Below are 51,948 nucleotides of genomic sequence, written 5' to 3' on the forward strand. Positions count from 1 at the left end.
ACATAAGCTCATATTTTCTACACATTGAGCTTTAAAAGAATTTTTTTGAATTTGTGAATTAAAGTTTAAAAATAATAATTTCAATTTAAACCTACTCTTTAAGCAGTTTGAATTCTTGTTGGTTTTATCTTGAAATTATTATGTATTATTATTATCAAATAATGCCAAAAGGGGGGTTGACAATTTTTTAATTTATTTTTGTCGATAAATTTTTTTTTTATAATCTGTTCTGACAGATTTTTATGAATTATGCAAGGAACATCTACTGAAAGTTAGAGGCAGTTAGCTCAAAAAACATAGGAGGAAATATATTTTTAGTGATTTCTATTTATTTGCTGTTTAGTTTCTCCTCCTATAAAGAACCTATTGTACTCTTTGGCTATACCTAAACTTTTTTTATAAAATAAAGTCAAGTTGTGAAAAAAGTGATTAAGGGCATGGGGGGTTAAACATTAAAAAAAAATTAAATTTTGTCTTTTTTTTTTAGATAATTAAGTAATTACTTGTTACTTATTACAGCTTGTTAAAATTCAAAGTAATTTTTGAGATATAAGCGATCAAAGTTAGAGCGTTCAACAGGTTCTTTATGGGAGGCACAAACTAAAAGGGCAAACATAGACTATTATACTAAAGATCTACTTCCTCTTTCAGTTTTTGAGCAATTGTTTTGAACCATTCTCAGATTAATGTTGAATATTTTTTTATGAAAAAGATTTTTAAATTTTGGTCTAAAATTTTTTTTCATAAAGTTGCTTTGTACAAGTTGTTTGCAATATTGAAAAATTAACTTCTTGAAAATTGCTTTAATAATGAAGGAGAAGATATATTATATTTTATTGAATTTTTTGAAATTCTGAGAAAATCAGCTTTGAAAGTTTTTGTTTCCATACAGTTTTATCAGATTTTTTACTAAACTGGTTATATAACAAAAATTAGTTGAACTTTTTGTTATATAAAAGTACTATAAACTCCAAGCTTTAAAATAAGAGCCAGTGTTAATTTTTTGTAAAAAACAACACAAATTTGAACTCTCGTATGCCCTTGATTGCTGAAATCTAGTACTTAATTGTCCAGTAAGTTACATTCCTAAACAATAAGTTTAAATATTATTTTAAGAATAATGTCAAAATAATGAGTTTAATAAAAGTATTTATACAAAAATAAAACAGTTTTATTTTCTTTCTAGGAAATAGCAGATTATGAGTTAGAGCTTATATGGAAGAATTTGAAGGAACAAACTCATGAAGCTATAAAACAATTTATAGATTTGCAAAAAAATCATGATAGTGTAATTTTTAGTTTATTTATTAATGAAGCATAAATATTTTAAATTATTACTTAAGCTGTTATTGCTTACTTTTATTTTGATTAATGTTAAGGTAGTTTTTCTAATTTAATTGTTCTATTTAAACTACTTATTTAATAATAAGTTTTATATGTGTTTAACAGAATCAAAGTTAAAATAAACCCAAACTTTTCGTATTATAAGGTTTTGTTTTTAATCACTTCTTTTGATTTTTACCAGTTTTTTGTTTCAACTTAGTATAGATATTTGTTTTACTACAGTATCTAAAATGTTTATGCATTAAAAGTTGATTATACTTATTACCCTCTTAGAAGTTACCGCTTTTAGTTAATGCTCAAGTATAATTACTATTCTTAGTTTTTACAAAAAGTCTTTCATTTCTTTTTAAACTCCCGATAGTTTTAATATTTGTTTATAGTATCTAGTTATATACAATGAATTATTTTAAAAATTCAAACTGTAAAGTTTAAACTGTTTTATAAATTTCTTATTAAGTTTAAATTTTGTAGATACTTGCACATTGGAATTCACTTTTTGTTTGTGTTAAGACCTAAGGATGCAGTAAAATAATTTGTTTTACAATTTGTTCTTGTTTTTTAGATTTTCAAAACTTTAGGAGTTGCTTTCTATTATTTTGAAAAAATCAAAGTAATTTTGAGATATAGATAGCAGGTCAAAAATATAAATCTCACCCTTTTTTGCGAAAAGCTAAAACTAAAACGGAAATAAAAGATTAATTTATTGAAAAACTTTCCTCTTATACAGTTCTTAAGCATTTTATAAAACTTTCTCAGTTTTTTATTCTAAAAAATAAATCTTATTTACATTTAATTATTTAAAATAAAAATTTTATGTTTACAAATAAAAATAGAAACTTTAAGTATTTTTTCATATACTTTTTTTCTTTTTTTTACAATTTCCTTTAAAAATTAATACACATCATACAAGAAACTTAAAAAAAAAATTTTTAGGTCCCTAGCTTAAAAAACCTTGTAAGAGATTATATTTATATGGAATACTTTATTTTTACATTTCTTTTTGCGCAAGAACCTGCTGAACTCTCCAACTTTATCCATTATATCTCCAAAGTTGCTTTTAATTAAAAGAATTGAAAGCAATTTCTAAAAAAATTTAATGTTGCACGCTACAGCCTTATTATTTAGTTAACTAAATATTCCATATAAAACTAAATTATTATTTAGTTTTATATGTATATTTAAAATTAGTTTTATTTCAAGGTTTAGTTTTAATGACAAAATTTTAGAAAGCATGTTACTTACGTACTATTTAAATTATAATAATTAAATTTAATTCAATAACATTCAAATATTTTTACATAAATGTGTTTTATCCTATTGAAAATAATATACTTAATGTTTAGGTTGAAGCCATCTCAAAATTGTTAGACTTTTTTGATTTGATGTGTATTTTTACTTTTGCCTGCATTGAACTTGAAAATATCCCTGAAGAGTTTGTGATGGTTGTTATTTTCCTACATGGTATGTAGTTTTATTTAATTTTTCATGACTTTTAAAAGCTAGCCGTTAAAAAATATTTTAGCTCAAGCTTTGTTACCAAATACTGTTATTTTTAGTAGTTTATTACGATTTTAAATGCTAGTTTTTATTTTTATAATTAAGAAAAGACTCTTTTCTTTTACACGTTATTTAACATTTTTGTTTTATAATTCAATTAATTTAAATATAAGGTGTGTTTTTTGAAATTCCTTCTAATTAATTTTTCTTGATTTAACACTTTGGTCTAGTTTTTTAAGCGAATATACTTTCAGGTTGCCTGCTAGATTTTGAGAATTACTCATTTTGTTTAGCAAGTAACGTGTGTGTTGTTTGCTTTGAGTTTTATACAAGACAGATAAATTCTAATGTGGATGTTTGTTCTCACGTACTTATATTTTTCCTTAGTCTGCTCTTACAAAAAAACTTTGCTACTAAACAAGTGAGCTTTTGTAAAATAAATTTATCTTTTAAGTTTCTTCATATATATTATATTATTACATTTAGTGTTGATTTTTGTGTTTTTACTCCTCATGTGTCATCTGTTTAAGCGGCTCAGGTTTTGATGCATGAGTTCAACGTTGCACAATATAAAAAAAATAAAAAAATAATTTAATCACCTGAGGCTAAAGAGCAGGGTCAATTTTGCAAAAATTAGCATTAGTTCTTGCTTGAATGTATAATGTATAACGTGTTTATTTTTTGATAATTTCTATAAAATAGTAGTTTTAAGGGCATTGGGGGGAGGGGGTTAAAATTTTTTTTTACAAATTTAGTCTTATTAAAAAAAAATTAGATAAGTTGATTGTTACTTTCTACCGCTTGTTAAACCTCAAAGTAACTTCAAGATATAACCGATCAAAATTTGAGCTTTCAATAGGAAACAGATTTTTTTGTAATTCTTTTAAGTTTGAAAATAAGATTATATTAGAAAAAATGTCTAGTGTATACCTAGTGTAATAAAAATTTTGTATGGTCTTAAAGTTTAGTTAAAATAGAAAAATGCAAAAATTCTATAATATTATCACACATTAAAAAAAGTATTGCACTAGTTAGTAGTTATAAATAAAAAAAAATCAATTTTTCAAATATAGCAGCCATTTTCGTTGGTAGTTATAAGCAAGTACATAGTTTCAATGAAAGATGTGCTGCCTGTCTTACTCAAAGAAAAGCAAAGTTTAAATTCGAATGAATTCGATGATCCAGCTACCGTACAACAGCTTCATAGTAGTTCAGATTCTATTTCCAATAGTTTAGGCCATGAAACTAAGCAGGTTTTTTTTTATATATTTAGTCTTTTATATATACTTTTATTGATGATTTACGAAATTCCAAGGAATTTCGTAAGTTGCTTCTTTTAAAACTGAAATTTAATAAATTTGAAATTTAGTCAATAAACTTTCTATTAAAAGTTTAAAATTTTTTAGGAACTACATGAAATTATAACAGCACTTTTTACTCAAACTTCGGTTGTATCGAATATAAATTGTAGAAAGTTTCTAGCTGCCGCCTTCACCACTACCAGTATAGTAAGATAATTATGAATAGTATTATTTAAAAAGTATTTATTGATTATAAATGAAATTAATACTTCTTAGGTTTAAATGCTAATGAAATTACCAGTATTTTTATATTATCCGTAGATTTTTTGTGCATTAAAGTGTTTTTCCTACAAGTTATTTTTCAATACACTATGCAACTTGACATATGAAAAAAATAAAGGATATTTTTTTTGAAAGTTTGCAGCCAGAAAGCCTCAGAAGGTTCTAGCGCATTTAGAGCTTTAAACCAACATTAAAAATTCTGTTTTTAATAGAAGCTATGTAAGTTGGCGCGATGGTTGCAAGGGTTTTTGCATTGATATAATTTTTATGTCTATATAAACTGAAAATCAACCTCCCGAAAAACCATTAAAAAACTACTTATACTTTTAAATACTTTGTTTAATTTTTCATAGTTTAAAATAGTAATACAAAGTTTTATTAAATAAATTAAATTGTTAGTTTTATTAAATATTTATGTGTTTTTTCCGCAAAAAAAGAAACACTTTTTTGTCCTAAATTAAGTAAACCTTGATAGATTAAGGTACTTTTTGTGCAATCTGAGCATATATCCGTATACATTACAAAAAACTGTTAATTTATTTAATTTCAATTAAGTTATATGTTTTTAGTTTTTTAGACATTCTTAGCAGACGTATTCTTTATAAAAACTATATAGTTAATAACCAAATGTACTTGTTTAATAAAGTTTAATTGATTAATTTCAGTAGATAAAGTTCTTTTTAATTATTAACATTTTAAATTTGATATTTACATAGAATTTAAAAGCTGCTGTTACAAAACAAAAAAATATTAAAGTATAAGTTCAACTTGCCTCATTTAAAATTTTAAAGACAAGATTTATGTAAAGTTCTCAAATCAGTCAGGACACAGTCAATTTTTTACTTAAGAACTGTATTCTGCATCAGTAGTTATAAAAAATCATACGATGGTTAGAAAAATCTACAAGTTTATTGCATACTAGTTTAGTTCAAAACGCTTTCAGACAAAATTCCGTCTTCAGTTAACTTTTTTATTTTATCAGAGTTCTATTAGTTTATCATAAGTTCACTGGAGACAGATTTTTGTCTGAAAGCGTTTTGAGATAAACTAGTATGCAATAAACTTGTAGATTTTTCTCACTATCGTATGACTTATTATAATTAAAAATTTAAAACATCCCTTTTTTAATACAAAAAAGAATTGATTTTTTTTGGGAGACTTCTACGTTAAGCCTGATAACTCTTACACACTTTAAAAATGTTATTGATATAGTATTGGATTACATAAAAAATAATTTTGAAAAAAATTACTGTTGTTGATGTTATACAAAAAATAGTTCGTTTGTCAAGTTCAGCGTGATTCTTGCCCACTGTTTTACGTTAATAAGTATAAATTAGGTTGTTAATATTATTAAGCACTGAATATTCTGTTCGAAAAATAAGCATAGTGTAATTATAAGCTTAGTATCTGTACAATCAACAAAAACATCGGCGAAAGTCAGCAGGGTCTAATGATTGAATTGGTATGATCAACCCTTTTTCTTAGTATCTGTATTTATGTTTTGTTTAGTTTATAAGAAACTGGCTCTAATGGCAGCATCATGAATTTGTCTTACTTAGTTTTAAATTTTTAGGATAGCGTCCTGTTTATAAATGCAACATTAGTTTTATTAAATTTAGATTATTTTTTTTTATTTTAAAGAGTTCAGGGTGGCCACAATATCCTAAATTTTTCTATGTTCACGAATTACAGTATTTTAAAGAAAAAAGAAAACAATTCTATTAAATTTAATATTTACTTGAGAAAATATTTTTTGCTTATGAGTTTTGGAAAACAACATTTATGTTTCCTCTAAAAATTTATTATAATTTATCGTTAACTCAAGTTAATTAGCTAAAAAATTTTTCACAACAAGTTATAAATATAAAATACATTTTTAAGTCAAAATTTACAAAATATAAGAGTTACTATATCAGTTTAGTGTGTAATATGTATAACTAGTTTTAATTTTGTATTATGTCAGGTTTAACTAATTACTAACAAAATATAAAGCCTTAATTTAGCTAGATTTATGCTGCATAACTTTTCAAAAAGTTTTTTGAAAGTTTTTGATGTGGTACCGTTTAAATATTAGGATTTAAAAATGACATAAGTTTTATAATTTTTTTATCATGTAACACATTTTATACTAGTGTTTTACCGAATTCGACCGAATCTTCATTTAAAAAAGTTATCCGGATCTTAACAATAGTTATTTATTTTATTTTTTAATAATATTATTTTTAAAATCTCCTGTTGAGTTTATTAATTTAGAACAGTTAATATTTTGAATTTCCAAAAGCTTTATTTTTGTAGATAAGGGCATAACTTCTAAATATATTTATAAAAATGTGAACAAATTCTTAAAACACTTGTTTCACCCTGGTAATTGTATTTATTATTTATAGAGTCAATAAATTGTGATAAATGAGTGCTTTGAATTCGTTATTGTAAGCAGTAGAATAAGTTATTTTACTTAGCCTTATTTTTTAAACAACTAATAACCTTTTATTTAAATATTGTCCATGATAATTATTAAAAAAAATCAAGAGAGCGTAGAAAGGAAATTTATTAAAAAAACTGTATTGATTTGATTTAGAGTACAAACAAATCCATCAACTTCTTGTTTGACCTATATTCTTTTTTCACTACTAAATTGATTACGTAAAATATTTAGAATGTATTTACTTAATATAGAGTAAACTAGATTACTAAATAATGTCTTAAAATTCTACTGATTGGACAGACACTAATGGAAAAAATTCATTTAAACGTCGCTCATCATTTGACAATGCATAATCCTCCTTTAAACTTTGAAACTGTTGGTTTGTTATATCAACAAGCTTGGTTTGCATGTACAGATGAAAATATGAAAAAACACTTTGAAGATTTTGCAGTCCAGGACCTTATGTACAAGTAGTGTTATCTGTTTTTCTTGAATATGAATTTTACCTAACAAATATTTTATATTCTTTATCTGTTTTAATAGTTAAATAACTTAAATTATAAAACATAAATCAAAAAGTATTAACATTTTACAAATGAAGTTTAGTTTTTAACCAGCAATTTTTTATTTTAATATTTGTTTCTAATAGTTTTCAGCCAACAAAAGACTTCAATTACTAAACTAGACTGAGAAAATACTTTATAGTTTTAATTTTCTACTAAAAATCTTGTTTGCTGTTTAGAGTTTTCTTTTGTATATGATATCTGGCTTAATTATTATGTCCATGAAAAATAAGTCTAACTGCTACCTAATTAATTCAGTATTGATGAGTAAATCGTTATTTTTTGTTTTTATATATTGGTATTTTTACAAACTTTTTTAGTTATTTGTGATCGTAAAGCTAATGTAATAAATATAGTATAAAAGGAATTAAATGATAAACGTTACAATGCTCGTAGTTTAAGGCCATGAAGCTTGTGTTTTGTAAATTGATCTAATTTTTAAGCGTTTTACTGTATGTATGATATTATTTTATAGCTTAAAATTTTCAATTAGTTTTCAAGATTGAGAGACTAAAACATAAGGGTAAAATGTTTTTTATGTAAGGTATAAATTACAAAGAAACAATTAAACTTACATCTATCTGTTACAGTTTTCAAGCCTTTAATATTTAATTTTAAACTAAATATAAAATTAGTTTAGAGAAATAAAATTCCATTTTAAGGTAAAGCTCTCTATATATTTGTTATAATAATTTATATGTTTTTCTAAAATAGCGTAAACTTAAAAACAATTTGTAATATTTCTAAAATAATTTAGATTGCTCTCTTTAATAAACCAGGAAAAAGATTTCTTAAGGTTATTTTTAAACCTCGAAAAATTCATGTTAACGATTCAAAAAGGTTTGACTAGCTGTTATCAACCCAGATTATTGTAAGGTTTATTAAAGTAGTTATGATTCACTTAAAAGAGAAATATACTGCGGCTTCTTCTGCGCACGCCTATTTTAGTTAGTTGTCTTACTGTTAGTGAAATCTACTTGATACCTTTTTTGTCTTTTGAAATTTGCTATTTAATTACTACGACGTAAATTAAGTTTAAAATAAATAAAATTGTAAGTGAAACTACACAAAAAATAAAAGCTAATAATGTCTAAACGCATAAAAAAGTACACTCAAAAAAAAAAAAAACGATAAGATAACAAGAACAGTAGTTATACCTAAGTTTTCTAGATACTTCAAATTTTTACAATAAAAAAAACAATTCTAATTTAAAGTCTGAGCAGTGAGCAGTTACATAACTGTGATGAATACAGATGAGTAGATACTTCTTCCTTCCAAACGTCGTTCTCTAAATGATGTTGTCTAAATATTTTTTCATTCTTTATTTTATTATATTGTAAATAAAACACACGATTTTACTACATAACTATTTTTAAAAATGATATTAACATAATTTTTTTTTGGTTGGACCCTTAATTGCTTTATTGTAGTTTTACTACTTTTTTTTGTTTTTTATCCTTCTTGTAAAGATTATGTAGATGCTACATAGATTAGTTGAAATATTGAGTTGATTAAATATCAACAGAGCAGTACGCACACCCCGGGGAAAAAGTTACAGCTGCAAGTCTCCATTTCAAGAAGCCAGAACTTTATTACAAAGTTTGTTTAGACACAAAACATCGATGCAATTAAAGTATATGGGTGCACGTTTATACGAGCCGTTTATTTGGAGGGCTATGCAGGTATTTTTTACATGTATTTTTCTTTATGAATTTTAACTGCTTTAATATTGGGAGGTAAACGTACTGCTTACGAAATAATGCTTGCAACCAGGTAGCTTGAACGATTGTGTAACGCTACATTTTCCTCAATAGTATATTTTATTTGTATTTTTAGTTCATAACGATCTTGCGTTTATCCTCTGATAACCTTTGTTAGTTTAGTCATAGATGAATCAGAAGCATTATTTGAGGAAAATTTAAGCGTTACGAATTCGTTCACGCTAAGTCCCTGCTGACCAATGAAAAATTATCCATATAATTTATATAGCAAAACTATAATCCAGCATTTTAAATTCGATTAGTTAATATTTATTTTGTAAATAACAGAAAACCAAATTTTATTTTTATTTTACCTTATTTACTGTATACATTATTATATTATTTGATTTTATGTTTTATTTTGCTCATTTTTTTAAAGAACTAGGATTCAGTCACGATTAAATATTTTGCGTTTTGGTTAAAAGTTGTTTATGTGGTTAAGGTATTGATAATACATATATAAATTTTCAATAACTAATTTTTCAAATACAGTAATTTCTCACAATTTTAAAGAGTATCAGGCATGAGTTTTATAGTTTTTTTCATGAGTTTGAACTATAGTTTTTTTTTAATTATCAACAACGGTGACATATTTATAAATTTTTATCAAATTGATCAGTTTTTTGTTGTTAATTTACAAAAAGTAACAACCAAAACAGTGATTAAGGTTTTAAATTTAAATTTTGTTTTCGTTTTAGGCCGCAAATCCAATAGTACGTGCAAACGCTATTACGCTATTGGTAGACAAATTTCCGCTGAGGTTAGACTCGAACACCCATGTTCAACAGGAAAATTATATTGTGAAGCAAGTAAAGCAAATAGGTGATGCTCTTGAAGATCCCTGTCCACAAGTCAGAATTGTAGGTAGGTAATATTTTTTAAAACAAATTTTAACAAGGTCTTGAGCAAAAAGACATTTTTTTTCTGTTATCTTTAATTTTAACTTTGAGTTCTGAAGTTTCGAAACAAGTTAAATAGACTTGTTAAATATTTTTATAATCTAGTATCTGAAGTATAAACAAATCTAAGTATTTTACGTTATTTGTTTTTTAAGCACGAAAAAGGTCATACCATGTTATATATATTGAAATATTGTAAAGCCTATATACTTTGCCAAAAAAGCAGTATATTCTAAAAACGTAGTTTTAATCATAGATTGTATTTAATATTTTTTATAAAAAATATAATTAAATTATTAAATTGAAAGTATTGTTTTTACAGTAAGAATATTTTTAAAGGTTTTAATTCTGTAACAATTTTTGTTAATAAAATGAAAATGTTTTTTTTTTGTATACAAGTTAGTTACATCAATAATAACTTTTATTTGTTAAGACATAATCAAAGTGTTTTTTGGTTTTTAAATTGTCATCAAATAAATAAACAACCAAAGGATTCTTTTTTTAATCTACAAATCTACAAGAATTAGAGTTTTCAAAATTTATTTTATTTTTACTCCCAAGTTTATTGAAGATCATCGTAACACTTTCAAAAGTACTATAAATTTTAATGTGCAAAACAAACTTGTAAGATTAAAAACAAAAAGTCTTTAATTATTAACTAAAAATAAATACTTAAACACAAAAACCTGCGAAAAAAGTTTATTTTTAATCTATTCTAAAATATTTTTAGCATTGTATGGAATTTTTGAAATTTTCAATTTATATTGGAATATTCTTGAAAGTTGTAACATAACTAAGATATTCCAAAACATATATGGAAAACTCTCTTTTGATGTAGCTTCAGAAGAAATAAGAGAAGCTGTTCTCATTGTTAGTTGTTCTGTGATCTTGTTGTTAATTCATAGTTTAGTTGTATTTTTCTTATGATAAGTTCTATGCAATTTTGGTAGTGCATCATCACTTGATGAATAATTTGTTATAATATAATAATTATAACATTATTCTTCTTTTAAAGAAATTATAGACTTACCAGTACAAGTGATAATAAAAGTATTTTTTTAAAGTCGGTGATTCTAAAAGCAAATAAACAACTAATGCGAATTTAAACTTTTTATTTTAAAATACAGAATATATTATAAAAATTTATTAAATAACTAAATTAGATATTGTTAAGTATTTAAATAAGCTTTTTACTCTGGAATTTAAGTAATTTTTAATAACCAATACAAACAATTATATAAAATACAAAATACAAACTAATCAACTTCAAGAATCATAAAACTATAAAAATAGTAATACCTAAAAGTTTTAGGTCTTTATCCCAAAAACTTATAAATTTTTATAAAGTTATAATTTTTCTTAAATATTTTATACAACTCAGAGAAATTTGACAGTAAAATGATTGCTGTCCATACATTTGCATCAAAAACTTTTTGAAAAATGGATATATCTCAAAAATTAATTTTAATATTCTTAATATATAAAATCTGACTTGTAAATTATACTTCAAACTTTTATAAAACATTTAATGTTAATTTTTAAACAAACAACTTTATCCCCATTTGCCCTTAATGATATAACAATGCTCACAAAGTTTAAAATATATACATTGTGATTTATTTATTTTTTGTTAACAAAATTAATATTGAACTAGTTTAATTTTATAAATTACCGTCATAAAAAGCATTGTGTTTTGTTTGAAAAACATTAAGATTTTACACAAGTTACACTAACTAAAATTGTATTTTATATTAAACACTGCTGAGTTTTTTTAATACATAAGTAATTAAAATTGTTTTCAATTTTTTTGTCTTTCAAATCGAGTTTCATATTTTAAAAAACGTATATATATTTAACAAATCTTTATCATAAAAGTTTATTAAATGAATTTATTCTTTCAAAAATTTATTTTACAAACTAAGTTTCGGTCAAAGACCTCGTCAGTGCTTAAATAAGTCTAAAAAAGATATGTGACAGTCATGGAAAATAGCATTTAAACAATTAAATTAAAATAAAACCAAACTTTTTCTCCAAATTTTGACTTAAGAAATTTTATAAGTAAAAATTTGGAGTAAAAATTTGGAGTAAAAATTATTTAATTGTTTAAATGCTATTTTCCATGACTGTCACATATCTTTTTTAGATTTATTTAAGCCCTGACGAGGTCTTTGACCAAAACTTAGTTTGTAAAATAAATTCTTGAAAGAATAAATTCATTATTTCTCCTCCAGTAGTTGAGATCTCTCTATTTGTTTTTTTTAAAACCAAAACATATAATCAAATTTTATTATTTATTTAGGGAACAAAATTTCTGCTCACCAACGGAAGTTCCCATACGATATTAAGCAAGTTATTACCTAACTTAAAAGCTATGATAAATGATTCAAGTGAAAAGGTCAGAACAGCTTACGCTGACATGTTACTTGCAGTTCAGAAAACTGATACTATTATGGTAAAAATTTTATTATTATTGTAGGAATATTCCTAAAAAAAAAATTCTAGTTGAAATTTGTGTTATAATCAATTTAGTTAAAAAAAGTATTGTTGTAATATCTTACTTACTAACTTACACACATTTAAGTTATCATGCTTTATTTTTAATTACTACAATAAGAAACTGTGTAGTCTAGCAGGTAACTAGAAATATAAATAACTTGTACAATTATTAAATTTGCTTGATATAAAATATATTTTATGAAAGTGTACTACATAATGTGTTTATAAAACAGATTGATTTGTTTTCATCTTTAAGTTCTTTGCAACGTTTTCGTTTTAAGACAAACATTTTTTATTAGTACTTTTCAAAATTTGATTTCAGTTTGCTTAAACTAAGAAAAAGTTGAAGTAGCAAAACATATATCTTGTTATAAACTAAACTAGAAGTATTTACAATGATTGAAAATTAAGTTTTCAATATTTTCTGAGTTAATTAATCGTTTTCTTAAACTTAAAGCTCTACTTGACACTGTTTTTAGTTTGTATTTTTCAAAACAAATTTACTCCAATCAAAAAATAAAACAAATACTTTTCAAACGAATTAACAATTAAAACAGTTTTATGATGTGTGTGCAATTGACATAATATTCAAGCAAATAGAGAAGGACAAACCAACAGTTTGTAGGAGATTAAATCAGTTACTAATTCCCAGCTATTTTCCTCAAGATCAACCTTCACATGTTTGTTAAATTTATATAATGATAAATAAAATTTATTTGTACAGCTTTTAGATAAAGTTGACTAGTAAAAGATTATCTGTTAAGTAAATTTTTGTTGATTCTATTAACTTAAAAAAAAGTTTAGTTTTTTTGTTAACATGGTTTAATTATTAATGAGTATTTTTATTTCGTTATATATTTTTTTTACTTTAAAATACATTAAATGAAAAATGGTAGTAACTAACACTTTTTGTGCCAATACTTTCTAATATTGAAGATAATTTATTTACATAATGATAACATACATTAATTGTTTTACTTATATTCATGTATCGTCAATCTTAAAATAATAATTGCTCAAAAAAAAAAAACTAACCATATCTAATATTTTCTAAAATCAATATGTATTTAGATAATTTTTTTGTCATAAATTGGTTTTATTTACCAACATAAGTTTAATAAGTTTGTTATTTTTAAAATGTTAGTTTTTTTTAGTTTAAATATTAATTTAAAATAATAAAAACTAACATTTAAAAATTTAATTTGGATAAAAGTAATCATTGTCAGCTAGGTATTATTGATTCAATAGCGACCAAAAAACCAGTCTAATTTTAAAAAATATATTAAGTTTAAAAATTGTTGAAGATTTTTTTAACAAAAAGTACTCTATATGCTCTTACTAATTAGTTGTTAGTTATAATGATTAATATTTTGTTTACTAAGTTAAGTTTAAACTTTAGATTTTTTGTAAAACTAAATTTTCGTTCATGATTACGATTTTAATTTAAGTAACTGATCATGTTTATAACTAAGTGTAAATCTTAAATTTAATAAAAAAAAGTAGCTAGTAGATGTTTTTAAGTGTTAGTGTTTTATACATATTCTGAAATATCTATTATATCACTTTTACTCATGTTTTATTACCGTTTTATTTTAAAAGCATAAAATCTAAATACTAAAAAATGTAAAACTTTTTATTAAAATCTTGATTAAAAATTTAGCTACTAGAAATAAAAGCACCAAAGAGCGTAAAATATTTATATGAAGTTATAAAGTTCCTTCTGAAATGTTATAAACACAAATGTATTCAATAATAATACTGATTATGTTTACGGATTTAAATAGTACTGAGCTCTTAAATATGTGGTCTCTAAGTACATAAGCTAAACTGACTCCTTACTTACGAGTAGCTTTACAGTACTAAACTAAAGTCTTACTAAAACTTAATTAAAGTAACTTATGTTCCTAAGTTATAAATTTTGATACATTCAGAATCAATTTTAAGTACTTTATTAACAAAATAATAGTTAAAGTTAGTCTGTTAGAAACGTTTATAAATCACTACACAAGTAAAATCCATAAAAAGTATAACAACAGTAAAGACTAAGAATCTTGGCGAAATAATTGTTACGCGAAGGAACTCACGGCGTCTTGTTCTTAAATCGATATTCTTATCGATTTAACTTATCCAAACGTTAAATTTAAGTTGATGATGCGTTGATCATGCGAACTTCATTTGATGATTGTAACTTGGCGGCATACTGCAAAGCAGAATGTAAAACTAACGCGTAATTGAACGACAAACGCCGATATATGCGCATTCAACGATTTATAACTCCTTCAAATAACAATAAAGTTTGATTTTATTTGCCAAAACTTCTGAAAACCTATGACTAATGTTTAATTATATGTCTGTTTTTAGTTCTAAAATATACTTCGTATAAAAAACTATAAAATGATGCCTGCCTTCGGCACATTTAAATTTTTTAAATAAAAAATAAACTAAGAAAGTTTAAAATATTTCTAAAAATTTGAGCAGATAAATTTTTAAAGAATATCTTTTTGAGCCTTCTATTAGGAACTTATGGAACACTTGAACTTCGGTGGCTTATGTTTCAAAAAGTACAAAAAAACTTCTAGTTTAGTAATAAAAATAAGAATAAAAAATATACTGTAAGTTTTACCTCTCAAAATTATTAATATGGCAAATCAACGGCTTGTAAGAAGTTTTTTTAAATTAAGTGTTTACAGGTTTGGGTAAAAAGATGTATTCACTTTCTTTCTAAGACTCCAACAGGAGCAAGAAAATTTTACTTTGATTCTGCCAAAGTTCATGATTTAAACGATATTGGTTAGTTTTTATTTGATGCTAATATTTTTTTTTTAGTTTTAGAATTATAACATTTAAGTAAAGTATTAATTTCAAAAGTTTTATAAGTGCTGTTCTATTTAGTTTTAACATTACTGTATCAACCTTTGTTGTCGTTTAGTTTTGCTTAAGTAAGTATACCCTGTTATTTTTACTTTTTTGGATCAAAAGTGCTTGACAATCAATACCATACAGGAAAGATAATACAAAATATAGTCAGATTCGTTTTTCACAATGTAAGAAAATTAGTTGACTCTGACAAGCAAGATAGCGATTCTATTGAAAACGATGATAGCACAAGTAGTAAGATGATGCGGATGACTTTTAATGAATCAGACAGTAGTAATACATCAATAAAAGAAATTAATAAGAAAAGCTCAAACAATAAAGTAACCATTAAATAAAAAATTTAAACATTATATTATTATTTACTAAAATACTTTATTTAAACGATTATTCGATAATATAAAAGTTAAAGTTTATTTTATTTTAGTTTAAATATTTACTTTTTATCTTAAATCTGATTTAACATTTTTAAGCATTTAACATTAAAATTATTATTTTAATTAAAAATAGGACTTTGTGACGGATCCTGACATTATTGCGGATCTACTTGAAATAGTAGCAATTTTATGGTCACCATGGTTTAACAGGCTGAAAGTAGAGACTTATGGTGAGTTGCTTTAAGTATTTATCTTTGTAGCACAAAAAGTAAAGTTTGACATTTTTAGTAAAAAATTGAAAACTTTTTTTACTTCAAAAGTTTGTTACTTAACCTAGTACAAATAAATTTGTATTAAAATGTAAAGAGTACAAAATAGATTTTAAAATTAATTTTTATAGAAAACGAGGAAACCGTAGAAAATAGTCAGAATCGTAACAAGGAGATTTTAAAATTAATGAAAGAGGAGCTTTCAAAAACGATAAGAGTTTGCTTTCGGGAACTGCTCACGGACAGAACCCATGATGTTTTAATCGAACTTGCTTCAGTCCTTGATCCTTCTATTATAAAAAGTTTTAGGCAAGTTTTTAACTTTGATTTCAATAAATAAGTATAATTTATTTTTTAAAAGTAATTTTTTTTTATTAAACATATGATAGAAATGTTAAAAGTTTTATTTTTGATTGTTTAATGTATAAAGCTGCTAAAACTAATAATAAAAAAATTATTGAAATATATGTTAAACAGTCGTACCCTAATACCAAAACTTCGCTCACTGCCTACCTCAGCATCTAAATGCAAATACTCAATGTTAATTCGATGTGCTTGTCGTTGGAAATGGACCAATCAAGTTCTTGAGTTGGCACTCGATTGGATGGAACACTCTTACCAAGAAAAACAAGTCGATGATGGAAATGTTAATAATTATATGACTTTTATACTATTATTTAGTTTGAAACTTAGCTATTCAAAATTTTTATATAGCTATAATTTAAATTATTGGCTAAAACATAATAAAGTAGTTTTGTTTAGTTTTCTTGCTAAATAAAAGTAAAAATTCTTTTATCAAAAACAAGTTAGATTCAGCGATTACAAATCTGATTTGTTTTAAAAACACAACATTTTAAGTGGTACCATAGACTGTTACAAGTATTAATCTGTATTTGTAAAACAAGTTTTACTTAAAATACTCCAAATAATTACATGTTTTAGTTTTTTAAGCTTGAAAAATTTACCATTGAATTATTTTTTACACACAGTCATCAAAAAAAGGAAAGAAAAAAAAAGTCGCATTCAAGTCAATACCAAATGAGTCTAGGCCTGACCAGGCTTTAAAGTATTTAAACACGTTTTTAAATGAAATGGATACTACAAGTATTAAAGTAAAGGCCTCTTTTGAAAACCTAATGAAACTGTCTAAAACTTTAAATCATGCGCTAGTAAGTTTTTTTTTAAATTTTTAATCCTTTTTGTTACAATATAAGTTAGTTGCTTGATATTTATATTTTTTTATTTGTAGTAAATGTAGCTAATTATTCGTTATCTTGTATAGACTCAAAGCGATTTGAAACAAAATTTTCGAAATGAGTTTTTGTAACATTATTTTAGTGAGTTTAGTTTTATTAAGTAAATCTTATTGCAATGCTTTAAGAATAGTATTGAGTAATTTGAATTTTGGTTTTAGAATATAAATATTTTAATTGCTAAATATATAAAATTTGTTAGCTTTTAAATGTATTTAAAAGAAACGTTTTATATTAAACCTCTAAAATATAATAACTTTAGAGAACTTTAAAAACTGAGTTAGTTCTTTTGAAATTTTTAGTTTATTTCTTTAAAAGAATACATTTAAATTTTAGAGTTTTAGCAGCAAGTAATTTTATTAAACTTTAATAATAGCTATTTTAAAAATCTATATAATCAATCAACTTTATTATTGCCACGTTAGATCGTAATATGAAAAAAAAATCTCATATTACCAGTCGAAGTGAGATAGATAATCATTTGATTTAAGTGAGAACTGGTAAGAAAAGCACGGCGTCACTTTAGCACAGTATGACACTTTAGCACGGACTGACTTTTGAGCACTAATTTATTTTGCAATATTTTTTTGTATGCTTAACTAAAATTTGTACTATTATTTTAAAAAATCTAAATACGAACTATGCAAGATGTAAACTAAAAGTTAACAAGCTTTATATGTGTTACAAGTTTAAGCCTTACAAAAACTAAAATAAAAATAAACTTACAAACTTTATTAATTTATATTACTATAAAGTTTTTAACAAAATATTTTGATACATATCCTTATATATTTTCGACATAAATTTATTTTTATATACATAGCAATAAATACAAGCTCTAGGTTTTTCATAACTTATTTAAAAAAGCTTAAATTAACTTTAATAGGTTTGAAATGTTAAATAAAAGGTGAGATGTATAACGGTTAATAAATATTAATAAACAATTTCCTTTGTTTTTAATAAACTCTGATAACTTTAAAGTTTATTGAAAATTTACTTATTTAATTTTTAGAATACTTATAGCTTTAAATATTATAATACAATAAAATTTTATGTTTCTTTTATTTCTACATGCACGCGTCTCGTAACTTTTTTGACATATCTATGTGTTATAAAAATTATATTAATACTACTACAAGGGTAATAAACTTAACTAAAAAGCTTTCTACCCGTTAAGCTTTTTATTGTTTTTATTATTTTAAAACTTTGAGAAACAGCTTAATTTAAAGTGCTACTAGTAAAAACTTTGTTTATAACTTTTTTAAGACGATACTCTAAAAGTTTTAGAACAAATTTTTGCATTTACTTGCTTGTTAACTTAAAATTTGTTAAGTAGTTGAAAATCATTTAAGTGAACATTTTCAAAGTCTTTAATAGTTTCGTACTAAAATCTCACTCCGTGCTAAAGTGACGCTGTTCTTTTTTGACACCTACCCAGATTACATATGAGTGCAGTAACTGATGATTTGAGTACTGAAACTTATCTTGGTTCTCTAATATACAAAACTGTATTTCTGTTCTAACTTCTATACTTGTAAGTGTTATATACTTTAAAAAATTTATAATTTCATGCTGTAAAACCATTGCGTATATTAAAACACAAATAATACAATTATATTGAGTAAAATAGTAAAAGTATTTAAATCATACGCAGAACTCAGACTAACTAGAATTTCTCTTTTAAAAAATAGCAATAGTATACCATTTTGCAACTTTTATGTTGTATCAGTGTAAAGTTCTAAAAGAAAGTACATCAATTTAAATTGAAAAATATTTTTAACAAAAACATTTTTTTAGAAAAAAAAAAGTTTATATATTATTCAAAAGACAGAATGTGTCAGTATTGTATGCGGAAATTTGAAAAATCGTCACCTGCCGTCATGGACTGAAGATATGCTTCTTGATGGAATTAATCTTCAATTAAAGTTGTTATCAGATTGCTATTTCCATTCTGTTAAAAGTAAAAAAAGAAGTTGGTTTACTTTTATAGTTTACTACATGGTTTCCCAATAATTTTTTTAAAGGACCCCTTTAAAGAAATTGAAAAACTATGCCCCCTCCCAACAAGATTACTTAAAAAAATACTATTACAAACACCCAAGGTCTTTTTTTTGCTCTTCATCACAGGGTTGCCACACGGTCAGGAAAAGTCAGGAAATCAGGAAAAGTCAGGAAAAACTAAAAAAGATGACAAAAGTCAGTAAAAGTCAAGAAAAAATAAGGGTTTTTGAAAAAAAGTCAGGAATAGTCAGGAAATTTGACAAAGTAAAAAAAAAGTCAGGTTTTGTCGGATTAATTTACAAAATTCATTATTTCCCAAAACTTTCAAATAGTAAAAAATTAATTAAAAATCCTTTAAAGTCAGACTAAAATTGCAAAATTTCCTAGAAATTTGCAAAATTATTTAGTTTCCAATGCCTTCATCTGGTATAAATTAATAAAATATTCTTTTGTAAAACTGCAAAATATTTCTATTAACATATTGAACAACTACCCTACTTGAACAAGCAGTTTTTTTATGCTTCTTAGTATGATGATCTGTGACTAGAACACTTCCATAGTGAAACTGTGATATATACACAAACATTTTCTTGCATTTCTTTATTTATGTGATATCTTTTATGTAGCCTTTTTTGACATCGTAAAAGAGTAACCAGCCTGTTGTTGCCTTTATGCATGAGAACATTTCGTGCTTGGTTATTAAATTTCTGTGCATCATTATGAAGGACAAGATAGTTACGAACCTCAGCTTAACCAGTTATTCAAGGTTGAATTAAATGATCAAGCTTCCCTAACACCTGTCCTTGATTTTGTTTTTGCTGTAACCAATTTGCTTACAAATTTAAGGAAAAAAGACCTAGTTGAGGGACAAAAAGGTCTTAAATTCAACAAAAAATATAGATTGTTTGTTATAAAAGCGGTTGAAAATCTCCGGAGCACAATGGCTATTGGAAGTACATTTGTAAAAAATATGTCATGCCTAAATCCGCATAGCATTGAAAAAATTAGAAGTCACAACTATTATTTAGCGTTTTGCCAACGTTGTGCACTCCTTAACATAGTAAAAAATGTGCTCAAACTCTGATGGTGATACTAGCATTGAACAATTTAGAACTTCGTTAAATTGTCCAATGAATGCATTAAAGTTCAAGAGCTTCAAGCAAAGGGAAGATTGTTTCGACCAGTTCTATTTTGAAAAAGCAAAATTTCCTGCCAAATCTTATCTCAGAAAGTTGTTGCAACCATTATTTGTTTGCACAATGACCAGGCTTAGGTCCAACTAGATTAAATAGTAACAAAGCTCTGCTTGAAACAGTATGAAATGAGAAACTATTACATCTAGAAGAAGAGTTAAAGATTGTATGTATGCATACAAACTAGAACTGTATCAAGTATGAAAATAAAAGTATTTTGCTGATAGAGCTGTTTATTGCAAATACATCAAATGCACAGATGGTTCAAGTGATGTAATGGAAGTTTGATAATTTAATTCATCAAAAAAACTGATGTTTTAACTTGTATAAAAATAAGATTTAAAGATTTATATAGTTTCAAGCGTTTGATTATATATTTTAGAATAAGTTGAACTTAAGAGTTTAGATTTAGAAAAGTCAGGAAAATTTTACCTAAAAGTCAGGAATAAGTCAGGAAATTTTTCTCAGCTTGATCTGTGGCAACCATGTCATCATCAACTCCAGTATATCTAGTGTAAGTTTTAAATTATGACCTCATGGCTCCCCTAGGGCCACTTTGCCAAACCCTGGTTTACACTGTGTAATACTTATTTTTAGTTTTTTGAGCAGTTTAGGTACAAAAGAAGTTTTTTTTTACGTTGTAAGTATTGATCTACCGGATACACTAATTAGGATCCTAAAAATTTTAAGTTTTACCAGTGTCTATAAAGAACAAACTTTTAAAAGTTTATAATTTTCATATCAACAGTTTTTAAAAAAATGTTTAAAACATATATGTTGTTAAAGATTAGTTATTTTTTTTATAACATTATATAAAATAAATATTAATTAATGTTACAGTTTTTTATTTTAAACACTAAGAAAATAAAAACGTCGTAAAAAAAGACAAAAAAAAACTATCTATACGCAATCTCAGTTTAGATTTTGAGATATGATTTCAAGCTACTTATACTTTTTGAACTTGAATTTTATTTTATATCTTCTATGATGTAAACGAAAAAATACAGTTTGTTTATCACTTACTACAATAATTTTAAAATATCTGTGGTCCGCGGGAGACGTTATTCTATTGAGTCCGGCCGCGATAGAAAAAAATTACTGAACATATGATATTATAATTATTAACTTTTATAAGTTTGTTCTCTACAGAAACTACATAACATTTTAAATTTATATGATCCTAATTAGTTGATCTGGTAGATCACTACTTACAACGTAAAAATAACTATTTTTATTACAGAATATTTTTTTATATAAATTATAACCCTGTAAGTTTTACTTACCGGATGGATGCAAACTATAAAATAAAAATAAAGTTTTGATTTTTTTGGATTGTATAAACAAATTTTATTAAGTTTGAGCATAAAATCAGTACTTAAAATAATAATAATACTTAAAATTCCAATCAAATTTAGTTTTTTTTTATAAATTTTACAATTTCTCAGAAAAACTCCCTTATAAAATATGATAGTTTAATTTTGTTTGCCTAGTTTGAGAAAGTTTATTAAAAATAGTTTTTATTTGATTTGATATTAATAGTTAAATTTCAAATTAGTTCAATTTAACTGTCAAATAATGATTTCAAACTTAAAACATATACATACTTGAATTGTAATACTTATTATTCTTAAATTTTTAAGATTTAATTAGAGTTTAAAAAACATTTCTTCAAGCCATATTAGCAATTGTATGACAAGTGTAACTTTTTTTGTATGTTATTTTATAGTGAATAATAGGTTTATACTAGAGAATTATGAAGTTATTGGTATACAAGTTTAAAGTAGAACAATTTTTTATTATTAATTGTATTGTATTGTTTAACTTATTGATCAAGTTAATATTTGATTACAGGGTTGCCAAAAAACCTGGAGTTTGAGAAATTTTGAACAAAAGCCACTAAAAAACCTGGAATTTTAAACAATTTTTACATGTTAAGTAGTAAAGTTTCGATTTGACTCAAAAAATATATCATAAAGATTAAAAAATTTTGTCATCGTAAAAATTTTATTTTTTTTAAGACACATTTAAAGTAGCTTAACAGTATCTATTCAATGTTTTCATAATGTTTAACACAGTTTCTTAATTTAAACTAAAATCTACCCAAAGATTTGTACTTTTAAAAACCTGGGGGAAATTTTCAAAATCTTGGAAAAATTTGCCGTTCACATTTGTCAACCCTATAATTAATATACTAATAGATACCCAAATTCGAACCTAATCGTTTGTTAACAAAAATCCTAGGGAAGCAAGTTTGCTGGGATGTATAATAAAAGCTATTTGCGCAGTATTTTTCTGTATTGAACTGACATATGTTGATGTGTGTTAATTTAACTTAACACAAAGAAACATATGTTAGTTCAATAAAGAAAATTACTGCGCAATTATTATATTATTATTTAATAATAATAAAATTTTCCATAGCTTCTATGAGTTCTGGCGACGCTTATAACATGACTAAATGTGAGGCAGTTATGGAAAGTTTAAGCAATATAGTAGAAGTTATTTCAAACGACATTATTACGACCAAGAACCATTTCAACATGACTATGGTAAATGTATTGAATTTTGTTGTCTACAAAAGTATTTTTGATTGATAAAAAATAGCTTCATTTATTAATAAGTTTTAATTTAAATTTATTTTTATATGTTCATTTATGTACGATTATTATTTAAAAAGGTTAACTTTTAAAAAAGTTATATTTTAAAGAATATGTCAGTGTTGGACTCAAACCAGAATTCAGGCAGTAATTATCTGCAACGAACGACAATTTCTAATAAATGTACTGAAATCTTACTCAAAAATTTGATCTGCATGCTAAGAGCAAGAGTTCCTGTTGTTGAAATAACACTTAGATTCTTAAAAAAAGTTATTAGTTCAAGTAAGTTTTAGTTTTGAGTTTATGGCCATAAGGAGGGGTTTCCAACATTTTTTACAAAAATTATTATTGGCGTATATGAAAGCTTTTAATAAAAATTACAAGCCAGTTTTTACATATTAAAATATTTATTTAATTTTTAACACCTAATTTTTGTAAAAAGTTTCCAATACGAACGTACAGGCTGCAAATTTTTTATTGTCAATTTTATCGTAAATTTAAAAAATCACAAAAAATCTGTCCTTTAATTTTTGAGCTAGAGACTTCAAATTTCCAGGAAACATTCCGTATACAGTTTAAATGACTCTAAGTGTTAGAATTTTCTTATATTACAAAAAAAATATATAAAAAAAACAAGTGTTTTTAATTGATTTTTTTTTTCAAAGTTAAAAAAGTCCCTACGTTAAAAAGATTAAGAGATTAAGATAGTAGTAATGAACTTACAATATTCCAATTTTAGTAAATTAAACAATAGAAAGTTCTCAACTTATGTAGCTATAATGAGAACAATTAGACTTTGTTTTTGCAGACTATTAAAAACAAAACTGAACTTTTATGAACTATTTGCAACTAAGTATGTAGAGGTTACTCATTGTATATTATATTTTGTTTCACAAATGTTTTCAAAATTACACTGATTTTTTTTTCAAGTGATAAATGTTAATTGAATTTAAAAGTGTATGACTAGTAAACAGTTTAAAGAATAAGTTTAAACTATGACGTATTATTAAATACAAATATATACAAGTTTTAAAGTTTAGCAAGTAAAACTTAAGTAAAGATATGTCAATTATTAAATTGTTATCAGTTTTGTTTTTCCATTTAATGCTATTTACGTGTTTAACTTAGGCCGGCCGTAATCAATCTTGATTACAGACTGTAGAGTTCGCTTTATTTACATCGTTTCAAGACTTTAAAGTTATGTACTATGCCAAAGTTTTGACAGCGTGTGCAACAAAAAGGTAGTCAGTCAAGTATTGCGCTGATTTTATCTGTTTAACAGTGATCTGCAGTTAGTCGGAAGACTTATCGTGATGTCGCTCCAATATAGGAGATGCTCTGATCTGCAGAGCAGGTGCATCTATAAGTGACATTCGCGTCAAATATTTCCGAGAATTTAATTTTGTTGCTGAAGTAGTAAAACACTTTTTTGCTGGTGTAGGCCGGTTAAATAACAATATCTTTGAAATATAGATGCTATTCGTTTTTTGAATCATTATGAACAATTACCAACGTAAACTGTTGTGAAATGAAATACATTTTTGATGTCTGTCTTCTTTTCGTTTTTCGTCTTAATCTTTTGGTTTTGGTTGAATATTGAGTTGTAAATTTTATGAATTTTAAGAACTTTGTTGATTTTGGACTCTAAGATCTTTTGGATACTTATTATTAAGTAATAAGTTTTTAATTTTTGTAAGTTCTTATTTGAAAACCATAAAATTTGAACATATATTTACCGTTCTGTTTACATAATGGTTTATCAAACAACATCTCCAAGGTTTTGGACTAATACTAGTGTATTTAAAAAATTATTTATAAGTCTTTAAATTTAATATAGTAATAATTTAATGCTTATATATTTATATACCTAATGTAATAGTATTATTAAATTTTGTAACTACTATACAAAAAAAAATTGTTAACATATTTTTACTAAAGTTTTACTTGCTAAACTTTAAAATTTTAGTTTACTAAAATATACTTCATAATTTAAACTTATTTTTAAAACTTTTTTAATAACCAAATATTTTTCAAATCAATTAAGATCATAGGGGGTCCACCTCGATTTTTACAAGTTGATCTTGTTTTATAGAGTTTTATCTGAGCTATCAGACATTTTTAACTGCTTAAAAATATTCAAAGTAATTTTTTAGATATAAGAGATCAAAGTCGGTGACTTCAATAGGTTCCCAATGGAAGGTGAAAACCGAAAACGCGAAAAAAACTATTTTGTTAAAAATATATTTTCTCCTTCATTTTTTAACCAATCTTCTTCAAGTTTTTACAGAAAGTCGATTATTAAATTTTAAAGAGATTGAATGCAGGAATTTTTTTAATTTTGAAAAATAAAATTTTTATTGAAAAAATAGCCACCTTTTTTTTTGTTTTTTTTTTCTAAAATTTTTATTTTTAATATTTTGAAATCACAGCATTCAAAGTCTTTTAAGCTATAAAAGGAGCATTTCTTGAAAGTTTGAGGTCTCTAGCTCAAAAAATGAAGGAGAAGATAGATTTTTAAAGATTTTTTAAAATTCCGAGAAAATTGACCCCAAAAAATTCCCCGTCCATACGTTTGTATCGGAAACATTTTACAAAAATAACAATATCTCAAAAATTAATAATTTTTTTAAATTTTATAAAAACTAGCTGGTAGTTTGTACTTAAAGCTTTCATAAAATAACCGGTGTTATTTTTAGTAAAAAAATGTTGGACTTCTCTATGCCCTTAACAATTTTTACTTAAAAAGGAAACTCAGTGTAGTTCTGAAACCGTTAGTGTAATAAAAATTAAAACTTAAATGAGTAACCTCTACATTTTTAGGTGCAAATGGTACATAAATACGCTTAAAAACCTTACTATAATAAAACTGAAGATATCTTATAGCTTACTATGAAAATGAAACATTGTTTTGATTTTATTAATCTGCAAAAAATGAACTTACTGTAAAAATTTTAACTTGATTAGTTAAAAAGAGAAGGAAAATATAGTTTTTCATGAATTAGCTTTTTTTTTGCGTTTTTGGTTTGTGCCCTACATTAGGAGCCTATTGATCTCACCGACTTTGCTCGCTTATATCTCATAAGTTACGACGAACTTTGTTAAACAGTTAAAACATCTGATAGCTAAGATAAAACTCTACAAAGTAAGATCAACTTGTAAAAATGAAGGTGCCTCCCTGTGGTTTTAAATGATGTTTCATATTTATTTATATTCAAGATTATTATTCTTTTGAAATCAAAATTTGGATTTTATGTTTTGAGTTTGGCCATATAATTATGCTCTATGTATCAATTGAATTTACTTATCATTAGTTCAGTTTAGATTTCTAAGTTTAAAAAAATGCGCATGCAAAGATGCCATTTATCAATATTTGTGTAGACAAAATTAATTTGTTTTCAAATCAGAAACTTCTTAAAAAGTGGCAAATCTAAAACATATGCTTTTTGCACTTATTTTGTCAGTACTAGACTTTTCAGGGTTGCCACGGGTCAGTCCAAGTCAGATTTTTTTCGAAAAATTGGAAAAAGACTGGCAAAGTCATTTTTTTTTGGGGTCAAAATGACCAAAAGTTAGTTTTTTAGTTTTAAATGGCAAAGAGTCAGTTTTTTTAGATCAAAATGGCAAAATGTCAGAATTTTCAAGTTGTAATTTACAAAATTCCTTAATTTTTAAAGCCTTAAAATGGTAAAAAAATTAACAAAAAATCCTTTTAAGTCAGATTAAAATTGTAAAACTTTCCTAGAAATTTACTTCCAAAATAATTAAATTTCCAAGTCTTCAAATGGTAAAATTAAATAGAAAAATCCTTTATAAAGTCAGTCTAAAATTGCAAAATTTTCCTAACATGTTGAACTATTAACATATTTGAACAAGTAGATGTTGTGTGTAATATTTTTAGTATTGATGATCTGTGGCAAGGACACTGCCATATTGAAACTTTGATATATACAAAAAAATTATTTTACAAAATTTAAGAATCGGACTGCCTTTTATTTAAGTAACTAAATAAACTCTTTATAGTTAAGCACTTAATTAAGTATTTTATGTAACAAGTTTATGTGTATTATTTACCTTGTTATGTAATTTTTCAGAGTTATTTAAATTTTAGTAATAAGTAAAAGCAGGTATTTTAACGATTTTATAACAAATAACAGGAGGTAGTGTTTTATAAAACATGTGTATGGTTTACTTCATTGATATTAATAAGTTTGTAAAGTAAGTAATAATAGTAAAGTTATTATTTATATTTTAATTTAAAGCTTCTATTTTAAATGATACGAGATAGTATTTAATTTATATAACATAACATAGTTAAGTTTTCTTATTTGTAATATGTTTTAGAATTACTTAAGTTTTCAAAATAAATAAGAGTAAATTTCTTTGTTAAAAATTTTCAAAATCAAAGGTTTTATCATTCCAATAACTTATTATCACAGTTATCTTTAGCTAAAGTACACACTCTGAACACAGCAGCTACTCAATAGAAAGTTTGTAGCTAAGAGTTACTAGTCTAAATAAAAAAGAAACCTGAACAAAAGTTTTTATTTTGGGTCAAAAATGTTACCAAATAAGAAGTGTGTACTAAAATGCGTACTTGTCAAAATATGTGTACTTAAAATACGTACTTATCAAAATATACTTACTCAGAATGCATATTTAACTGGAAGTGTGTACGTACTTAAAACGCGTACCTAAGAGGAAGGTAAAAGTCAGGCTAAATTGGTCGAAATCTTGAAAAGTCTAGCTTAATTTACAAAATTTTGCGTGAAACCCTGCTTTTGAAGTTGCTTCGCGCTAACTGACAAATCTTCAGTTGTAAAAAAAAAATATTTTCAAGCTCTTAATGCTTGATTATAGACAAAAAATAGAACACTAACTTACAAGAATCATTCTAACTGAACAACGTTTCTACACGTTTGAAATAGATAGTTTAATCGAAAAATGAAAAAGCGTTGATTTAAAGAGACAGTTAGCACTATATAAAATAAATCTTATTATCTATTTTTAGATATTTCTATTACGGTATTACGTATCTGCTAAAATGTAAATTTTCTCTACTAATTATTTTAGCTTATCTAAAATATATATATCAGCTTAAAACATTAATCTTAAATACACACTTTAAGTTTAACTATAAAAAATGTTAAATCAGAATATTTAAAACAACTGCTTTTAATAAAACGAATGCAATTTTAGTCTTCTAAAATATGCTAAGAAGATCTAACTGATGATTTACTATGAGTGTAGTTTAAAGTTTTTATTGTAAATTTGTAAAATTTATTAATGGCAATCATCATATTTTTATAATAGAAAAATTTAATTAGGATAAAAATATTATCAAAAGATTTTGTTAAATATTTTTTCATTGAAAATATTAACATTAAGAATATAACGATTTTGATTTATTTGTTTGTACATTTCATTTAGTGTTTTGTTTTTGTTGATTTAATGCTCCGCGTACCAATTAAAAACGATGTCATTTCCGAAACATAATGTATAAAGTTGGATAAAACGTTTTTCAATGCTATTATAGCTTTTTATTTATTCTCAATCGTAGTATATTCAGTTTGTGTAGTGTAGATAATGTAAAAAGTGTTTAAAATCATTAAATTTTATGTGAACTTAATTTAGAGATTAAATCAAAATGTGTTATAAAAAAATATGCAGAGAGTCAAACAGACAAACACATGAGATTGCTCGTTTGTATATTTAATGAGTTAGTGAAGCATCATGTTTTGTATGAATGGACAATGACCGTACAAAACGTATTAGAAACTACACCTATAAACATAAGTAATCTTGATTCAACTCCTCTTGAAAATCAAAACGTCAGTGTTCTTAATGTTTGTTTAATTTTTAAATATTTTTATAAATACTGTTTTTAAGTATTCTACTAATATATTGGTGAACATTTATAATTTACAAATATTTTTATACTTAATAACTCAAAACATTGAAGTTTAAAATTATGCACTAGATTCTGATTTTCACAATTTATTATCTTAAACAACACAACTTGAATATAACTTAGTATATCTAATTATATACTAATGATAACTATATGACTGCTCAGAAATTTTATCTTATATAATTTTTTCAAAATGTAAAGAACTCATTTAAATGTAACTCAATTAGTAGAAAAAAAAGTCAAAAAACAAAGTATTTGCGTACAGAAACACAGTTTTTTATAGAAATTAATCTAAATTTTTCTTAAAAAGTTTATTTGACTCCTATGGTCTTAACCTGTATAGTTAAAAGAGTAGTAAATAGTAAAATGAATGAAAAAGCTTTGTTTTATTATATACTATTGAATAAATAATTAGATTTGTTTATAAACACTTTCATTATTTATTTTTAAACTTTAAATAGTTAGTAAATTTTATTACAAACTAATTGTATAATCTAGTCTAATATTACACAGAACAGTGACGTTATAATGCAAATATATGAGCAAATAGTTGTTGGTTTGATGGCGAGTGCTAGAACTTCACCAGACTCATTTATATCAGTTAGTTTTTGATGGAAACTGGGTATTTTGGTACAACAAGTATTAGACTAATTTCAATAAACTGTTTAAAGTGTTATAACTATAACTAATATTTATTCTGCTAAGTGTAGTATATTTTTTTAAAATAAATTTGAAGTACTTTTCACGTTTTAGAACTCTTTTTACAGTTAATGAAAATTGATGTCAAAAAAAAACTAAAGTCAACTATGAAGCTTTTGTATGATTTGGAGTCCCACCACAAATTAGTAGAACGTTTCTTTAGCAAAATTTGTAATTTTTCTGTGAAAATGTTGATTCAAAATCTCGAGAACCACTCTAAAGACAAGTAGGAATATTTTTAAAAGTCTTGTTTAAAGCTGATTAAATTTTTACTCACCTAGATATACAAAAATATTTAAGTTATGTTGATTTTGTAGATATATAAATAAGAACTGAGATATTTTATTTCAAAACCTAAATCAAACAAGCATCTATAGCATTTCTTAACATTTGAAAAGCTGTGCACAGCTTAAACTAAAATAGTCTATGCACTATACATTATTCAATCAGTAATTTTTATGAAAACTACTATTGTTAGTTTATAAAATAAAATGCCGATAAATTTCGTACTTGAAATATATTGGATAAAACATTTGAAGCTTAAGTTTTAACTCATCACATTTTTTTGCGCATGTTGTATATCTTCACATCTTTGACCCAGGGTTCAATATGCAAAGTTACGCGGCAGGTTACTTCATTACTTTCTACAAACAAATTAAAACTTGTGAAAAAAAATTATGAATATATAACTTTATTTTAAGGGCATAGGGGGGATCAGACATTTTTTTTTATTAAAAATAACATTGTATCTTAAATGAAAGCTTATAGTACAAACTACAAGCCAGTTTTTATAGAATTGAAAAATCTTATTTAACTTTTGAGATATTGTAATTTTTATAAAAAGTTTCCGATACAAACGTATGGATTGCAAATTTTTCGGGGTCAATTTTCTCGGAAATTTAAAAAATCACTAAAAACCTATCTTTATCTTCATTTTTTGAGCTAGAGACCTCAAACTTTCAGGAAACGTTCCTTTTGTAATTTAGAAGACTTTGAATGTTGGAATTTTGAAAATATTAAAAATAAAAATTTTAGATAAAAAAAAAAACAAAAAAAATAGGTAGCTTTTTTTCGATAAAAGTTTTATTTTTCAAAATTAAAAAAATTCTGCATTCAATCTCTTTAAAATTTAAAAGTACACTTTCTGTGAAAATTTGAAGAAGATTGCTTAAAAAAAGAAGGAGGAGATAGATTTTTAGTAAAATGGTCTTTTTTCGCATTTTTAGTTTGCGCCTTCCGTTAGAAACCTAATGAGGTCACCGACTTTGATCGCTCATATCTTAAAAAATACTTTGAATTTTTTTAAACGGTTAAAAGTGTCTGATAGCTCAGATAAATCTCTATAAAATAAGATCTACTTGTAAAATTTAAGGTGGACCCCCCTATGCCCTTAAATACTTTCACTGCTCAAAAAATGTGCGTAATTTAGGTAACACTGGTGTAAGATAAACTAAGGAAATAATTAATTAGAGTCAGTTACTTACTTAGCTTAAGTACTAGTATAAGTCATGTAGTGTTTTTCAGTACTTAATACTATACTAACAACTAGGATAAAAGTATTAGTAACATAATATTTAAAATAAGTATACATATTTTTTATAAACTTTAAAGATTTAATTAAATCTACCTTTAATTTATTAATTATATATAATGTAAAAAGTTTATCCCCTAACAAAGACTACAGCGGAGCTTATTTTCACGTTTCTTATAGCACATTGGTCTTCACGGTGTACACAGAAATTTTAATATGTTTTTTTTTAAACAAAGTTCCATTGTCCTTTAATGTAGAAATAAATATATAGCATAAGTTAACATTTTAACATGTTATTTACATATTAAAATACTGAAAACGTAAAAAATAGTGTACATAATTTATTTTTCATTAATTTACTGTGCACATATTTGAAAACTTGAAGACCCTGGCATAGCTTATTAGTATTATTTTGTACGCATATATTACTATCAACATTTTGTAGACGTTATTTTAATTACATGTAGTTTAAAAAATATGTATTGTTGGAACTACAAAAGCATAATTTAGGCAAAAAAAAAAACTTGAGTTTTAGAATTAAAAAAAAAACTAGAAATTTGAACAAAACTTACTAGAAAACCTGTAATTTTAAGCAATTATTGCATGTAAAATAATAAAGCTTAGATGTTAAGTAAAATATGTCTTAAACACTAGATTTTTTGAATTATAAATCTTTTTATTATAAACACATTTAAGGTAGCATTCCATGTCTTTTCATTATTATTATACCATTTAAAACACTTTTTTACCTTAATTTAATTTTATCCTAAAAATTGACTAAAAAACTTGTACTTGAAAAACCTAAAAAAAATATTCAAAAAACCTTAAGTAACCCTGTAACTTAAATTTATTCTTCTGTTGTTTACATGTACATCTAAGCTCTTAAGTTTATAAATCATATGCTGAAAGTTATTAAACTTAAAATAAAATTGGTGTTTTTCCAACATTGTAACTCAATCTAACTCTCTTGTTAGCTCTACAACATCGAATGAGTCTTACGAAAATACTTATAAAGAAATAACATCAGTTGACGATCTTCCACAGTTCTCCAGTGTTTTTCTTCCAATTTTGTGTTCTACACAACAAGAAATAAATCGCGTGCTTAGTTGCAGGTCTTTTACAATATCTACAAACCAGTCCGAAACGGTTCAATTTAAAGTTTTTAAAACTTTCCTTGCTAGCTGTAAGTTGTTCTGAATATGTATAAAAAAGCTTGCATTTGGTTTTTTGTTTTATAATTAAGTTGTAAAAATATTTCTTTTTTGTTGCTATGTACAAAGTTTTTTGAAATTTGGAGATTTGGTTTCTGATAAAACTCTTACAGTTTAAGGCTTATGCACCAGTTTGCAACACGTTTTTATTTTGCTATAATGAGATTAATTTTAGTAAATTTTGTTTGTTTACAATAGTAGTATTTTGTTTTTAGTAAATCAAAATAATTTTTTTAACAAAGTTAAAAAGTTATTTCAGTTGTAAAGGGTAAAAAAACAAAGCATTCATATATTATATAACATTTTGTTTAAAGAGCATGGTTGAACATAGCTGCTGACTTTCAGCTAACTACTATGTTATCCTTTTGGTTTATATGACTTAACATTTCTTGTTATTTATCCAATTTTTTAAATAAATTTGTATCAATTACGAAAATTCATTTCACAACTATAATGTTTATTCTAATGTAGTAGGTTTCTATAAAATACAGTTATAATTTTTAAAACATTTTTTATATAAGTTTTTCTAATTAGATAAAGTTAAAATAATCTACATTAAAGTTAGAAATAGATAAAACTTTTAATGTAGTACAGTTTGTAAAGACATTTCTTCATCTTAACAAATTTTGTGATTTTAGTTTGTACCTTTATTTAATATAGATATACCATTGAATTATTTTTTACAGCCCTAAATCCAGCTAAAAAAACTGCGGAAAAAAGTTCCAAGTCATGTAAGCAGAGTAAGGTATGTATTTTTAAAACAAAGCTAATTTATTTATCTTTTATAGTTAAATATTGTTTACAAACAAAAAATATGCTTCAGAAGTAACTTTCATTGCAAGTTATTTTTTAGGTAATTATATATAAAAAAAATTTCTTGTTTAGTTATTTATTCGAAAAGTGAAAGACAAAATATATGTATCCATTACAAAAAGTTCTTTTTTAACAAAAATTAACCCCAACTAAATTAAACTTAAGTTTTAGGCCGCTTACACAATAAGTTAAAAATATTTTTAAGTATTGTTTTTCATACTTTACTCGATATTTTTTATACCTATTACGAAAACAAACCATTTTCAAAATGCAAAAATATTAAAGAATAATAAAACGAAATACTGCGTTTATTACATCATAACTAACTGTACAAAAAATTTTATTAATACGCTAAAATTTTTTTAATTTTTCTAAAGTAATAAACAAAAGTTTTTCTGATCGTCAATATGAGTTAAAAAATCCAAGTTTTGAAATATATGTTAAAAACTATGTTTTAATATAACTAGATACTTAGCTCTAATTTTTGTCTTGCACTATTGACTAAAATTTTAAAAATGAAATACAAATATGAATACTTATAAATAATTCTGAACCCATAAACGATTCCTGCGATGTGTATGTATAAATATATATACCTTTCACCAAAAAATATCTATGAAATAAACTGGTTGTGGATCTTTTCTGATGAACAGGAAAAACCGTACTATGTTATTAGTTTACACCTACACCTAATATTCGTTGCAGGGAGCCTCCCTATTTTAAAAATTACTTAATATTAGAAGTTTAATCTTACAATTTTTTGTTTTGAGTCTCTAAAGTAATAATATGACTGCAAACACTCCAGACTTAAAACAAATCTGTCTTTAATACTAATTGAATAATTGTAAGCTGTGTTTCTTAGGTTTTAGTGATCCAAAAAAACTTGTGTGTATTATCATCAAGTCTACATCGTTTAAAATTACCACATTTTTTTTGTTAAAACTAAAATATGCTTTTTTTTTTATTTTAGTAAGTTTAATTATTGTTTTAGGAAATGTTACAGCATTTTCTTAAAGCAAATGAATCAATTTTGCGCCAGTGGAAAAGTTTTTAGACCTGTCTGAAAATCCTGAGTAGTTTTGACGTTTATTTCTTTTAAATTGACTACTTTATATATTACTGCCTTTTCGAAAAGCTTTTTTTGTATTAGTTAGTTGATTTGCCTAGATAGATTAAATCTTAGATAGAAGAAGTTCCAAAAGTATATTATAAGTTGAAAAAAAAACTAAGAAAAATTCACTCGTTAACGTTTTACTTGTGTTTCTAAATTTAACAACTAGTTAATTTTATTGTGAAGTTTATTTAAAAAATAAAAAGTAAATTATAGGATAAACATTGTAGTAGGTTATGAGAAATAACTAAATACTAAATACTATCTCGATTATGAAGTAATACATATAACACACAATACAAAATCATGTTAATAATTTAATTAAGGTAAAACTTTTTTTCAAATTTTAGTTACTATGAAAGTAAAATCTGAGAGTTGTTAAAAGCTTAGAAACACTGAAATAAATTGCAATCTTAAAGTTTTAGTAGGAAAGCAAGCAGTAAGAAAAAACATTTTTTTTTGTTAAAACTGCATTTGCACTTAATAAAAATACCACAAATAAATCTTCATTAATAAACCAGCAAAACTTAATTAAAAAAAATCTTTTAACAGTAATAAAATTTTAACAAAAAACGTCTATCTAAAACAGGGGTCGGCAAACTGCGACCCGCGGGCCAAATGCGGCTCTCAAAGCAAAAACTGCGGCTCGCGAGGTACTTTTAGCTAAAATCATACTTTTTTAAAACAATAAAAATAAAAATTTTTGTGATAAAAACCTAGAATTATGCTTGTTCGATAAGGTTCTTTATTATTGCTTGTTTTATCATTTTTTGGTTTAAAACAATATTTTTGAAGTGATTATTGCCTTTATTTCAAAATAAGTCGGCCCTCAAAGACTTTTTTAAACAGTGCGGCCCGAGAGCAGTTTTTTCTATGTAAATTGGCTCGCGAGTCACTAAAGGCTGCCAACCCCTGATCTAAAACATCAGTTATTTTTTTAATAAAAGTTTTCAAGTTTTACTAAAAACTATAGTAAATTTGTTTAAAAGTACTTCAAAGTTTAAACAACTACTATAAATTAATTTGTTACTAACACAGGATTACCACAAAAAAAACCTGGAATCTTGGAAAAAAACTGGAGTTTAAAAATTTAAGCTAATAAAACCTGGAAAACATTAAATTTGAAAATTTTAGAAAAAGAAACTGGAAAAACCTGAAACTTTAAACAAATTTTACATGTAAGGTACTGAAGTTTCAATTCGACTCCAAAATTCTATCATATAATTTTTTTTGCTTTCAGTATTTTTTATATTAAAAAACACATTTAAAGTACCTTTACAGTATATTTTCAGTGTTGTTATCAGGGTTGCCAAAAAAACTGAATCCTGGAAAAACCTTGAATTTGTGAAATTTTGAAAAAAACCTGGGATTTTGAACATAAATCACTAAAAAACCTAGAATTTTGAACAAAAATCACTAAAAAAACCTGGAAACCATGGAATTTTAAACAACTTGAACATGTTAAGTAGGAAATTTTTGATTTAACACAAAAAAATTTATAGTATAGATAAAAGTTTTTGACATCATCAAAAAAATTTTTGTTAAATAAAAGTAGCTTAAAGACATTTTTTAATTTTGTTATACTATTTAATACAGTTTTTTACCTTCAACTTAATTTTAATTTAAAGTAGACCCTAAAACGTGGAATTTTAAAAAGCTGGAAGAAATTTCGAAAACCTGGAGAAAGTTTGCCAAAAACATTTGGCAACTCAGTGTTAAATTATTAATGATAGTTTTTCACCCTAATTTTATACTAAAAAACAGACCTAAAACTTGTACTTTTGAAAACCTGTAAGAAATTTCTCAAAAACTTTTGGCATCCCTGCTACCATTAAAAAAAAAGTATTTTAGCTTGTGCTCATTCAAAATTTTACTACAATTTTTTTATAATATCTTATTAGCATAACAAAACTTTACTTTAAAAAAATAAATTATTCAATTTTAAATTTGTATTTTTCAGAGAGTTCTACAAGAGGATGCAAATACAACAACCATCTTATAATAACATAAGTATAATATAAGAAAGTTTTAAGTATATAAAAATATAAAATTAAAAAAGTTTTTAACTTTTGTATAAAATAATTTAAAAAGACTTTTTTTTTATAAATAATTTTTATACATAGTTATGTAGCTATTTAAAAAAAATCTTGTTAATTTACTTTTAATAAAAATTAAGTCGAGCTAAAAAGTCATTTATTATGCTTAAATATGGTTAGTTTTCTGATTTTTGTAATTTATGTTATTTCAAGTTATACTTTTTTATTTTACTTTCAATGAGTAGAACATTTTTAAAAGTTTGTATTTCTTTAGAGATTTATTTAGATAATTTGACTATGAGTTTATATCTGGTTTAGTTCTTTAGCTTATGAAAACTTGTAGATAATTAAAACACACTAATTAGCTTATTGAATTTAAAGAATCTGTATATTTACTGAAGTAATTAAAAACTTATTGATGAATTATTTTGAAATTTACTCTCGAATAAAGTCTATTTAAAATGAAGTTTATAGTATGTATTGATTAGTAAATAAAATACGAACAATATAGTATGATTAGTTTGTAAGATAAAAGTTTTTGAAGAATTAAGTTAGTTGGTTAAGGGCATAAAGATGAGGTAAAGCACTTTTTTACATGCTGATCTTATTTTGCTGATCTTTAACTTAGCTAGCAGTTGCTTTTTACCGTTTTGTAGAATTTTAATTAGTTTTTGAGATAGAAAGGTACAAGATCGGAAAGCTCAATAGGTTTCTTATGGAAGGACCAAAGTAAAAAGGTTACAAAAGACTATTTAATTAAAAAATTATCTTTTACAGCAGGGGTCGTTAGACAGTTAGTGATCGTGGTTTTCAAGTTTTAAAATCTTCACGGGCCGCAATTTTAGTGACATTTTAATAGTTTATTGGCTTTTGTTTTAGTCACACACAAAAAATAAAATAGTTTTACTTTTATTTAATTTAATTACATTTAGGTACAAAAACGGCCAAAATTTTACATATTTATTAGACTAAAATTTACAGTGACTAATATACTTTTAAGTCTATAATATATAATCTATATATAATTTATTGACTAGTATGTTTAAGTCTTAATAAACTATCTTAAACACTTGATCAACTTAACTTAATCGTTATATTTTTCTAGTTACAGGGTTCGTGCGCGAATTTTTTTTAATTTAGCCTGACTGAGACCAATTTAGCCTGACATTTTTTCAAAGTAAGGAAAATCCCATATAGAAGTCATTTTAGGTATTGGGGGGTTTTGATTAGTACTATTGTAGTCTCCGACTTCAACCAGCTTTATCTCAAAAATATTTTAAGCTTTAAAAATCTGCAAAAAGCAACTCAGAGCTTAGTTACAATTCAATAAAATAAGACTAAATTGTGAAAAAGGTGATTGACCCCCCTATGCCCTAAACATAACAAATTCAGTGATAAGTTTTAAATGTTAAATTGTTTTAAGTGTTATATCTAATCTATTACTAATACTAATGTAAAAATTTAATATATATTACTTAACACAATTGTTTAATTTAATTAAGCACTAAGTAAAACCATTAAAACCAGATTTATAATAAAACGACTGCATTGTCGTGTTTTATTAAAACTTAAAATAAAACGCTTACACAAATATTAAAATAAGTATAAAAAAATTATTATAGTATTTTGACTAATACTTAAAATTGATACATAAATATAAATCCTAAACTCTAAATAAATACAGTGATTGTTGATGTCGTATCAGGTTTAAAAAAAACCTATTATATTTTGTTCCTGTAAAGAAAAATGAATTATACCTAAAATTTGTACTTCCACAAAACTTAGTACTTATATCTTAAAGCTAAGTTTAAGTGTTTTAAATATCTCTATTAACTTTAAACAAACAGTAAAATATATGAATGAATTGCTAAAATTTTAATCTAAAAAGTATTTGGTATAAATCCTTTAAATTAGAAATTAAAACAGTTCAACCAACTAAGCTCTGAATAACATAGCTAATGTAAACAAATTCAAACAAACAGCTAAGTTGTTGTACTAAACTGTAATGTTTAAACTGTATTTTTTTATGAATTTTCATATTTATGACGTATATAACCTACTCAGAACAAAATAATGAAGATTTTTAATTTTTTTTAAGATTCAACGAAAGGTTTTAAGCATTTATTTTTACAAATACTGACTGACTTTGTTTTTAAAACTAAATCTTTATTCACATCTCAATTTGATCTTAAAAATATTTCTCCATTTTTTAAATCAAAAATTTTCAAGCATTTGAACTGAGAAAAACTGAGATTCTCAAATTTTTAAATAATAAAACTGATTTAGCCTGACGTTTTTCAACTTTTTTCAAAAAAACTGATTTAGCCTGACGCGCACGAACCCTGTAGTTACCAACGAACTTTTATAAAAACCGAGCTTAATAAAAAAAATTATGGGTCACTTTTAATATTTTTTATATCGTCAACCACTATTTTTTAACTTCCTATTTAATATTAATTGTTTAACAGTGGCGTAGCGTGGTATTTTAGTCAGGGGTGCGCAATTTTTTTCTCAAAAAATCCCCTAAGTTAAAACTTTTTTAATTAGCTATAAAAAGATCTTTTTAGAAGAAATATAATTGAAATTGATTCATTTAATAGGTTCGAAGTAACTGTTTTAAAAAATACTTATATATTAAAAAATATTAAATTTCATTAGAATTACTTATACTTGCACAATGTAAACTTACTAAATAAAAATTGATATTACTTAGAGTAAAATTTATATCTTTAAAAATGAATATATTCAAAAAAACGAAAGTATTTTTTTTATTTACAAAAAAAATTTTCAATCTCTTAATATACAATACAACAGTAATAGCAACACCTCATTGCACATTATTTAAATAAAGTTACACAGAAGTTAAAATAGACCAATTTTATAACTGTTATTACAATTTATTACAATTTTGTAAAATAGTTAAAAGTAAACTCTTCAAATCTAATTCATCTAATTGTATTTGTTTAAAAAAAAGATCACAAACAAAATTTATTTCTCAAGACCAACACGTTTTTTTCTTGTATGTTTACAAAAATAAAGATCAGAAAACTAGCAGTAGTCTTAACATTTATTGTAGTATAAAAAAAACATGTAAAATTGTTTAGTTTTTCTTTAAGCGTGACGTATTTTTGTAATTTTTTTGTGAAAAAATCTGTCATAAGGTTATACTACTGCGGTGCACTAATTAATTGCGTACTTTTTGAGTCTAAATTCTTATGAAGTTATAAAAATTTTCCTAATGGAGTTTTTCATCAACATCGGTGCGCACTTTCGCTTGCGCACCGAATCAGTATATTGGATAATAGTTTATTGAACAAACAGCGAAAAAAAAAACAAAATTTTTTGCTCAAAAATGTTTTGGTTCAATGAACTGGATAGCAAAAAGACCTCTCGGTCATCGAGTTGCATACCCAAACTTAATCAATATTATAATGAGCTAAAAATGAAAAAAAAATTAAACTCTAAAACGAAAAGCTCTATGAAAAGAGACACTATTAAACTTTACAACATTAAATATTTTTCTTAAAAAAAAATAAATAGAAAAAAAAAAAAAGAATTTTCCAAAAAAATTAAAGAATTTTTACACACACATATATCTAACACTATATACACATAAACATATATCTAACTTTACGTTAAAAGGTTAAGTTTTTATCTGAAGTTTCAATTTTAAAATTAATCCAAAACTTACCCTTTTATATGATTTAAACACAAAAAAAATATATATATTAAGTTATTTCCTTTTTTTATGCGTGTTTAAGAATTTCGACTCTACTACCAACTTATTTTAACCTATCAAAAAGTAAGTAACAGTAAAATATAACTATAACATTGAAAAAAAAAAAAAAATAACGTAAAACTGCAATATTCAAACAAAGTAAAATAAAGCTGTATCCATAAAAAAAATGCTTAAACTAGATAAAAAGTATAGAATAAATATATCATTTTAATTAAGTATTTTGTGCTAAAAAGGTTTTTTCTTTTTTTTTTTGATAATTTAAGTTGAAAATAAAAATATTTCACATTTGAATAGCTACATAAACTATTGTAAAATTTTTTTTTTAGAATATTAAAGAAGTGATTTTTACAATGACTGAACTTAACTTTTATAAATAAAAATATGAAGATACGTTAAAAAAAAAAAAACAACAATAATTTTAACAACAATGATATTAACAACAACAAATTTCTTTACACTAAATCAAAAAAAAAAAAAAACTTTTTTCTCTTTGAAAAACTTGTCTAAGTCTTAACTGAAATAATAGAATAAAAACAACATTTGTAAACATAAAAAAGAATAGTTTTGTTTTGCTCAAAAAGAGATTTTTCTTTAATATAAATTTGCTTGAAACAGTTATCTCAGCTTGCTTTTTAAATACTTTATTTTCTGCTAAAATATAAACATCTATAACTATTCTTTTTAAATTTTCATGCAATAAAAAAATATATAATAATAAAGTGTATATTAAAAAAAGTTCGTAAGCAGAAAAAAGATAAAAATAAAATTTTTGTAAGTATTATGAACTTAATTAAAAAGTAATCTTAAGGAATAGTCTTAAAAATAACTGGACAGAAAATGCTAAAATCTCAACTAAACCAATGTTAATGTAACCAAACAAATCTACTTTCCAACAAAAAAATTAAAAAAATAAACAAAAAATTGGATATTAAATGAATTACTAAATAGTAAACTTTAACTACAATCTTAGAAATAATTAGATAGAAAATAATAAAATCCAGTCTAAACCAATGTTACTGTGACCAAACAAATCAACTTTCGGACAAAAAAACAAAAAAAAACTAAAATAAAAAAAAATTAATAAAAATTTGGATATTAAATGACAAGTACTATTAACTCCTTAAACAAAGTAAATAGGGAGTAGGAATGATCACTAATGACCTTGAGAATTACTATTTAAAAGATAACTTTTAAGTTCATGCTGGAACTTTCCAAAATGACTTATACTTTTTAAACTTAATGGTAACTTAGTCCCAACTTACTACCTTGGAAGGATAGTGATTCATGACCTATTTTGCTGTTGAATCTAGGTAGGAAAAAATTTGTTTCTGAAGACCTGGTATGATAATTATGTACATTTTTTACACTTTTATAGTAATTTTCAAAGTTATCTGGTAACAAATTGTTGTTAAACTTAAACATAAAAAGACCTAATTCATACTCATAAATACAGACTCTCAACATTTAATATTTTTTTCTGAGATTTTAACTCTCTTACACTGTCATCATATTTCTTATAATGTATGCATCTAAGTGCTCTGTTTATGAGAACATTAATATCATTTATACATTTTTTATTTGCTCTTCCCCAGCACAACAAGCCATGTCTAACATTGCTCATAAGCAAAGAATTAAAGATCAAATATAATGCTTTTTCATTTAAGAAGTGTCTGGTTTTATATAATATACCCAATGTTTTTTGTAATTTTGTTTTTATAGTTTTTATGTGTTCTGACCATTTTAAATTTCTGTCTATAATTATTCCCAAATATTTATACGAGGCTGAAGTTTGATAGAAATTCATATTTACTAAATTCATACACTTTCTATTTTTTTAAATTATAGACATCCTTTGTTGTAAACGCTATTGAAGTCGCCCTAATTATTATAAACCAATGAAACCATGAAAAATGTGTCTATTATGCGTAGAACTACAGATCCTGAAAGTCTCAACGATTAACTTTGAAAACTAAAGTAGTTATAGCGTATCGAAATTATGTATTAAAAAAATCAAAAAATAACCAAGTTTTCGAAAAGTTCAACTACACCGATTATTCGATACGCTATTGAATTCGCCCTAATTATTATAAACCAATGAAACCTTGAAAAGCTTCTGGTTTTATTGAGATTTAATTTAAGTTTATTTTCCATCAGCCAATCTGATACCTTTTTAAGTTCTATGTTAAAATTTTTACTGTCATTTAGATATGTGTCTTTTGTATATGTTTTGTATAACATTGTGTCATCTGCGAAGTTGAGTATGTTAAGACCAGTGTTGTTTTGTAGGTCATTTATATGTATTAAGAATAACAACGGTCCTAATACTGACCCCTGTGGAACCCCAATTTCACATTTTTCACAGGTTGACTCATATGCTCCAAAGCTAACAAATTGTTTTGGAGGATATGAGTCAACCTGTGAAAAATGTGGTGATTCCCCTAATTTGTCACTAATTAGTATTCAAAATTTCGTTTAACTTTTCGATTACTAGATAAACATAGTTTAAAAAACGCAAATTAAGCAGAAAAAATAAAGGATAAAGATATTACTTTTTTTTTTTACTTCTTTTCTTTTTTTGGGTGGCACGCATGCGCCAGTGTCCCTCCACACGCTACGCCCCTGTTGTTTAATAACATTTTTGCATAACAAACTTGAACTCTAAGAAAAAAATTATTTATATTTTTTTATGCTAACTGAAATAAATTCAACTTACTCGTTTTATAAAAAAGTTAAGTAATTTTTTAAACATAGTTAATACTTTAACACTTTAGTAAAGTTCTTAAATATAAATCTAATACGGTCTTATATGTGGTTGCAACTTTTTAGAGCAAAAATACCTAAATTAAATCAAACAAGCCTAAATTTATTAAACGTTGACAAAGACTTACTGTTAATCAAGCTTAAATATCATCGTTATAAAAAAGGACATAATATGTAGCTAGAAAGAAATGTAAGCACAAAAACAGACAATTAAGATTGTATTGTTGTATGCATTTGTTTTTATTAAAATAAGTTTTGTTTACTTTTATTACAAAGCAAGGATTGGTGAAGTATAGCGTTGTTAAATAAAATTCAATGTGTTTAATTTGAAATTCAAGTGTAACGGTATCAGGGCTTCCATTGTTTTAAAGCAAAGGAAACCTAGTCTTGGTGACTAAAAACAAGCTTAAGTCAGCTTAAGTTTATTGAGTTACTTCAAAAAACTTTTTAGGCTTAAAACTTTTAGCCTGTGTGCATTGTTCACGCTTATAAGTATACAATTAGTACAAACCTTATTTTAAATTATAGGATCTGCAAGACTAAAAACTTTACACAAAATTAAACAAAAAATAAGTGAATTGAACAAAACATACATGATAAGTTTACTTTGCCACTATTCAAAGCAAAAAAGCCAGTCAGAGTGACCAAAAACGAGTCTGATATTTGAGAAACAAAAAAAAAATAAAGCTATAAACTGAAAAAAAAAAAATTAATAGGCTTGAGGTTTCGATTAACAATATACAGACTTCGTAAATTTAACATCTCTAAATCGAGTATACAATAAATAGGTAGTTCCAAAAAAGAGCACCTGTGTATAGTAATGTGCAATGCAAAGAAATTGTTTTAGTTTGCAAAAAAAAGAAATTGATACTGATAAAAAAATATTTTAACTTATGTAGTGTTTTAATTATATCTGTATACATTATAAGATGTAACGTTTAAAAGCGTTAAATCCTGGAGATCCTGATAAGCTAAGCTTTGATAAGCAAAACTTTATTCCGACTAACGGCGTTTCACTGCTCTCAAATAAATTTAAGAACGTGTTTATAAATGTTTGTGATTGTCTATGGAAATGTTGTGAAATAAATAAGTGCATAAATCTCTCTACTCTGTCTATAACTCTGTCTACTTATGCACTTATTTATTTCACAACATTTCCATAGACAATCACAAACATTTACAAGCTAAATACTACATGTTTTTAAGCTGCAAAAATTGTTGATTGATTTGTTAAATTTATTATGACGTAACATTTCTGCACAACTTAATTTAATTTTCAAAAACTTGCCTATTCTTAGAGCTTTTTTGAGGTTAGTATATACTTTTATTAAATTTGCAGTTTTTGTAGACAATTCTATATTTTTATGTTTTTACTCCAAACTTTGTTTTTAAACCAAAAGTTCGTTTATAGTTACTACTCAAATAAATACTATACATAATTATACATGCTTTTTTTCTAATGTGTGTTAATATTTTATAGACTCCGTAGATCTGTTCTTAAATTTATTTGAGAGCAGTGAAACGCCGTTAGTCGGAATAAAGTTTTGACACAAAAACATCTGTATACATTATATATTATTTTTATAAACAATTATATCAGAAAGTTGTACTTAACCTAGATAAAGTATATTAGAAATTGAAAACTATATAGAATTAAAGTATATTAGAAAACTATTAAGAAATTGGTTTCATAAATGAGCATCTGTGTACATTAGTGTATAGAAAATAATTTTGTGTGTATAACAACCTTAATTTAAAAAATAATAATGTATTCTGAACAAAAACACTGTTTTACCTTATGTCTTGTTTCTATTTTGCTTTAAAAGTTTATGTGCGCACTTGTATATAATAAGCATTAATGTTCATAGCAGTAAAATTAGATTGCACAGAAAACTGATTTAAGATTATCATTATGTGTTAAGACCAAAACAAAATTAAGTATTATACATTATGTCTTATTATTATGTTGTGTTTTTCTGTACAATCCAGTATAAGATATATTGATAAAATATCTATAAAATAAATTTAGGTATAAATTAAATGTTATATAGAATAGCTTAATTTTTAGAGAATAAGATTTTAGTTAAATACTGTGCATTACTTTTGTACACAATTGGAAAATTTGCATTTAGTTTATTTGTTTAATAAGTAGTACATAAAGATTTTACTAAACCTAATTACTTTTGAAACTTTGTTTTAGTTCACCATTTTTTATCGTAAGAAAAAGTTACTATCTAAACTGAAAAAAAAAAAACAATGTTAGAATGCTAATCTATCTTTTATAAATTTTCAAGTCTAATCAGTAAAAATTTTTAGTATTTTAAATAAATATACAGCGGCTTAAAACAATGATAATCAAATTATACTAAGTTACATTTGAAAAAAATAGATTAAAATATAGTTTTGTTCAGCGGGCCACATTTACATGCTCACGGGTCGCATTCCATTGTAAAAAGTTTTGTGCTCGCGGGCCGCAGTACGACATTAATTCCAACATTGATATTAAAAGTGATATGAGTTTGTTTGCAGATGATACAAAAAATTTCAGCAAGTCAAATATCTCTTTACAATTTACTCTAGATAATATCTACAAACAGCTAAAAATAAGAAATTTAAAATCCTAACAAACTTAAAATTCTAACATTTAAGAAAAACAAACCGTTTGACCTATTAATCAATAGCACTAAGATACCAATAATTACAGATTTAAAGGATCTAGGAATATATATCTATGAAAATTTAAAACTGAATGAACACATAATTTGTTCATATAAAGTTGCACATGTTTCATCCTATCAAATATCAAAATGTTTTGAAACTAATTCAACTACTATTCTGATAAAACTACTTAAAATATACGTTCGTCCTGAGCTTGAATACAATACCCAAATTTGGTCACCCTATTAAAAAAAAACCTTAATAAAACTGAGTCTGTGCAAAGAAATTTTACCCGTTTTATATGTAATCGTTGAAATATATCCAATACACCATACAGGGTTGCCACAGATCAAACTGAGAAAAAATTCATGACTTTTTATTTAAGTTTTCCTAACTTTTTTAAATAAAATTCTTAACTTAAACTTATTCTAAAATACATAATCAAAGACTTGTAACTGGGTGGGTGTCACTTTTGCACGAACTTCACTTTAGCACGAGGGAAAACTTTTGCACAGCGTCACTTTTGCGTGCAGGTTCACATTTGCACGAGTAGACAATTTTGCACGGCTACTCTTTTGCACGAGCGTCTTTATTGGACCAAAAAAATTGTTTTATTAATTTTAATTAATATTTTTTTTATTTTCACCACTACCCCTAATCCTTAATTTCGGTCGGTAAACTTTATTATATATTTTTCTATAATATATTCTTATATTTTTTTCCTGTTTTTTTGGTAATTTTTATAAGGTATGTTTATTTTTTTATCACTGTTATCCCTAAGCCTTACCCTCGGTCAGTATTTTTTTTTGTTTTTTTATTAAATTATTAATTTTTTTTTTGTCTAGTTATTATTTTATATTGTAATTTATTCTGTTTTATTTTTATTATCACTGTTACCACTAAGTACTAACCCTTACCCTCGGTCGGTATTTTTATTTTTTATTTTTTTAATTAATTTTCTTATATTTCTTATTTAGTTTTTTTTTAGTATTTTTATTTTAACTATCGTGCAAAAATGACCCTTCGTGATTAAGTGACCCTCCGTGCAAAAGTGACGCCGTGCGAAAGTGTCCCCTGGTGCTAAAGTGACACTCGTACAAAAGAGTTTCCGTGCAAAATTGTCCACTCGTGCAAAAAAGTCCCCTGGTGCTAAAGTGATGCTCGTGCAAAAGAGTCGCCGTGCAAAAGTGTTCCCTCGTGCAAAAGTGACCCATTCCCCTTGTAACTATACAAAGCTTTTAATTTTATGTTTCCTCTTATCATTTAATATGAAATTTGTAATAATAAATCCACTAGTATTTATTTTAAAACACTTCAGTTATTCTACAAAAAATACAAATAAGTTAATTTAACCATGGCATATACCTCTCTAATAACTTACTTTTAAAATTTAGACAACTTTAAAAAAATTATAAAGAAATAAAGTATACGCATAAACTTGTTGTTACATAAAATACTTAACTCAGTGCATGATTAAAAAGAACTTAACTATATACTTAAACAATAAAAAAAAATGATTCAAAATTCTGCAAGATAAACTTTTGTGTATATATCACAATTTTAGTATGTAAGTGTCCTTGCCACAGATCATTAATACGAAAAAGTGCTTGTTCAAGTAGGGTATCTGTTCAATGGGTAGAAGTCAAATATCAAGATGCAAAAATGACCCTTTGTGCAAAAGTGTCCTTTCGTGCATATTTGACCGTATCTCTGTTCAATATTGATTAGAAAAACTTCGCAGTTTTATAAAGGATACTTTACTTATTTTAAACAGATGAAGGTATAGAAAATTTTGTAAATTTTTAGAAAAATTTTGCAATTTTAGTCTGACTTTAGAAAATTTTTATTAGTTTTTTACCATGTGAAGGCTTTAAATTATTAAGTTAAAGTAGGCTAAGCTTAAATGATAGTCTAAGTTATTTAGCTAAATCAATTCTAAACATTTAAGTATCCGTCATCGATATTGTTATAACGCGTTAAGTCAGTTAATAGCCATGTTCGCGTAACATAAGTAACAACATCGGTCGATCGGTAAATGGTAACTTGGATATTTGAGCACGCGCCTTAATTAAGTCCTTAGCCTTCTCTCTTTTTTTTAATTTCTACGTTTTGTAGATGGTGACCCAAAATTAGTTAAAATTTTATTAAGACTTTCAAAGTAGGACACAAACATGTCTACTAGTATTATAGACATAGACTATTCTAGGCCTAGTAGCATCCAACTTGTTAGGGACTGGAATGAATCAAAAAAAGATAAATAAAAGCTATTATTCTGATTTTTCCGTATATCGTACTCCCGAACCGGTAGCCTACAGAAAATTTAATTGTAAGTACAGTCTTCTTACTGAGATTGGCTTCTTTTGAGAAAGATGCCCATTGTTTTGGTTACTGAAAAGTCTAGATACCGACATCTACCAATTTGTATTATGGGAAGAGCGCATAGCTAAGCGCTTAATGGCTATCGAACGGGCACGTGACCAGGTCTTCTTTTCAGCCGCGGAGATTTCTAATATAGGCGCATCGAAGTAATCGAATCAGCCCACAGACATCTCAAAGACATTATAAAAGCCTGCAACGAAATTATAGATTTTAACCTTAAGGCTGGTTTTGTTAAGAGCTTAGATTAGCAAAAGACAAAGTAGGCGCGAGATACTTAAGAAAACGCAGTACGAGTTTAAAGTATGGTTCAAATATCATGAATTTAGCAATACACAGTACAAAGCCATATTAATTGAAACCTTTAGAGAGCTAGAAGTTATAGAAAGTGTCTTGAAATTCTTCCCCTCATTTAAGTGTTATCGAAGAATTCTCGCATATAGAATCTGTGATTGCCACATTCGAAAATTTTTGTAGGGCATCGACGAACTAAACCATAGTGAGAGAATAAAATTCGTCTGATTTACCTTCTAAAGAGATGTGTTTATTTTTCAGTACAACGACAATTCAAGAAATCTCGTTAACTTAAAGTTATTTTTATGTTACACCGATAGAAAAATTCGTGAGAAACTTATGCGCGAATATTAGCAAAAATTACGCGAATTAGAAGCCTAGTTAGCCGAACTCGATCGCAAGCACACTGTCAGAATAGCTGCTAGAGAAGCAAAACGCAATCACGCTGACGCCATAACAAATTATGACGTCACAAGTACAGCGTCACGTAATGCAGCAAAAATAACTGATAAGAACCAACGTTCTGAATAACCACGGCCAGCATCACCAGGGCCAGAGTCAACGGTCAGCGCTACCGAAGCCAGCATCTCTACGACCAGCGCCAACGATCCGAGCCATCCTAGCCAGCAGTCACAACGGGCAGTCACAACGGTCTGGGCAACCGCAGCCAATATCACTAGGGCCAGAGTCAACGGTCAGCGCCACCGAAGCCAGCACCTCTACGACCAGCGCCAACAATCCGAGCCATCTTAGCCAGCACCACATCGGGCAGCTCCAAAGGTCAGCGCAACCGCAGCCAGCACCAGAACAATTAGAGCCAACGACCAGTTCAGAAATTTCTTCCGTCAAACCGACAAACGCACGGAAATTATCCTCGTTTACGACCGAAAACGCAGCAGGGACGCCAGAAACTTCTTCCGTCCAACCGTCAAACGCACGGAAATTATTCTCGTCTACGACCGGAAGCAAAGCAGCGACGTCAAAAAACGACGAAACTAAGATAAATGTTAAGCCCGATCGCGAAATCTTAACAAAAAAAAAACATATTTCTTACTTGAAACGCAAAACGATTGAGAATAACAAAAAACCTTTACTAATTAGCATATAACAAACTTTTAATACAAAATACGAATTAGTTTATTTATATTTCACAAATGGCGATATAAAACCGAAAAATCTTTAAACATCATCGAAACACGCATTTTTAAAACTAATCACGTATTGTTTTAGTACATTTTCATCAATGGCGCTTTAAACATTTTAAAATCGAAAAACTTGTTAGTCAGAAAATAAACTGTTGTGAAACTTTGGGTATATGTTTGAACGCAATTTTTCACCGCTGGAAAATTAAATTAAGATGTTGTTGAAACTTTACAGTTAATTAACTCTTAGAACAGAAAGTTAAGACCGCCAAAAGAGTAATTTGTTTTTATTTATTTATAGCAAACAGTCTAAGAAGCTTTCTGAACAAAGCTTTTTACGAAATCGAGTCGTAAGAAATTAAAGGAGTATTTTTAGAGTATTAAACTTAACTTAAATTTTATGTCGAGCCCTAAATAATACTAAAAATAATTTGCCTTAATTTGTTAAACTTAATTTCATTTTGTTTTTTAGCAACAGTTTTATGTTCAAACTATGAACTATAATATTTGCAGTTGTACAATAATAACCTTAGTAATTGCTGGTAACAAACTTATTTACCATGTTTTTTGTTGTTTTACATCTCAGTGTACTTATAAAAACAAATGTTTAATAAGGTCATTCGAGCTATTGTTGTTAATTTAATTCAAGTACTTAAATTAAATAAATTATTCATAAATTTAATTAATTCTTACACTCTAATCGCACGAAAACGGCTCGAGAATCGAAAGTCATAAACGAGTCAGCGCAGGAGAAGCAGAGATCTGATGTACCATCAGGAACACGTACGGTGGCCGAGGTGGAGAACAGATGAGGAAACAAAGCATGTACGGGAAAACAACGGGGAGTGAGTACTATCAGTAAAGAATTTTTGAAAAATCTTTTAGTTTTTATGTCATTTTGTAAATTTTTCAAAACTTTTAACTAATTCTGCACGTTATCAACGGATTTTATAGCATTTCCAAAGTAAAGTAACATTTTTTTACTAAACAAGATAAAAGTCGACGACAGTCGGCGGTCATTTTTCATTTATGCGTCAACATTTGAGGTTGTTTACTGTTTAATACAAGTTTAAAACTAATTAAAGACAATATTTTTTCTTAATCCTAAGTGGAAATTCCAAAATAAGTGGTGAGAATGTAACAGTCGAAAGTGGCTTTCTTTCTTTTTTCTCAAATTTATTTACCTTAAATTCAGTAAACGCAATTGTTTCTTGAGTTAGTTTACAGTGTCTTAGTTGGTAACGCTTCTATTTCTTGCAAAGTGTTGTGTTACCATCGTACGATAGCGACTTTTTTTTATACGAACTTTTGAATTAAAATAGTTTAATTGTACAGTTTGCTATACTTTGTTTAGTCGTATTTCTATTCATTATAATACACCTTTTTGTTCAGAGACTCGATTTCTATATATAAGTATTTAAGCATTCTAACAATCTAAGTACTTAATTAGGCTAAGCTTAAATGATATTCAAAGTTATTTAGCTAAATCAATTCTAAACATTTAAGTAACCGTTATCGATATTGTTATAACGCGTTAAGTTAATTAATCGCTAGGTCCGCATAAACATAAGTAATAATTAATACATCGGTCGATCGGTAAACAGAATATTAATTTACTTTTTAGAAATGTGTTTGTATGTACTAAGTTGTCGCCTTCTATATCAAGCAAACAGGTTTAAAGTTATTAATAAGTTCTTTATAGTTTTAACTTTGTTTATTTTTTTGATGATTATGATAGTATATTATTTTTCTTCTTGGTGTCCTGTTTAAGTGGCTTAGGTTTTGATGCCTGAGTCCAACATTGCACAATAAATATATTATACGATGTATATATACTGATCATTTAAATGTTTGACATATTTAACACAGGAATTCAATTCAAATTGAAGATTCTTATATTGAAAAATATAACTTATTACAAAACTTACAGTTACCTAGGTCGCCACTGGTTTTTGTAAAAGTTCTTCCAGGTTTTTAAAATTACATGTTTTTGGGTCTGTTTTTAATTAAAAAACTGTGTTAAACAACTTTGAAAAGATACTGTAAAGCTACTTTAAATATGCTTTCTTTAATTGAAAAATTGATGATGACAAAAATTTTATTTAAATAATAAAGTATTTGTGACAAATCGAAATTTTACTACTTAACATGTAAAAATTGTTTAAAATTCCAGGTTTTTCCAGGATTTCAGGTTTTGTGTCAACCCGGAGTTACTATTTCATACGGTTTCTAGTTTCACTACAAAACGGATTTACAAACTATGATTTTTAAATAAAACAGAACTTAAGTTATTATATTAACTTGATGAAGCCTGCATAGACTGGTACAAACAAACACTTATTGTTAATTTTTTTTTTACTTGATTTGAAGGATATGACGCAATGTATTTATTTGACTTTACTAAAAAACTGACTTCATACCCCCGTGCAAACCATTTGACAAGGTACTAAACGATATGTACAGAAAAACAAAAATTATCAAAATTTTATTTCATAATAAACGTTTTTTTCGTGCCTAAAAATTAATTCTTAAAAAGTTT

The 51,948-nt window shown here is 25.5% G+C and overlaps 1 protein-coding gene across 1 annotated transcript; it reads left to right on the forward strand.

The window, feature by feature from the left end:
• The first annotated feature begins 1,225 nt into the window (after nt 1-1,225).
• On the forward strand, nt 1,226-36,406 carry LOC145837819 (condensin-2 complex subunit G2-like). The gene is made up of 26 exons (XM_082945273.1): nt 1,226-1,288; nt 2,688-2,805; nt 3,096-3,262; nt 3,915-4,094; nt 4,248-4,349; nt 7,150-7,319; nt 8,938-9,094; nt 9,871-10,036; nt 10,802-10,941; nt 12,371-12,523; nt 13,125-13,247; nt 15,258-15,357; nt 15,571-15,764; nt 15,952-16,048; nt 16,219-16,396; nt 16,565-16,733; nt 17,077-17,256; nt 19,168-19,312; nt 22,956-23,083; nt 23,242-23,413; nt 28,799-28,974; nt 29,553-29,639; nt 29,807-29,964; nt 32,244-32,452; nt 33,167-33,225; nt 36,365-36,406. Exons 2-26 carry the CDS (start codon nt 2,727-2,729, stop codon nt 36,404-36,406), a joined length of 3,531 nt encoding a protein of 1,176 aa, XP_082801399.1. The 5' UTR covers nt 1,226-1,288; nt 2,688-2,726.
• Nucleotides 36,407-51,948: the final 15,542 nt, after the last annotated feature.

The sequence above is a fragment of the Thalia democratica genome, chromosome 1, assembly GCF_965202585.1.
Source record: "Thalia democratica chromosome 1, ktThaDemo2.hap1.1, whole genome shotgun sequence".
NCBI classification, from domain to species: domain Eukaryota; kingdom Metazoa; phylum Chordata; class Thaliacea; order Salpida; family Salpidae; genus Thalia; species Thalia democratica.

What these genes read in the sequence shown, in the direction of transcription:
- LOC145837819 (XM_082945273.1), top strand. Translation starts at nt 2,727, where the DNA reads ATGTGTATTTTTACTTTTGCCTGCATTGAACTTGAAAATATCCCTGAA. An exon ending in AAAAAAAGTTATTAGTTCAA is followed by an intron (nt 23,414 to 28,798) that starts GTAAGTTTTAGT and finishes AAAAATATGCAG; the next exon opens with AGAGTCAAACAGACAAACAC. An exon ending in GAGAACCACTCTAAAGACAA is followed by an intron (nt 29,965 to 32,243) that starts GTAGGAATATTT and finishes CTCTCTTGTTAG; the next exon opens with CTCTACAACATCGAATGAGT.